This window comes from Salvelinus alpinus, chromosome 27, assembly GCF_045679555.1.
Source record: "Salvelinus alpinus chromosome 27, SLU_Salpinus.1, whole genome shotgun sequence".
NCBI classification, from domain to species: domain Eukaryota; kingdom Metazoa; phylum Chordata; class Actinopteri; order Salmoniformes; family Salmonidae; genus Salvelinus; species Salvelinus alpinus.
The window spans coordinates 28,152,079-28,203,087 of NC_092112.1; the positions used below are offsets into that span (position 1 = coordinate 28,152,079).

The 51,009-nt window shown below is 41.5% G+C and overlaps 3 protein-coding genes and 1 pseudogene across 4 annotated transcripts; 2 read left to right on the forward strand and 2 right to left on the reverse strand.

Moving 5' to 3' along the window:
• The first annotated feature begins 798 nt into the window (after positions 1-798).
• LOC139556297 (12-(S)-hydroxy-5,8,10,14-eicosatetraenoic acid receptor-like) lies at positions 799-3,484 on the forward strand. The gene has a single exon (XM_071370109.1). It carries the CDS (start codon positions 1,029-1,031, stop codon positions 2,049-2,051), a length of 1,023 nt encoding a protein of 340 aa, XP_071226210.1. The 5' UTR covers positions 799-1,028; the 3' UTR covers positions 2,052-3,484.
• A 2,485-nt stretch (positions 3,485-5,969) lies between these two features.
• Positions 5,970-35,049, forward strand: LOC139556295 (plasminogen-like). Its single transcript, XM_071370106.1, has 19 exons — positions 5,970-6,158; positions 6,847-6,982; positions 7,077-7,183; positions 7,655-7,769; positions 17,281-17,420; positions 17,643-17,763; positions 21,938-22,056; positions 22,297-22,459; positions 22,614-22,738; positions 22,956-23,115; positions 23,458-23,660; positions 26,389-26,537; positions 26,665-26,758; positions 28,730-28,844; positions 28,971-29,045; positions 31,028-31,168; positions 31,280-31,386; positions 31,548-31,693; positions 34,762-35,049. Exons 1-19 carry the CDS (start codon positions 6,110-6,112, stop codon positions 34,924-34,926), a joined length of 2,430 nt encoding a protein of 809 aa, XP_071226207.1. The 5' UTR covers positions 5,970-6,109; the 3' UTR covers positions 34,927-35,049.
• LOC139556296 (solute carrier family 22 member 2-like) lies at positions 33,979-40,659 on the reverse strand. 2 transcript variants are annotated; one of them, XM_071370108.1, is made up of 11 exons: positions 40,188-40,659; positions 39,570-39,673; positions 39,327-39,481; positions 38,443-38,611; positions 38,200-38,314; positions 38,011-38,111; positions 36,525-36,739; positions 36,312-36,420; positions 36,102-36,214; positions 35,876-35,975; positions 33,979-34,048 (listed from the first exon to the last, which is right to left on the reverse strand). In XM_071370108.1, the coding sequence occupies exons 1-11, from the start codon at positions 40,602-40,604 to the stop codon at positions 33,979-33,981; spliced, it is 1,668 nt and encodes a 555-aa protein (XP_071226209.1). In that variant the 5' UTR covers positions 40,605-40,659. The 2 variants fall into 2 exon arrangements, with proteins under 2 accessions (XP_071226209.1, XP_071226208.1); XM_071370107.1 differs by lacking the exon at positions 33,979-34,048 and adding an exon at positions 35,203-35,770.
• A 4,331-nt stretch (positions 40,660-44,990) lies between these two features.
• On the reverse strand, positions 44,991-50,567 carry LOC139555863 (solute carrier family 22 member 2-like; annotated as a pseudogene).
• Positions 50,568-51,009: the final 442 nt, after the last annotated feature.

A 51,009-nucleotide genomic window follows, 5' to 3' on the forward strand; every position in this document is an offset into this window, starting at 1 on the left:
ACTGTCAATAACATGAATAAAACATCTGATTTGCATGTATCCATAAAAACTGGCATAGATACCAACAAACACAGTAACTGGTTTAAACATAAAATAGCAGAAATGTTTTTGAATTGAACCCAAAGATGGAAGTGGGCTTAATGGGTACGTGGGCTTAATAGGTTTCGAAAAAAATACCCTGAAAAATGTGTCTGTCATCTCAGACTTCTCTGAACTGGCTACTAACTGCCATGCGTTTAAATCATGTTGGGTGTACACCCCCAAAAACAAACCATTTCCATGTGGTAAAAGCAATTAATCTGCTAGTAAATCTATCCAATTCCCTAGGATACACTCCTCTTCTTGAAAACATCACAACCATTTTGTAGCATTGTTAACATTCCTGCTCGTCTGAGATATTTTCAGCTAGGAACTGCCTGTTGCTTCACATTGTTGCTCTCTGTCTGTTTAATCAGTCAAATGTGTTATTTATGACAACCTCAACTACATTTTCATTCCCATGGATGTTGTGCAACTGGAAGCATGACTATGCACTTACTTACTCCATATAGGAATTCCACAAGGAGTTACAAGGACATGTTTGGCATAGAAAGAGGTCACTTCTTATACACAGTTGACAAATATGGGAAAGGTTGTGATGGTCTGAGTCAATGCAACGTTTTCCACTATGTCCTCATTCTCTCGTGTGACCAGATGATTATCTATTCTTTCTGTGGTGACTCGCCTATTCAGGCGTGGGAGGTGCAGCTCAACCAACAAGTCTGAACAATTTACAACTGAGTGGTACTGTATGCTGCCTGCGTGCTGGGGGGAATTACTTCCAGAGACTGAAGTGCAGTCCTTCAGCTTCACCAAGTCTACACACGGATTAGGAGCTTGCTTCGCTTCCCTTAAACAGACTCACTTGTTTTGTAAAGTGAGGAACTATTTGGAGTTGAGTACTTTAGAGGACTGTTTTTACTTCTTGTTAAGGATTCTGACAGGATCTGACTGACTTTTTCTGACTGTAAAGGGGACAGCTTTCGACAATGCAAATTATGGAGGACAACCATCCAAGTGATAACTGCACAGCAGAGAATCTACCACTGTACACATTTTACGCCTCTGTGATGATCGTGGAATTCACCCTGGCTCTGCCGCTCAACCTCTCAGTGCTTTATCTATTCATCTTCAAGCTGAAGTTCTGGAAATCTAAAACCAACAACATTTTCCTGTTCAATCTCGTCTTGGCTGACGTTCTTCTGCTTATATGTTTGCCAGTAAAGGCGTATCATTTTCTTAACGGGAATCGGCGGAGTACAGAGGGAGGGACCTGCAAAGCCATGCTCTTCATGCTGTTTCTGAACCGAGGAGCCAGTATCGCCTTCCTGACTGTGATTTCACTTGATCGCTACTTCAATGTGGTTCATCCTGGGGGAAATAACTGTGCCAAGGCTTTAAAAAGGTCTCCTCATATCTCTTTCCTCATCTGGCTACTGCTGCTCCCCCTGACTATCCCCACCATGCTGAAGTCCTTTGAGTGCTGTAATAGTTATGGGCGTGAAGATGACACTCTAGTCGAGGATGTCACTGACACTCTGAGAGAGGTTGTGTTTTTCACCCAGATTCTCATCCCTTTCTTTGTGTTGGTCTACTGCACGGTCCGCATTGTTAACAGACTAAAAAAGAAGACCGTAGGGGATAGTACCAAGCTGCGTCGAGCAGTGTTTCTGGTCACCTCAGTAATGCTGGTCTTTTCTTTCTGTTTCTTGCCTTGTACCATAGCTAGAATGGTTCTGTTGATTTCCAGAATCAAGGATCTACAGAATGCTGAGAATATAGCTGTTCAGCTCTATGATGGACTCATGGTTTTATCCTACATGGATTGTTTAGTGGACCCAATTGTGTACTGCTTAAGCAGCACTAAGTTCAAAAGCCTCTACCTGACAACTTATTGCCCCAGTCTACTGAGCAAAGATGCAGAATCAGCTGAAAGCCATAACTTGACAGGAAACAACTTAAATCGAAAATGCAAAAACAATGCATTGTACACTGTAAAGGGGTTGCACTGAATTTGACAGTAACTTACAGGAAGCTCAGTGGCAAGTAAAATTCTGTATTTCATAATACAGTTAACCTACTGTAATATAAATGTGGTATCAAAGCAAGTACTGTGTTATGACACACAGTACAATACCGTAAAATTGACTGTATTATACTGTAAAAAGTAAATGCTACCGTAATCAGAATTAATTCATGAAATTCATTGAGGGGATGGGTTTGTATTTCACAGGATTGTACTGTATTTACAAGGGATTGGTGCAAGCAGGTTGGCTGCTAGGTAAAAATTGTTTACACATTACATCATTTTAATGAATATTTGGTGCTTTATATCACTTACACTTAACAAAGGCTTCCAAACTGGCAGTGACTACAGGACAAAACAGACCAAAAGGACATGGCAAAATGCCTGCTGCCACTCCAATCTGATTAAAATGTGATGGGGCAACATAACCACATAGGAGTTAAATTGTTACAGCGTTCTCACTCACAGGTGCAACAAATATAGCCTCTTACAAGGCAGCCTCAAAACATGTTTTCTTAATTAAATGTTTTTATTTAAGAACAATACCATGCACCAACTAGTGGTCAAAAGGTTTTTGGCACTCCAAAGATATGGTATGGTACTATGTTCTGTGGGGTGGAATTACAGTACCATTTGAAATACAGCAATTTTTTCCCTGCCCAGAACACTTTCCAACAATGCACCATAATTTACAGTATGCTGCAGTAGTACCCGGACCCAGTTTTCCTTGCATGAAAATTAAGCAGTGATTAGGACTGCCCCGGGAGACCCCAAATGAACTATTTCTAAAAAATAAATAAAACAATACATTGATATAAAAAGCATTATAAAATGTGTGGTTTGCATCACTTAATGCCCGATGTCGCATATCACTAGAACATTTTAAGTTACTAAACTTCGCCAAAAATGTATATTATTTTTAGAACATTTACTCAGGCATTTCTGGTCTTCGGGGGGAGCAAACCTTCCGTGTTAACCACTATTTTCAGCGCCAATCTCCGATAAGGTAATTACAAAGATCGTCCACTAGACAGTGCCAAAAGTGTTTATTAGGAAATCTTCCTGAAGGTAGTGGTTTCATGTTATTTATTGATTGAGTACTACAGACAGTTACCAAGTGTTTAAGACACTGTGACATATATGTTAAAGGGAAAATGTACAGTTTTCTATGACAGTGTAGCATAATAGACTGCTTTTCTCAAATAGAGGACATGTTTTATTACTGCATTATGACTATTTGTTCTCATGATGAGACATTCATGTTAGTTTGCCAAACCAGACTGTGATTCACTACTTGTTTCTGTTATCATCAGTCATCTGGTTTCTTTCACCTGTGATGTCATTCTTCATGTTAAAAAGCTCATAATGACTCTGTTGTTACTAATTGTCTGGGTCAAATAAATATTACTCTCAAGTTAAGTGTGTTGCTATTGTTGTTATTAGTTCTACTACCACTACTGCCCACAGTCCTTGGGAGCGGGCCGTGTCAGTGGCACTGGGTTATCCTCAAAGCGGGAGAAGAAGGTGTTTAACTTGTCCGGGAGCGAGACGTTGGTGTCCAGGACGTGGCTGGTTTTCCCTTTTTAATCCATGAGCGACCTACAAAAAACACACCTAGCTTACTACACAACATACACTTAGTATTACTTTCTTAGCTGATCGTCCTCGCAGTGGCAGACCACGTGTAACAACAACTGCACAGGATCGGTACATCCGAACATCACACCTTTGGGACAGGTACAGGATGGCCACAACAACTGCCCGAGTTACACCAGGAACGCACAATCACTCCATCAGTGCTCAGACTGTCCGCAATAGGCTGAGAGAGGCTGGACTGAGGGCTTGTAGGCCTGTTGTAAGGCAGGTCCTCACCTGCCTTACAGGTGAGGACAACGTCACCTATGGGCACAAACGTCGCCTATGGGCACAAACCAACTGTCACTGGACCAGACAGGACTGGCAAAAGGTGCTCTTCACTGACGAGTCGCGGTTTTGTCTCACCAGGGGTGATGGTCGGATTCGCGTTTATCGTCGAAGGAATGAGCGTTACACTGAGGCCTGTACTCTGGAGCGGGATCGATTTGGAGGTGGAGGGTCCGTCATGGTCTAGGGCGGTGTGTCACAGCATCATCGGACTGAGCATGTTGTCATTGCAGGCAATCTCAACACTGTGCGTTACTGGGAAGACATCCTCCTCCCTCATGTGTTACCCATCCTGCAGGCTCATCCTGACATGACCCTCCAGCATGACAATGCCACCAGCCATACTGCTCATTCTGTGCGTGATTTCCTGCAAGACAGGAATGTCAGTGTTCTGCCATGGCCAGCGAAGAGCCCGGATTTCAATCCCATTGAGCACGTCTGGGACCTGTTGGATCGGAGGGTGAGAGCTAGAGCTATTCCCACCAGAAATGTCCGGGAACTTGCAGGTGCCTTGGTGGAAGAGTGGGGTAACATCTCACAGCAAGAACTGGCAAATCTTGTGCAGTCCATGAGGAGGAGATGCACTGCAGTACTTAATGCAGCTGGTGGCCACACCAGATACTGACTGTTACTTTTGATTTTGACCCCCCCTTTGTTCAGGGACACATTATTCAATTTCTGTTAGTCACATGTCTGTGGAACTTGTTCAGTTTTTGTCTCAGTTGTTGAATCTTGTTATGTCCATACAAATATTTACACATGTTAAGTTTGCTGAAAATCAACGTAGTTGATAGTGAGAGGACGTTTCTTTTTTGACGAGTTTATCTGTCATGCACCAGGTAGCCTAATCTCGTAATTTCCCCTCTCAGAACACCTTACCTGTCACTCATATCTGAGGCAAAATGAATGAGTGAAGGAGCCATTGCTGTAATTCTTGCAAAAGTAAATTGTAAGTAACTGGAAAGAGGTGATTTAGTGAATTGCTCTACAACAAAAGTAGGTCGTTTTGTGTTAGGTGAGAATTATCGGTTAATTGAATGATTAGAATATTCCGCCCTGAAACATATAATTGTATGGAAGTGATTAGAATGTATAACATCATAATCAATACATGTGTAGTCTAGTCAGAATTAGGGTAAAGACAATATGTCTTTACGGTATTATAAACACAGACTGCCTGAGCTTGGTGCCGACCTGACTAGAGATTTGGGAGAAGAACAGGGAGTATGTCTCAAGGACAAGGTCACTAATCTCTGGCGGCTGGGTAGCAGGACATGTGTGTGCGTCTGTTTGTATGGGTGTGTGTGTGCGTCTATTTGTATGTATTTGTATGTGTGTGTGTGTGTGTGCGTATGGTTGTGTGAATGTGTGGGCGTGAGAAGTCAGTATAAAATGAATTGTTTTGTATTCCTGACTTTAGAACGTTCCGTGAATAAACCTTTTTGACTATTTAGCTGGGCCTCCGTCTGTTTCATTCGACCAGGATCTTACAAATTCTGGTTTGCAGACTGAGTAATATATTTAAATTGGGTTATGAACCTGGAGAACAAAATTCTCTTATCATTTTGTAAAGTTTGCAAAAGAGGACATGGGTCTCTATTAGCTGATAATTAACCACTAATATCGATTTTAGACAGAGCTACATCGCACAGATCATTTGTCATAAAAATGCTCTGAAACAAAAAATCTGAAACATTTTCATCTACTTTTATTTATTGCATAAACATGTTACTCAACACTTCTGTCTCTGCCTTTAATTTCTAGTAAGGTTTTTGAGATGTGTCTGTTTATGCACACAGAGTGATGTGACATCACAAAACATTATTGATTAGAATACGAATGCCTCATACAGTATAAAAAGGAGTTATGGATGAAAAATTCTACCATCAGGCGAGTGAGGTGGGGAGGAGCTGTAGCCTACTGTACAATACATCAAGAAAGAACTATTTATGTGAATGTACTAAAATCCCATTGACATACACAGCCTGACCTCTGCTCCATGTCCTTGTTAGGCCAATGATTGACTGACGAGTGAAATCTATTTGTCTTACTGACATGGCTAAAAAGACACAAAACGTATCGAACTGGTGAGTTTGTATACGCTGCTTGACAGTGCTCATCATGGACCTGTACAAAACAACGTTCTTGCTAGGCACCCTTTTATCTGCAGGTAAGATATAGCTGGCATCATTTTACGCATTGGAAGTTGAAGTGAACTGAAGGATTCCCACACAGTGTTTATACTTGGAAATTGAACATTTATTCACAAATTAGTCCGTCTATCTGTTCCCTTAAGTTCTTTGCTAGGTACCTGTGTCTACGAAGTTACTTCACGTGTGCTTAGTTCTTCAATATAATCATTTTGTAAGATTATCTTCTGTCAAACCTTATAACTGAAGCAGTTAGTTTAATCACATTGGATGTATTGTTCTTAGTACTGTACAGTGTATTGTAATTACTTATCTATTAGCCTTTATTTAGGGCTAGGTTTACTGCTGTAGTGGATGTACACTACAGTGGAAGAATGAGTAACTACAATACTTGTTACACGGTGCACAGTAATAAGAACAATGTAAAGTGTTGAAACATTGTTTATTACATTAACGCTTCTATGTATTTTTCTTACTTGTAAATTGTTTTGAATAACTTGTTTTTTGTCTGTACTCTATGTCCACTCCAGAAATGACTCATCTGTCAATAGACCTCAATGTTGCAACCTCTATGTTAGTGGTCTGTAACAGCAGTATAGCCCTGGAACCATTGGGTTTAAGCATTGCATCACAGAGCAAGTGTAGGCAAACAGGGCCCGGTAATTTTTTCAGTCATACTCAGTATTTGTTATCTGTTTGTCCTTTTAGTCAGTGCGGTTGTCCTGGACGAATATGCAAAAACAGAGGGCGCCTGGATTCTCTCTTTGGTGAAGAGGGAGTACTCAGTAGGCACAGTCCTAGAATGTGCTATCAAGTGTAACATTGAAACAGCTTTCACTTGCAGGTATCATTATGCTTATGGTCATTAATAGTGATAATGAATTAATTTTGGGGAAATTATTTCATAGTCAAAATGAATTCTGAATGTTTCTTGGTAGGTCCTTCATGTACATTGAAAAGGATCAAGAATGTTTGACAATACCAGCAAATGGCAAAATAGAGTCTATTCTGAGAAGAACCAGCACTTCTCTATATGAAAAGAAAGGCAAGTCCTCATGTTTTTCTGATTTTTCTTGATAAGTAGCTACAGATTTTCCCTTGTGAAAAATGTATCAACCCATACAAAAATGTTCATTCATGTATTACAAATATTAAAATACAAATGAGTGTCATGCGACTGTATTGGTCAACATTATTTTGGGTTAATATTTAGCTAACTTTTGTGGAATGTCCAGTAAGATGTTTGGACTGTGTCAGTAAACAAACCTAAGAGTTGAAGCAGATTATCTAAACAAGAGAGTCCAATCAGTCCTTCAGTGGGAGGCACATAGGGTAAATCAAATTCCATACTGACCATATATGACAACATCTCAGATAGTAAAAGCCTGATGATGCTTTTTAATTACCCAAGGGGGGCATTTGGTACACTGCTGAACTTGCTCAATAAAAAGGCAAAGATTACTAACCAATCAACCCACCTACTACTGTTGAGACATCTTATTTTCTGTCTTTACAGAGTACTTGATGGAGTGTGTAAATGGAATCGGTATGGACTACAGAGGAACAAAGTCCAAAACAAACTCAGGGAAGACTTGCCAGAGATGGGCATCAAAATATCCACACAAGCCTAAGTATGCTCTGCCACAACTTGTACCAGATCCGGCGCCAGAACGAATCAGTTGGACAGGCCTTTGATTTCAATAAGCTGGCACGTTTTTAAACGGGACTTGCGCGTTCACAATTGTTTTTAATGGATGTAATAGTAACGACCATAGGCAACTCGTGAGTTTCAAGTTTGGGAAAACTTACAAATTATCCTCCCATTTCTACCAATCTGCGTGCCAGTAATGTATATGTATATATGCGCATTTTCGTGGAACAGTTTCATTTCAATAAATAACGTTTTACTTTTCATTGTCACGTGGTTAATCATAAAAATATGAAGTAAAATTATAAAAATCTAAAAGTTAAAATTCAATTATGGCGAGAGCACTAGCCTCTGCCATTTCGACACATTTATACTCTGTGATCCATTGGCGGCTAAAGAAACGAGAGCATAGAACTCAGTGATGCCGCAGTAGGCCTAGAACTTCCATCGTCAACCAAGTAATAAATAGGCCTAAAGCCAACAGATAAAAACAGTAGAAAATATCCTGATAAAAATTCCGGTTCTTTCAATCATATTCATCTCTCTAATCTGCCTGTCTACCTCCCTTTCTATCGGTCTTGAGCAATTGCTAGTGAAGTGCAACAATTTATTAAACCATCACTTGGTCGGTCCCGGAGCTTTCGCTAGCGAACTTGCAACATATATATATGTTGTATATATAATGTATATATTTATATATCAACTAGCCTGTTCCGGGCCCTCGGAGTTTCCTGGGCCAGTGAGTTGAGGACAGAAAGCAGTTTTTAATGACGTTTACCCTGGATACATGGGATATATTTTGCTCTTTCACACTAAGGCTTGGTGATTGGGCGTGTTTGAATTTTTTTTCAAATACTGAGGAACTATCAGTTGCAATGCATGTTTAGAAAAAACTTCGTTGAGTTGCGTGAGGTGAATAACAAAATGGTGGTGTGTGGTGAGTTAAGACAATCAGAAATCAGACATTGTCAAATGGGCACTTTCCTATATATTCATGCATTCTGGAGAGAGACGCAACATATCTTCGCCACACCCCCTTCCCTTTTTCTTGATGCAACATTTTAAAATATACTCGAAGCAAATTATGTTAACACATATTTTAGACGCTTTTCACTGACAGCCGCAACTCAATCAGCTAGACCTATTGCCACGCCCACTACCCAAATTCCCGGCTTCCCAAATGTTTAAATAAGATAATGAACCTCTGTGGCTCCCTGGTGAAGTATTTTGAGTTATTTTATTTAGAGATGAGTAATTATATAATTTAGGCGAAACATCAATTTACTTTCGGGCAATCCTGCAACCTAGCATCCTAACAGCGCACTGTGCACCCGCCGAGTTTCGTTTCCAACCAGGGTTGCCAGGTCAAGTTCAAATTTCGAGAACAATGACTACCCATAACTTGCTAAAAATGCCTAAAAACATTTTACAGCAAGAGAGGAGTTGCCATATCTATACAATAAACCCATTTTCCATAACGTTATCGAGACAATTAAGAAGGAATATCATAGTTACTTGTAATGTTAGAAGCAAAATTCAGGTTTCCTCAAAATAATAATTATTGCAAGCCTATGACATTACTTAATTTAGGAATTTGAATATGTGAAAAGAGAAAAGATGATTCGCCCTTATTAAACTCGCCAGATCATTTCCCATCAATGGATGTCGATTTAACTCGCTTGACTGCTATGATAAGGTACAAGGGAGTATAGTATATGGCCAATATACCACGGCTAAGGGCTGATCTTAATTACGACGCAACACAGAGTGCCTGGATATATTGGCCATATACCACAAACCCCCAGGGTGCCTTATTGCTATTATAAACTGGTTACCAATGTAATTAGAACAGTAAAAAGTAATATTTTTTCATACACGTGGTATATGGTCTGATATACCACGGCCTTCAACTAATCCGCATTCAGGGCTTGAACAAGGATTATAATTGTAAATAAATCCCTTTTGCGCATGTGCATGATTATAGATAAATCTGACAGGAGAGTTTGAGTGATGAAAGTTGGACAGAGGATCTCGAAATCTCTGAGCAAGAAACACTTGGATGAATAAAAAAAAACTAAATGTTAGGCTATTTTCTGGCTGTTATTATGTGCTGGATGTTATAAGTACAAACCGTTATAAATGGCCCATTTGCACGAATGACTTGTCATTTCAATAGGTATAGGCAGGGGCGCCGTATGGGGAGAGGGTTAGGACAATTCTAAGGGCCTGTGACTGTACATTTTTTTAAATATTAAATTATTAACCTATCATCATTAATATAATATTTTATTTACAATGTACTAATAAAACTAAAGGTTTATTTGAATAAAATTTTTGGGGGGCAAAAAGTAAACATCCAAAGAGCCTCTGTATTGCTGAGAACAGACTGAGAACAAGATATATCTCAAAGTAATGGCTGGATTGCCATAAAATTTGTTGTGCACAATCAAGACCCCAAGTGGAAGAAACCTATTAATTTGAAGACCACTTGACCTTTCCTCTAGCGCCACCATCAGGCCTTTTCGTTTCCATTTTCATTTTGTTTTCCACTTTTGCAGCTGCTTATTTTCTAGTCGGTATGTATACTTAGTTCAAAAATCTGCTGCTGATTTTATTATATTGTTTGTTATGTCATTCTATAGATGATAATGTTAATTCATTTTAATTGAAGAGGTTAATGTATATTTAAGTTATATTTATTTTAAGTTATTCATTAATGTTAAAATAATTTTCCATTCAAGAATTTGACCATTAAAATTACATTTAGACTGTAAAAGATTACCTTTAGCACATTTCTTATAGAGGGTATCAGTGTAGCATCAAATAGTGAATTCCACTGTATGCAGAATGTCGCATGCATGTCTGCACAGTGTTATATTTTCACAGCTCACTGTCAGTAAATATCGTACAGTAAATATTGGACTACAAGAGAGTTCAAAGCCTGCAAAGGTAGAGTTATTTAAAGCTTTGAATGGGTTTATTGGGTTATGGAGGTGTGTGCTTACAGCAATTGCGCAGGGTTGGTGGGGCCTGTGGTTGTGGGGCCTAATGTGATATCTTTTCATAGGGCACAAAATCCCTGGCAGCGCCCCTGGGTATGGGCTACAGTCTAAAATCGAATTACTTTTTGCCATAGTTAGCTAAGATAAAGGCAGGAAGCCTATAGCCCCTGATAGACCTACATCTCATTTCAGATAGTCTACAGTAGCCTTGTCAAGATGTAGACCAGATGTAAACTGAACAATTTAGCCGCTTGTTTAGTTCAAATTAACTAATTTATTCAACATAAATAGCGAGGCGATTTCGCAATAAGAAGTGCTTGTTTCCCTAGTAGCCTGCTGGAATAGGATACTGAGGATGGGGTCATAATTTAAATTACTGAATGAAAAATTTATAATATATATATGAACTGAATTTGTTTGTTAACAACAGCCAGTGTTTATTTTTTGAATTGGTTTACCGTCAATCTAATGTGTTGATAATAACACAAGGCTACAACAATAATAAACTGAAGTTTGTCAGCTCCAGGTAGGCCGCATAAGTGGCACAAATTGATTTGCAATGACTCCAGTGATATCATCATTTCAACATATCTATTGTATCAAATGGTAGCCTACAATGACATATACATTAATAGGCTACTTGATGGGCAACAGAGGCAAATGTATAATTCTCCACATTTGGCCTAATGTCAGTTTCAATGAGGACTTTTTCCTATAAAAAATAACCACAAGAGGGAGTTCCATAGTTTTGCAAGAATCCCAAACAGATATAATATTTAACTAAATCATTTCAAACCTTGCTATCAAACCTTGCTTACATTTGTATACCTTTGGAAAGTATTCAGACCCCCTTGACTTTTTCAACATTTTGTTAGGATACAGCCTTATTCTAAAATTGATTAAATTGTATTTATTCCTCATCAATCTACACACAATACCCCATAATAACAAATTACATTTTTGCAAGTTTATAAAAAACTGAAATATCACATTTACATAAATATTCAGACCCTTTACTCAGTAATTTGTTGAAGCACCTTTGGCAGCGATTACAGCCTTGAGTCTTCTTGGGTATGACGCTACAAGTTTGGCATACCTGTATTTGGTGAGTTTTTCCATTCTTCTCTGCAGATCCCCTCAAGCTCTGTCCGGTTGGATGGGGAGCATTGCTGCACAGCTATTTTCAGGTCTCTTCAGAGATCTTGTTTAAGTCTGGGCTCTGGCTGGGCCACTCAAGGACATCCAGAGACCTGTCCTGAAGCCACTCCTGCATTGTCTTGGCTGTGTGCTTAGGGTCGTTGTCCTTCGCCCCGGTGTGAGGTCCTGAGCGCTTTGGAGTAGGTTTTCATCTAGGATCTATCTGTACTTTTCTCCGTTCATCTTCGCCTCGATTCTGACTAGTATCTCAGTCCCTGCTGCTAAAAAACATCCCCACAGCATGATGCTGCCACCAACATGCTTCACTGTAGGGATGGTGTGACGCTTGGCATTCAGGCCAAACAGTTCAATCTTGGTTTCATCTTGTTTCTCTTGGTCTGAGAGTCTTTAGGTGCCTTTTGGCAAACTCTAAGCGCGCTGTCATGTGCCTTTTTTCTGAGGAGTGGCTTCCGTCTGGTCACTCAACCATAAAGGCCTGATTGTTGGAGTGCTGCAGAGATGGTTGTCCTTCTGTAAGTTTATCCCATCTCCACAGAGGAACTCTAGAGCTCTGTCAGAGTGACCATCGGGTTCTTGGTCACCAGCCTGACCATGACCAAGAACCTTCTCCCCCGAATGCTCAGTTTGGGGGGGGGGGGGGGGGGCAGTTCTAGGAAGAGTCTTGGTGGTTCCAAACGTCTTCCATTTAAGAATGATGGAGGCCACTGTGTTCTTGGAGACCTTCAGTGCTGCAGAAATGTTTTGGTACCCTTCCCCAGATCTTGGGGGGGGGGGGGGGGGGCAGTTCTAGGAAGAGTCTTGGTGGTTCCAAACGTCTTCCATTTAAGAATGATGGAGGCCACTGTGTTCTTGGAGACCTTCAGTGCTGCAGAAATGTTTTGGTACCCTTCCCCAGATCTTAGCCTCAACACAATCCTGTCCGAGAGCTCTACGGACAATTCCTTCGACCTCATGGCTTGGTTATTGCTCTGACATGTACTGTCAACGTTTGTGTGACTTTACAAATCATGTCCAATCATTTGAATTTTTCACAGGTGGATCCAATCAAGTTGTTGAAACATGTCAAGGATGATCAATGGAAACAGGATGCACCTGAGCTCAATTTCGAGTCTCATAGCAAAGGGTGTGAATACTTATGTAAATAAGGTATTTCTGTTTTTATTTTTAATACATTTGCAAAAAATTCAAAAAACCTGTTTTCGCTTTGTCATTATTGTGCGTAGATTGCTGAGGATGTTTTATTTATTGAATCCATTTTAGAATAAGACTGTTACGTAACAATATGTGGAAAAAGTTAAGGGGTCTGAATACTTTCCGAAGGCACTGTATCTTGGGTTGGAAAGGGAGGGTATATTACTGGAAACTTCGAGTTTACCAGTAAACTACCATCATTTTTGTGTCTTTCAAGGATTTTGTGTAATCTATCACAAGACATCTTGTGGCCTTATCACATGTAAAATATATGAAATAATTAAATAAGATACAAAAAATATATACAGTACCAGTCAAAAGTTTGGACACACCTACTCATTCAAGGGTTTTTCTTTATTTTTACTATTTTCTACATTGTAGAACAATAGTGAAGACATCAACACTATCAAATAACATTTATGGAATCATGTAGTAATCAAAAAAGTGTTAAACAAATCAAACTATATTTGAGATTTGAGATTCTTCAAAGTAGCCACCTTTGCCTTGATGGCAGCTTTGCACACTCTTGGCATTATCTCAACCAGCTCCATGAGGTAGTCACCTGGAATGCATTTCAATTAACAGGTGTGCCTTGTTAAAAGTTAATTTGTGGAATTTCTTTCCTTCTTAATAATGTGTTTGAGCCAATCAGTTATGTTGTGACAAGGTAGGGGTGGTATACAGAAGATATCCCTATTTGGTAAAATACCAAATCCATATTATGGCAAGAACAGCTAAAATAAGCAAAAAGAAACAACAGTCCAACATTACTTGAAGACATAAAGGTCTGTCAATCCTGAAAATTACAAGAACTTTGAATGTTTCATCAAGTGCAGTCGCAAAAACCATCAAGAGCTATGATGAAACTGGCTCTCATGAGGACTGCCACAAGAAAGGAGGACCCAGAGTTACCTCTGCTGCAGAGGATAAGTTCATTATAGTTACCAGCCTAAGAAATTGCAGCCCAAATAAATGCTTCACAGAGTTCAAGTAACATACACATCTCAACATCAACTGTTCAGAGGAGACTGTGTGAATAAGGCCTTCATGGTCGAATTGCTGCAAAGAAACCACTACTAAAGGAGACCAATAAGAAGAAGAGACTTACTTGGGCAAAGAAACACGAGCAATGTACATTAGACTGGTTGAAGTCTGTCCTTTGGTCTGATGATTCCAAATTTGCGATTTTTGGTTCCAACTGAAGTGTCTTTATGAGATGCAGAGTAGGCGAACGGATGATCTCCGCATGTGTGGTTCCCACTGTGAAGCAAGAAGGAGGAGGTGTGATGGTGTGGGGGTGCTTTGCTGGTGAAACTGTCAGTGATTTATTTAGAATTCAAGGCACACTTAACCAGCATGGCTACCACAGCATTCTGCAGCGATACGCCTTCCCATCTGGTTTGGGACAATCATTTGTTTTTCAACAGGACAATGACCCAACACACCTCCAGGCTGTGTAAGGGCTATTTGACCAAGAATGGAGTGCTGCTTCAGATGACCTGGCCTCCACAATCACCCAAGCTCAACCCAATTGAGATGGTTTGGGATGAGTTGGACCACAGAGTGAAGGAAATGCAGCCAACAAGTGTTCAGCATATGTGGGAACTCCTTGAAGACTGTTGGAAAAGCATTCCAGGTGAAGCTGGTTGAGAGAATGCCAAGAGTGTGCAAAGCTGTCATCAAGGCAAAGGGTGGTTACTTTGAATAGTAAAAATGAAGAAAACCCTTGAATTAGTAGGTGTGTCCAAACTTTTATTGTATATAGAATGACAAAGCTGTAAAACATTATCTTACATATAAACCATCAACTTAGTGAATATAATTTGTGTTTAATATGAGGGTTTCAGCATTAAATACCCTTAACACATTTTGATTTATTTTACTCTGTCAATATGTATTTGTTGTCAATGTTTTGGAGTCAAACTGGTGGCAGTTGTAAAAAAAGTAAATAGTTGGAAGAGGGAATTGAAAATTGAAAGTAATGCCATTGTTGATTAGATGTTTTTTTCCATTAATTATGCTATTTTCTCTTGAACCATATGGGCTATCTACTAGAAACTCGTAGACAGATATAAAAAATGTATACTCTATATAAATACAAATTTTTTAAGTTACTCAAGTATAAATTACCAAAGTTATGATAGATTGTCATTTATTTTCTGTTAATTACCAAAACGACTGAAGATTCCAGTTAACTTTGGTAAATTACCGATAGCCTTGCAACCCTACATACAGTGGGGAGAACAAGTATTTGATACACTGACGATTTTGCAGGTTTTCCTACTTACAAAGCATGTAGAGGTCTGTAATTTTTATCATAGGTACACTTCAACTGTGAGAGAAGGAATCTAAAACAAAAATCCAGAAAATCACATTGTATGATTTTTAAGTAATTAATTGGCATTTTATTGCATGACATAAGTATTTGATACATCAGAAAAGCAGAACTTAATATTTGGTACAGAAACCTTAGTTTGCAATTACAGAGATCATACGTTTCCTGTAGTTCTTGACCAGGTTTGCACACACTGCAGCAAGGATTTTGGCCCACTCCTCCATACAGACCTTCTCCAGATCCTTCAGGTTTCGGGGCTGTCGCTGGGCAATACGGACTTTCGGCTCCCTCCAAAGATTTTCTATTGGGTTCAGGTCTGGAGACTGGCTAGGCCACTCCAGGACCTTGAGATGCTTCTTACGGAGCCACTCCTTAGTTGCCCTGGCTGTGTGTTTCGGGTCGTTGTCATGCTGGAAGACCCAGCCACGACCCATCTTCAATGCTCTTACTGAGGGAAGGAGGTTGTTGGTCAAGATCTCGCGATACATGGCCCCATCCATCCTCCCCTCAATACGGTGCAGTCGTCCTGTCCCCTTTGCAGAAAAGCATCCCCAAAGAATGATGTTTCCACCTCCATGCTTCATGGTTGGGATGGTGTTCTTGGGGTTGTACTCATCCTTCTTCTTCCTCCAAACACGGCGAGTGGAGTTTAGACCAAAAAGCTCTATTTTTGTCTCATCAGACCACATGACCTTCTCCCATTCCTCCTCTGGATCATCCAGATGGTCATTGGCAAACTTCAGACGGGCCTGGACATGCGCTGGCTTGAGCAGGGGGACCTTGCGTGCGCTGCAGGATTTTAATCCATGACGGCGTAGTGTGTTACTAATGGTTTTCTTTGAGACTGTGGTCCCAGCTCTCTTCAGGTCATTGACCAGGTCCTGCCGTGTAGTTCTGGGCTGATCCCTCACATTCCTCATGATCATTGATGCCCCACGAGGTGAGATCTTGCATGGAGCCCCAGACCGAGGGTGATTGACCGTCATCTTGAACTTCTTCCATTTTCTAATAATTGTGCCAACAGTTGTTGCCTTCTCACCAAGCTGCTTGCCTATTGTCCTGTAGCCCATCCCAGCCTTGTACAGGTCTACAATTTATCCCTGATGTCCTTACACAGCTCTCTGGTCTTGGCCATTGTGGAGAGGTTGGAGTCTGTTTGATTGAGTGTGTGGACAGGTGTCTTTTATACAGGTAACGAGTTCAAACAGGTGCAGTTAATACAGGTAATGAGTGGAGAACAGGAGGGCTTCTTAAAGAAAAACTAACAGGTCTGTGAGAGCCGGAATTCTTACTGGTTGGTAGGTGATCAAATACTTATGTCATGCAATAAAATGCAAATTAATTACTTAAAAATCATACAATGTGATTTTCTGGATTTTTGTTTTAGATTCCGTCTCTCACAGTTGAAGTGTACCTATGATAAAAATGACAGACCTCTACATGCTTTGTAAGTAGGAAAACCTGCAAAATCGGCAGTGTATCAAATACTTGTTCTCCCCACTGTATATCGCTCTACTATCCACGAGAATACTTTAGAACAGATTTCCAAAATTAAAATCACTTGGAGCTGATTTGCTGGTGTTTTTAGTCTGTTATATCCAACAATAGAAAAATATATTTTGCTCAGAAAACTTGGGGGGCCAAATAAAATCACCCACATCCTGCAACAACAAAAAAATCGAATTCATACAATATGTTATGAATTTGTAAGTGCTTAAGATCCTGTTCAATCTCTTAAGTAACTTGCGAGGTTAGATTTCTTAACACCTGAATTAAATTCACGTTATCTTTGTGAATGTCTCTTACAGCATGACTCCGTCAACACACCCCAAAAACGACCTGGAGTCCAACTTCTGCAGAAACCCTGATGGGGACAGCAAAGGTCCCTGGTGCTACACAACAGACCCTGACACCAGATGGGAGACCTGCAATGTCCAGAACTGCAGCGGTACCCTCAATATCTTGTTATGTCCCAATAAGCTAATGTAACAGCTGGTGTCATGTTGGCACAAAAATTAAGATTTCAAAACCACTAAAATACTGTCTATATTTAACAAAGAGTTGACTACTTTTTTTAGTCACTCGCTCATCATGACAGTTCAATTAAAAAAATGCAGTCGGTGTAATTTGGAAGTGTTTTATTTCTAAAGTGCTGTGGTTTGGTCCATAGAGGAATGTATGCACTGCAGTGGTAAGAACTACAGGGGAAAGATCTCCACCACTGAGAATGGCTACACCTGCCAGCACTGGAACGCCCAGAAACCTCACAACCATGGCTACATTCCCAGCGCGTAATAGCCTTTTTTCTCTCTCTCTCTCTCTCTCTCTCTCTCTCTCTCTCTCTCTCTCTCTCTCTCTCTCTCTCTCTCTCTCTCTCTCTCTCTCTCTCTCTCTCTCTCTCTCTCTCTCTCTCGCTCTCGCTCTCGCTCTCGCTCTCTCAATTTCAATTCAATTGGCTTTATTGGCATGACGTAACAATGTACATATTGCCAAAGCTTATTTTGGATATTTACAATATAAAAATAAATAAAAATGAGAATCAAAATTGTCAACGGGACAACAGTAACAACAATAACCAAGGGTCAAAATAACCATACATTCAACAATAACAATAAGCATACAGTAGAGTACATGTGCAGGTTGATTGGTCTGTCAGACACTGTCTCTCAACTTATGGCAGGCAGCAATGTAGTGCGCTGCCAACCCACAGCTCTCTGCATCCTCCCCCAACAGGACGGGTAGCCTATCCTCATCAGAGAGGTCTTTGAAACCTTGAATAAGGGTTTCAAATTTGGGGAAATGACACTCTCTAATTGTTTTATATTTTTGACATCTTGTCAGGAAATGCAGCTCCGTCTCAGGTTCTGCTGTTGTGCAGTGGTTGCACAGCCTTTCCTCTACAGGGAGATAGGTTTTCCTGTGTCTACCCTTCTCAATGGCAAGGCTGTGCTCACTGAGCCTGTACTTTGTCAAGGTTTTTCTAAGGTTTTGATCAGTAACCATGGTCAAATATTTAGCCACGGTGTACTGTTGATTTAGGGCCAGATAGCACTGCATTTTGCTTTGTGTTTGTGCTTGTGTTTCCCAATAAGCAATATAGTTTTGTTTTGACTGTGTTGTAATTTGGTTTATTCTAATTGGATGTTCTGGTCCTGAGGCTTCAGTGTGTTAGTAGAACAGGTTTGTGAACTCCGCCCTAGAACCAGCTAGATGAGGGGACTCTTTTCTTTGCTCAGCTCTTGGCATTGCAGGGCTTGGTAATGATATGAGAGGGGGTCACAGTATTTTAGATGTTTCCAAAACTTAATTGCTATTTTTTGTTTTTTTTATTATTAGTGGATATTGGCCTAATTCTGCCCTGCATGCATTGTTTGTAGTTTTCCTCTGGACATGTAGGAGAATCTTACAGAACTCTGCATGCAGGGTTTCAATGGGGTGTTTGTCCCATTTGATGAAATCTTGTTTTGCAAGTGGACCCCACACCTCGCTGCCATAAAGTGCAATTGGTTCAATGACATATTCAATTAGTTTTAGCCAAATTTTAATAGGTATTTCAATTTGAATTAGCTTTTTAATGGCGTAGAATCCCCTGCGTGCTTTCTCTCTCAGTTCATTCACTGCCTCATTAAGGTGTCCAGTTGAGCTTATTTTTAAACCTAAGTAATTGTAGTGTGTACAGTACTCTATATATTTTGTACCAATTGAGAACTTTGGTCTAATTCCCTGAGATCTGGATCTTCTCTGGAAAATCATTATTTTAGTATTTTTGGGGTTTACTGCCAGGGCCCATGTCTGGCAGTACTGCTCTAGCAGGTCCAGGCTCTGCTGTAGGCCATGTGCTGTGGGTGACAGCAGGCATAGGTCATCTGCGAAGAGTAGGCATTTAACTTCTGAATTGTGGAGACTAACACCAGGGGCTGAGGATTTTTCTAGAATAGTGGCCATTTCGTTAATGTAAATATTGAAGAGTGCAGGGCTCAGATTGCAACCCTGGCGAAGGCCCCGCCCCTGGTTAAAGAATTCTGTTATTTTCTTACAAATTTTAATGCTGCACGTATTGCCAGTATACATTGATTTAATTATGTCATATGTTTTACCCCCTACACCACTTTCAATAACTTTGTAGAACAGTCCTGTGTGCCAAATAGAAACAAATGCTTTTTGGAAGTCGATAAAGCAAGCGTATATTTTGGTATTATTTTGGTGGACATGTTTATCTATCAGGGTGTGTAGGGTGTAAATATGATCAGTTGTTCGATGTTTTGGTATAAATCCAATTTGGCTTTTACTCAAGACATTGTGCTTATTAAGGAAGTTTAGAACTCTTACATTTATAATACTACAGAAAACCTTCCCCAGGTTACTGTTCACACAAATGCCTCTGTAATTGTAAGGGTCAAATTTGTCTCCGTTCTTAAAGATTGGGGTTATGAGTCCTTGATTTCAGATGTCAGGGAAATAACCTACACTCAGGATCAAATTAAACAGTTTTAATATAGCCAATTGAAATTTTGCACTAGTGAGTTTGAGTATCTCATTTAGGATGCCATCAGGTCCGCATGCCTTTTTAAATTTGAGAGCCTGAAGTTTCTTATAGAGCTCCTGGTCAGTAATTGGGGAGTCCAGTGGATTTTGAGTGTCCTTTATAGCTTCTTCTAATCCATTCAACTTCTCATGAATTTGGCGTTGTTCTGCGTTTGTGTCAATTTGAACTATGTTGTAGAGTGTTTTAAAATGGGTTGTCCATATGTCACCATTTTGTATCGCTAATTAATTTTTATTTTTTTCCAATTTTGCCAGAAGTTGTGTGTGTTTATGGACTCCTCAATTAGTGTCTGCTGCTTGCTGTTGTACTGTGCTTTTTTGGTTCTGAGTGTACGTTTATAGAGTTTTAAAGTCTCACAGTAATGAAGGCGTTTTACAATCTGCATCAAACCAGTTGTCATCTGTGATCTTTTTTGTTTTGTTTTTTATCGATTTCAATTGTGCTTCTTTTGCCATTTGCCTAAATATATAGTTGATGTTTTGTACTGATAGATTGATGCCTTCTTTACTGTGAGTGAATGTGGTATCCAGAAAGTTATCTAAGAGTGTTTGGATATTTTGGTTCCAGGTTGCTTTCTGGTATTCTTCTGTGCTGTTTTGGGCCCATCTGTATGCATTTCTGATGTTGTACAGCTTACTGGGCTGTGAATCTGTGGTTGTTTCCATGTCTGTTCTTTTGAGGAACAACGTGATTTGGCTGTGATCAGACAGAGGTGTTAGTGGCTTGACAGTGAATGAGCTGAGAGAGAAAGGGTCAATGTCTGTACTGTGGCCATTGACAAAGTACAGACCCAGGCTTCGACAGAGCTGCAAAAGATCCCTTCCGTTTTTGTTGAGGGTGCTGTCACTGTTGTTTCTATGGGGAGATTAAGACAGTTAGAAACAGTATGGCCTGTAATAAAGCTGTCCCCTCGTGTGCTCGTTAGATCAGGTAGTGTTCCTGTGCGCGCATTTGTGTCCCCACAGATGAGCACATTTCCCTGGGCCTCTCTCTCTCTCTCTCTCTCTCTCTCTCTCTCTCTCTCTCTCTCTCTCTCTCTCTCTCTCTCTCTCTCTCTCTCTCTCGCTCAGTAATATCTGTGTAATATCTTTGAATGTGAGCTCCAAACGTATTGGGACAGTGACACATTTTGTATTGTTTTGGGCCTGTATTCCAGCTCTATCGATTTTGAAATTATACGATTTATACGTTTAATTTGAGGGTATTTCCAGAAATTACAGCACTTTTTGTACATAGTCCCCCATTTTAGGGGACCAAAAGTATTGTGTATTAAAGTAGTCAAAAGTCTTTGGTCCTATATTCATACCATGCAATGACTACATCAAGCTTGTGACTTTACAAATTTGTTGGATGCATTTGCCGTTTGTTTTGGTTGTGTTTCAGATTATTTTGTGCCCAATTGAAAATAATCCTAAATAATGTATTGTGTCATTTTGGAGTCACTTGTATTGTAAATAAGAATATAATGTTTCTAAACACTTATTCATTCATGTGGATGCTATTATGATTATGGATAATCCTGAATGAATTGTGATAAGTGAGAAAGTTACAGATGCATAAATATTAGCATTTCGTGGGGGTATGATATGTGTGCGGGTGTATCTTTCTCCTAGGCCGTCATTGAAAATAAGAATTTGTTCTTAACTGACTTGCCTAGTTAAATAAAAATGTACAAAAACTGCTTTAATTTCTAAACTGCTTTAATTTCACCCGTTAAGGATGAAAATACCCTCAAATTTAAGCTTATAATCTGCACTTTAACCTCATCATTTCAAATCCATAGTGCTGGAGTACAGAGTCAAAAAACAAAAAATGTGTCACTTTCCCAATACTTTTGGGCTCACTGTATATGTCTAACCATGTGCTCCTTCATCTCATTCCCCCCCCCCCCCCCACCCCCACCCTCCCTTTCTCTCCAGTCTTCTTGAGAAGTACCTGGAGGAAAATTACTGTAGGAACCCAGACGGAGACCCCAGACCCTGGTGTTTCACCACCAGCCCCTCCAAACGCTGGGACTTCTGCTCTATCCCTCGCTGCAGTGAGCTATCATAGATATACAACACTATTACTAGTATATTGTCTATGGCTTTCGTAACCTGGACCCCTTCTACTCCCTACTAGCGACTCTGTCACCCCATTTATTATCTTCATCTTGTATCTCTTTTGTCTCCCATGACCCCTGTTTCCCCTGCTCTTTCACATTAATATAAACAATTTAATTAAAACATGAGTTTACTAACTCCCAGGAAGTTTTCCTCACTCTTTCCCTCTCCCTTAGCCTCTGAGCCTCCCAGGGTGGTGGAGGAGCTCACCTGTGCCACAGGCGACGGTAGTGCCTACAGGGGAACCATCGGAGTGACAGCATCTGGGAAAGCCTGTCAGGTCTGGGCAACTCAGACGCCCCAACAGCACAACAGAACTCCAGACAACTACCCATGCAAGTAAGATCAACCCACGAGATTGGGCAACTTGTTTTTACTCAAGCAAGAACCGAACTTTGCGTTTCTCAGTCCAGTAGATCAGTGTTTTAATGTCTTATAGATACAGGCTGACTGTGATTTAACCAACATGTGTGGTTGTTTGTGTTCCTGTCAGAGGCCTGGAACTGAACTACTGCAGGAACCCAGACCATGAGAAGATGCCCTGGTGCTTTACTACAGACTCAGAGACGCGCTGGGAGTACTGCAAGGTGCCTAGCTGTGGAGATGTTCCTGGACCAGGTCACTTGACACTGCATCATGATGATGATGATAATGAAGATTATGATGATGATGTTAATGCATTGGATTTATATAGCTTTCCCAAATGCAAAAATCATTATATACTAACTACGTAGCGAAACTCATGTCATCCACTAGCAATCCATACAGCCTACATTTTTCACCAAAATTCATATTTAATTTGGTTGATGTGGCTCATATTCTTTTTAAACCTCAGATTACGCAGCTCCCCCTCCAGCTGAGGAAGACTGCTATGTGGGCGACGGGACCCACTATCGTGGTATGGTGACAGAGACCATCAGTGGGAAGAGATGCCAGTACTGGAGCTCGATGACACCTCACGGTCACAATAAGACACAGCAGGTCTTCCCTAAAGCGTGAGGCCTAGAGCATAGTCAAATCATCTCTAACCACTGGGCAAAAACTGGTTGAATCTACGTTGTTTCCACGTCATTTGAAACTGCAAAATCTATGTCATGACACTGAATCAATGTGGAAAACTGACTAGATATGCAAAAAGTCATCAACGTAAGGTCATTTAGAACTTGTGCAAATCAAATGTAAATCAAAACTAGATGTTGAACTGATGTCTGTGTCAAGTGGGCAATGTATATCTCTAGCTCTATCTCCGTCTTCTACTATCTAGTCATTGAAAGCCAAACAATGTAATATGTCATCTTCAGTGTCTGAGGACATTGTCTTTTATATGTGCTTCACAGCGATTTGAGAAGAAACCTGTGTAGGAACCCTGATGGCGACCGTGCACCATGGTGCTACACCACTGACCCCTCTGTTCGTTGGGAGTTCTGCAGTGTGCAAAGATGCCCAACTGCTCCCAAGCCTACTCCTAAACCTGACAAACATGACCAGGCCAAGCCAAAACCCTCCCCGACAGCAGAGACGACAGCAGACGACAGCAGAGGTAATCTATCCATCCTTCCATCAGTGCTTGGGAAGCTATTTTGAAAATATACAGTGATCTCCAAAGGTATTGCGACGGTGACACATATTTTGTTGTTTTGGCTCTGTACTCCAGCAATTTGGATTTGAAATGATACAATGACTATGAGGTTAAAGTGCAGACTGTCAGCTTTGATTTGAGGGTATTTTCATCCATATTTGGTGAACCGTTTAGAAATGACAGCACTTTTTGTACATAGTGCCCCCATTTTTGGGGACCAAAAGTATTCACTTACAGTATGTGTGTAGTAAAATTTCAAGTATTTGGTCCCGTATTCCTAGCATGCAATGAATACATTAAGCTTGTGACTATACAAACTTGTTGGATGCATTTGCTGTTTGTTTTGGTTGTGTTTAAGATTATTTTGTGCCCAATAGATATTAATGGTAAAAAATATATTGTGTCATTTTGGAGTCACTTTTCTGGGAAATAAGAATAGAATATGTTTATAAACACTTATACATTAATGTGGATGCTACCATGATAAAAGATAATCCTGAATGAATCATGAATAATGATGAGCGAGAAAGTTAGACAAGTATCATGCCACCAAGACATGCTAATCTCTCACCATTACAATAACAGAAGAGGTTAGCATTTTTTTTGGGGGGGGGGTATGATATTTACACCTCTGTAACCTTCTCATTCATCATTATTCACGATTCATTCAGCATTATCCATGATAGCGTCCACATTAATTAATTAACAATAAAAAGTTGAAACGTCTTGAGTCAATAATTATTCAACCCCTTTGTTATGGCAAGCCTTAAATCGGTTCAGAAGTAACAATGTGCTTAAAGCTGCAATTTGTAACTTTTTGGGCGATACAAACAGTATAGATTTGTCATTGAAAGCAAGTCTAAGAAGCGGTAGATCGGTTCTATGCACGCTATTTCTATGCTTCCCGTTCTTACATTTCGTTTTTGCTTCTTTTACTTTCGGATTTGTACATCAGCTTCAAACAGCTGAACAATATAATATTTTTGCTTTTGTAAAATATATTTCACAGCAGTTTAGATGCTACAATGATTCTCTACACTATACTTGCTTATTTTGTCACATAAACTGAAACTATTAGAATTTTAGCAACCAGGAAATGCCGGCAAAATTTCTGCATAGCGCATCTTTAACAAGTCTCATAATAAGTTGCTTGGACTCACTCTGTGTGCAGTAATAGTGTTTAACATGATTTTTGAACACACATACAATAACCTGTAAGGTCCCTCAGTCGAGCAGTGAATTTCAAACACAGATTCAACCACAAAGACCAGGGAGGTTTTCCAATGCCTCGCAAAGGTCACCTATTGGTACATGGGTAAAAATATAAAAAGCAGACAATGAATACCCCTTTGAGCATGGTGAAGTTACACTTTAGATGGTGTATCAATAATCAGGGATTTCACCATGACTTTAAAACAGTTACAGAGTTTAATGGTTGTGATAGGAGAAAACTGAGGATGGATCAACAACATTGTTGTTACTCCACAAAACTAACCTAATTGACAGTGAAAAGAAGGTCTGTACACAATAAAAATACCCCAAAACATGCATCCTGTTTGCAACAAGGCACTAAAGTAATACTGCAAAATATTTGGCAAGGCAATTCACTTTTTCTCCTGAATATAAAGTGTTATGTTTGGGGAAAATCAAATAGAATACATTACTGAGTACCACTCTCCATATTTTCAAGCATAGTGGTGGCTGCATCATGTTATGGGTATGCTTGTAATTGTTAAGGACTGGGGATAAAAATAAAAAAACGTAATGGAGCTAAGCAAAGGCAAAATCCTAGTGGAAAACTTGGTTCAGCAGGACAATAACCTAAAACAGGAGGCCAAATCTACACTGGAGTTGGTAACCAAAAAGACAGTAAATGTTCCTGAGTGGCCGAGTTACAGTTTTGACTTAAAGCTGCATGAAAATCTATGGTAAGACTTGAAAATGGTTGCCTAGCAATGATCAACAACCAATTTGACAGATCATTTTGAAAAGAATAATGAGCAAATATTGTACAACCCAGGGGTGCAAAGCTCTTAGAGATTTACCCCGAAAGACTCACAGCTGTAATTGCTGGCAAAGGTGATTCTAACATGTATTAACTCAGATGTGTGAATACTTATGTAAATGAGATATTTCTGTATTTAATTTTCAATACATTTGCAAAAATGTCTAAAAACATATTTTCACTTTGTCATTATGGGGTATTATGCGTGAAATATATATATTTATGCGTGAGATATATATATTTTTTTATTCAATTTAATTCATTTTGAATTCAGGCTGTAACACAACAAAATGTGGAAGAAGTCAAGGGGTATGAATACTTTATGAAGGCACTGCAAATCTGAAATGCCATAGACTACAATTCACTATAGGTTCATTTGCTACCAGAATGTGTAATTTAGCCTATTTAACACAAAAACTATGTTTCAAGTGAGAATTAGGCAGGGCTGATGCCGAAAAACAAAGGAAAGTATTGCTTACTTTACCCACATTTTATTTTAGACAAAAAATAAGTGTGTGTAGTTCCAGTAGTTAGCTACACCGCTACATAAAGAAAAAGTAATTAATTACTGAAAACACTACCTAGATTAGAATTGAGTTCAACATTCATTCATTCATCCTACATTGTCAATGTTGAGGGTAGAAATGTTATCCCTGATATTGTTTTCTGTTGACTGGCTTTCAGATTGCAAGGTGGGCAACGGGGGGACATATAGGGGTCCTACTTCCATGACCATGTTGGGTGTCACCTGTCAGAGTTGGAGCGCCCAGAGCCCCCATCAGCACGCCAGCTTCACCCCTGAATCCCACCCTGACAAAGGCATGGAGTCCAATGTAAGTTCAAGAAGTCTTCTTATAAGACATATTTAAATCATGTCAGATGATACTGCAAAAGTATTGCATATGACAGACATTTGGGAAGATGTACTTATATTTATTCAGCGCCCCTTTTCACTGTTAGAATTGTAGAAACCCTGACAATGACGTGAATGGACCATGGTGCTACACCACAGACAGAAACCAGAAATGGGACTACTGCCAAATCCCAGATTGCGGTATGTGGACTACTGTGACCAGGGTGCAAATTGTGGGGGAGCTATGGGGGGCTCAGCTCCCCTGAATGAGACATTAGCTCAACTAAATAGAACAAAAGTCAACATTTGGGGGGGTGTCTAAATAATGCTAATTTAACCATTCTCCTTTTTAAAATGCAGTGGTAAATATGTTTTACAGTGGTAAATATGAAAATAAAAGCTTACAAATGAAACAAACACCCCCACCTCTCTGTCATGGGTTAAACCATGTATTTCTACGTGGCTGCACAAACCTCCCTGTCCACAGCACTGCTCACTCAGTAGGGCTGAATTTTGGCCATTGCTGAGCTCCTGTAAATGCATAGATTTTCCTTTGCACTTGCTGATTTTCGCCATTTGTTTGCCATGCGCCCTTGATAAAAAATGAGCATATGCCTTTATTCCAATGCATTAGATTTATCCGTTGATTTATCGTTTGGTTTTGTCAGTCAGCTGTTTAGAGCACTCATTGCGGGTATTGGTGTTCTCTGTGCCGTCCTGGCCAGAAGAAGTAGACCATTTATTTAGCTTTATTATTTTCTATCAATATTTGTTTTCTTTCCTGGATCAGCTGATGATGGTCGCCAATATCACTAGACAACTTGCCTACAGCTAGACACCAATCTGCATCCAACCCATCCAGCATTAATGACAGTAGGCCTATAGTTGACTCTATCAGCTGATGTAAGAAGGGCTATATAAATACATTTGATTTGATTTTGGTTAGAAGCATTACATTTTGCAATGGCATATGCCTACATTATTTTGGATTTGTGTGCCCATGAGAACGGTTTTCATGGCAAAACATAATTACATTTTACGTAGGCATAGTTATACTTACAGTGCATTTTCAGAGATCTCCAAGATCCAGGAATCGTACTGGATTTAAGTTCAGTGTTCTAATTCAATTGTTAAATGCTTAATAATTACAAATAACACTGTCATAAATGTAATTCATGTAAGGAAAGAAATGTAGTGTTTTATGTCACACGGTCTATGAAGACTCCAAGCATTCAACCAGCTCATGAACTAAGACGTAATCATGTTTTGATTTAACTCTTGTGTTCATGTGTGTAAAATTGCCTCGGCTGAGAGGGCAGGCTACCAGCAGTGGTGAGGCCTAGTGGAATGTAAATGCGGCTAAACGCAGTTTAACCACCTTTTCAGAAAAATGCAGTGAAAGTATAGGGAGCGTTACTTTGTTTCACCGTGACTGGAAATCAGAGTTTACCCACCAAGTTTTTTTTTACCACTACACCACTGGCTACAGAAAGGCCTATTCGAAGTGCATAGTAATAGGCCTACACATTGTAGCCTAGTCTAGTAAATTGACCCTGTGTGTTAGGGTGACCATCCAGTTTTTCCTGGGACAGTTTCAGACCCATTTCAGGTGTCCCAACTTTTCAGGCTAACAAAAAAGTAAATTTGCCAGCAAGCCGCATTAATTAATGTAGGCCTACTCAATGGCAATAACTGAATGTCATTAGGCACAACTTTTGGTGTTATGTAAACAGATGTCTATTTCCATTCATCAAATGGCGTGAGTGTACAGTACATGTATTGCACTGTTTCTATTATTTTGGAGTGGAGGAACATGCACAGGTAGCCATCTTTTTGAAGTGATTTGTTTGACAATCAGATTAAAGCATCATGAATGGTTGTGTTCATGCCACATTAAAAGGTAATACATTTTTACCTCAAATTACTTCTTTATTATAGACCCATAAAAAAATAGTGTGCACCCAATAACCCCCCTACCCGCCACCCCGACGGTGTAATTCGCACTCTGACTGTGAGTGACAGTTTCTGTTAATCATTATACAAATGGCTGTTGTTTTAACACAGTTGCTTTATCCAGATGTACTGTATGTGGTTACTGTATGTATATCTGCCTGCAATCTATCTGGTATACATTGTGGAATTCACAAATAAAAGTGTATTTTTGGTCTCCAGCTGGCTTGACATGTGGGCAGCCTGTTACAAAGCCCAGGAGGTGTTTCGGTCGCATCGTTGGAGGCTGTGTGTCCAAACCCCACTCATGGCCCTGGCAGGTCAGCCTGAGGACCAAGTATGGAGGATAGTATCCCATTCCCTTTCATGAATCTCATTAACATATTGATAATTACATACAATAAGACAAAACAATATCTCACGGAGAACTTATTCACTTACCCTTCTGTCCATCCCTCTGCAGCACTGGCATCCATTTCTGTGGAGGAACTCTGATTGCCCCTCAGTGGGTCCTCACTGCTGTACACTGCCTGGAGAGGTGAGAGAGCAGCCCTCATCAGTGCCCGTATGAGGCTTACTACTTACTAAACCTATACCAACCAGGAGGGCAGTTATACATACTGTGTAGTAGTGGCCAATGTTTCCTCTAATTATTTTTGGCTCTAAGCAAATTTCATGTCTGCTGAGTGCAAACATGAACATTGTGAAAATTCTGTGCAACACTGACGCTGTAACTGCTTTAAGTTAAAGTTTTAACTGTGGCCAAGTAGGCTACTGTGGCTATTTGATTATAATGTAGAACTACCAGAGTGGCCTACCATCAAAAACAATGGTGAAAAATGCATCACATAACTTTTTAAGATGGAAATAGCTGTTCTATCGTTCAGCCTACAGTAGCAGCCTATGTGTGGTGTTCAATGTAGGCCTACATTCCATCAGACTTTTGGGAGAACAAAAACATGCAGGGCTTGACATTAACCTGTTTATCCACTTGTCATTCAGACAAGAAGGTGACTGAAAATGTTGTGTTGTTTGATGCAAGAAACCACTTTACAATTTTTTATTATTCCCATACCATTATTGCAGGGAATCAGACAAATGATGCTACCCTCTGCCTACTGGCTACTTATCTTATTCAAGACTGTCTCAAAATACAACACTGCCCCTTTAAGACATAAAACAATCTCTTTGCCTGACTTGCTTTTCAAAGATGGCTAAAAATGCACACATTTTGTGCTCTTGTAGGAAGCAACCAATCCCCCATTGTTGACTAGAAATTAGCTTTAGCTGGCGTAATAACTCACTAACTAGCAAATAGTATGAACAAATGTGAACAGGTGGCTACATGTAGCTCTCGCTTGATCTCAGAACAAGTGTCAGCTCATGACAGCTCATGCTGTCCAATTCAAAGGGAATGGTGCCGATCCATATATGGCAATGGCTATTTGCATAAAGCCCTCCTGCAGATCTGATTGGTTATTGTGTACCGGTCTGTGTAGACTATACTATGGGTCTGACAGGTGTTTGCATGGTCAATCCGATGTCTGTATGGTCAAGCCGATGTCTGCATTGGCCATACAGCATTTACGGTGATATGGCCTCAGCAGAAGTCAGGGCATTTATACTTCTTGCGCTTTGCCGAGCAGCGCAGAGCTGTTGTGAAAGAAGTTGTCAAGGAAGTGAGTTTGTGTTTATGCAGGACCTCCCGCCCTCACCTACAGTACGGTCAACCAATCATGTCAATGTGGAGCTATATGGAGCCCCACTGCGATGTGGTACAGAGATCAAGGGCTCCCGAGTGGCGCAGCGGTCTAAGGCACTGCATCTCAGTGCTATAGGCGTCACTACAGACCCTGGTTTGATTCCAGGCTATATCACAACCGGACGTAATTGGGAGTCCCATAGGGATGCGCACAATTGGACCAGCATCGTCCGGGTTAGGGTTTTTCCGTTGTAGGCCGTCATTGTAAATACGAATTTGTCCTTTAACTGACTTGCCTAGTTAAATAAATAAAATACATTTGGCATCTGCGTGCCTCAGGAGGCTCCGCAATTGCGTCACACCATCAATGTGGAGCCTCCGACCACATTGTCGGATCAAGCATAAATTGGCTCTGAGTCGTGCATGTCAGTGCAATAGAATCCTATGCCAATGTGCTTTGCCTACAATAAAATATATTGCACAGTTAGTTTTGCATAGTTCATTTTGCTTCGGTATGTTACATTGAAAGTGGCTAATATTGCATTGATTGGAGCACAATTCCCACAGCAGAGCGAAACTTTGATAGTGTTAACTCTTAAGGGAAAACTAGAAAGAAGTTCAATCTCTGCTTCTCTATTTCATCTGTGCGAAGGGAGCTGCACGCACGGTGCAGTTTAGAGGTAAAGTTGGTAGTGGCTGAGTGTTAGCCTCCTACACAGAAGAAAAGCAGCATTACTGTTTAGGCATTTTTACTGCGAGGCCCTAGTTATGGATTTCATACAAGTACATCTGTCTGTGTGTGTGTGTGTGTATATCAGATCAAAGAGGCCATCTGCCTACATGGTGGTATTGGGAACGCATACAGAGGGAGCAAATGAACTGTCCAAGCAGGAGCGTAAACTGGAGAAACTGATCCTGGGACCTGGCGAAACAGACATTGCACTACTGAAGCTAGAGAGGTGAGTGAGCCCATTTCATTGTCTTTAATAAAAACACAATAGAATGTTTTATATTTGTCTTGCTGTTTGGAGGTCCGAAGCTGTAAAAAGACTTGTGTGATTGATTTGCAGCCCTGCAATCATAAATGACAAGGTTTTACCAGCATGCTTACCTGAGAAGGATTATGTGGTACCACCTGGAACAGAGTGCTATGTGACAGGATGGGGAGAGACACAAGGTTCAAGAGTCATGCATGTTTTTTCCCCTCATGGTTGCTCTTATAACATGATACAAAATTAAGTTATTCTTCTGTCCAGGACTCCATTACTTTGTTGATGCAAATATACCAATAATATTTTGATATTTTCCGACATGAAACATTGATCTTTGTCTTTGTAGGAACTGGTGGAGAAGGGCTCCTCAAGGAGACGGGCTTCCCTGTTATAGAAAATAAAGTGTGTAATCGTCCAGCCTACCTGAACAACAGAATCAAGGACCATGAGATGTGTGCTGGGAACATTGAAGGGGGAGCAGACAGTTGCCAGGTATACACTACCGGTCAAAAGTTTTAGAACACCTCAATTTTTCCAGTTTTATTGAAATTCACACAGTTTTATGTTGTTACGGATTCCCCCGGTACTGCTGCTCATTCCGTGCACCAGTTCCGGAGGTCTACCTCACCGGCCTCTAGGCATCATTGAACTGTCTCGTTACGCACACCTGATTCCAATTCCCCTGATTAGTAATTGTATATATGTGTCCTCTGTTCACCATTGTCTAGTCAGTTATTGTTCCCATGTCCGTTGGTCTTGTGAGTACCTGTGCTTTCTTGTTTCGGCTTTCGCGCTGTGTGTATTGTGTACTCGTTATTATGGGTCTCGTCCGGTGTATTGTTGTGCACTTGTTATTACGGGTCTCATCCCGTGTATTGTTATTACGGGTCTCGTCCCGTGTATTTATTAGAAGTTTAACCTCACTCTTTTGTTTGGGTCACATCCCTTTGTTTTTGTACACATGTTTGTTTTGGGCTTTGTCTCGGTGCCTTTCATGGCATGTTGTATTTTTGGGTGGAGTATTAAAACCCCCTATTACGTATTCCTGCGCCTGTCTCCAATAATTTATACATCGTGACAAATGTCTTAATGTACTCTGAAATTAAAGCATAGAACAAATAAACAACTGGAGACAAAAAAATAAATAATGGAATTGTTTTGTTTAACAAAATGTAATCTAAATTTTTGGCTCATCAAAGTAGCCACATTTTTCAGGCATAACAGCCAAACACACTCGTGGCATTCTTTTTACAATCGAAATGAAATATTTTTCGGAAAGTTCTTCCCAACACTGTTGCAGAAGTTCCCACAAATGTGTTGCACTTGTAGGTTGCTTTGCTTTCATCCTTCTGCCCAGTTCATCCCAAACCAGCTCAATGGGGTTTAGATGGTAGTTAGAAGGTAGTTCTGACATAGCCCAGAGGTATGTTCTGGGTCATTATCTTGCTGTAGGATGAACCCCATAGCCCGGAGGTATGTTCTGGGTCATTATCTTGCTGTAGGATGAACCCCATAGCCCGGAGGTATGTTCTGGGTCATTATCTTGCTGTAGGGTGAACCCCTGACCAACTACGCGTACACCAAAGGGTATTGCATGGCGTTGCCTAAATGCTGTGGTAGCCGTTTTGGTTCAGGGTGCCACTCACTCTGTGCAAGTCGCTGACTCTGGATCCAGCAAAAGAGCCCCAGACCATCACGCTTCCTCCATGTTTGACAGTTGATGTCACACACTGAGCAACCATCCTTTCGCCTACTCGACGGCGTACAAAAACCCTGCGTAATGAACCGAAGAGTTCATTTTGATTCATCGGCCCATAAGTGTCACGTCTGTTCCCGCTCCCCTTCTCTGGCGCTCAAGGTCGCCAGGCTGCTCATTATTATGCACACCTGTCACCATCGTTACGCGCACCAGCCCTTCATCGGACTCATCTGGACTCCATCACGTCATTGATTGCCTCCCCTATATCTGTCACTTCCTCAGTTTCATTCCCGTATCTGCATTGATGTTGTGTTGTTTCTCTTGTCCAGACGCTGTTTTTGTTTAGTTTCATGTTTATTTTTTATTAAACCCTCACCCTGTACTTGCTTCCCATTTCCCAGCGACTGTCGTCTCAAGGCTGTTACTGTTACGCCCTGATCAGTTTCACCTGTCTTTGTGCTTGTCTCCACCCCCCCTCCAGGTGTCGCCCATCTTCCCCATTATCCCCTGTGTATTTATACCTGTGTTCTCTGTTTGTCTGTTGCCATTTCGTTTTGTTCGTAGAACCTACCAGCATTTTGTTTCCCTGCTCCCGCCTGTTCCTTGCTCCTGTTTTCTAGTTTCCAGGTTCTGACCGTTCTGCCTGCCTGTCGTCCTGTACCTTTGCCCCACTACTCTGGATTACCGACCTCTGCCTGACCTGACCCTGAGCCCGCCTGCTGTCCTGTACCTTACACCCTCTCTGGATTATTGACCCCTGCTTGCTTTGACCTGTCGTTTGCCTGCCCCTGATTGAGGAATACACTTTTGTTTCTTCAACACTGTCTGCACCTGGGTCATACCTTAAAACATGATAGTTACAATAAGACCTTCTTCCAGTCTTCAGTAGTCCACTGGCAATGCTTCATGGCCCAGGCAAGCCTCTTTTTCTTATTTTGCCATCTTAGCAATGGCTAAGCAAAACTGCCACTCGACCTGTCAAACCTGCAGCTCAAAGTCTTCGCTTCACAGTTGAAACTAAGACTTGCTTCGACCAGTGTTAAGCTGTGCTTAAAGCTGTTGTCTTGTGAGCCGCCTATCACGCAAGCTTTTGACTCTCAGAAACTTGTCTTCTGATTCTGTTGTGGCTTTGTCTGCCAGACCTCTTCCTGTCAGTTTCCAAGTGCCTTTTGATGGTGTAGGAAACTGTACTCACTGACACCTTGGCTTTCTTTGCAATTTCTCTAAAGGAAAGACCTAGACTTTTAAGGGTTATAGTGGTCTGTCTTCCTTTAATTGCCTTTTTCTCACCATTATGATAGCAATATACTACTTCCTTCAGTACAATACTGTCCAAATAATGCTTAAGAGGGTGTTGTAACAGTCTGTTCCAACACTGCTTTTATACAGACAGAGGGATTGTAATTAATCAACAAAAGTTGTGACACCTGTAGGAATTGTTAGCATCAAATTTCAAGGCTGAATTTACTTCCATTGCTGCAGAACAGCTGTAAGTTGTTAACCCATTACTTGTTCCCTGAAAAATGCATTATTTTTTATAACTCTGAAATGTACATTATTTTTCAGTTTTTGGTAACTGAAACTTTTATTTTTAACCTCTGGCAGTTTACCGCTTACCCTTTGTACCATTTCAGGTTATTCACTGGACTTGAACTGCTTAAATTTCTAAAAAACTGGAAAAATGGGGGTGTTCTAAAACTTTTGACCTATAGTGTACATGCTCAGCAACAACTAGTAATCATTCAATTTCAGTAAGGACTGTGTGGTTGGTTGTATACTGCAGTTTCCACAATGAGTTTAACGTTAACTGCATTGGAGTGATGATGATGATGTTGGTGATGATGTTTTTGACTTCTTCCAGGGTGACAGTGGCGGCCCTTTGGTGTGCCATGCTCAGAACACCTTTGTTCTCCAGGGAGTGACCTCTTGGGGTCTGGGCTGTGCTAACGCCATGAAGCCAGGGGTGTACGTCAGAGTATCGAAGTTTACGGATTGGATTAACAGTCAGATAAAGATTCATTCTTAACCCTCTACTATATATCCATAATCTCGAGGAATGGATCATTTGAGCCCTGATTGTAGTTTTGTTAAGACTTGTAAGACTTGAAAGTACAAATTAAATACCTGTCGTCAGTGATTTCTTCCGAAATTGCAAGGTTCATTGTTTTTGTTTATAAAATAATTCAATTGATAAGCAATCCAATTATGTTCTAGCCTGGTACACAACCATGGTGTTTGACCACATGTTAAAAAAAGGGAACAAAGGCTGACATTTTGTAAGAGCTTGTGTGTCATTGGGATCTTTGATGGGAAACCTTTTTATTAATTTCGGTCAGGTCAGTCAAAAATAAATGTATAATATTTAACATGACTGGGGTATATTAACATTTGGGATAACTACAGACAGTTTAGAATAAGAAAATCTTCTCAAAACACACTAGAGATGACGTTTCTGGCAATTTCCACCATAAAACTAGTGGAGGAATGATAAGGGATATCATTTGGGGATTTCCAACTGAAATATTTGTTTTAAATAATAGAAATCACCATTATGTGTATTTTAACAGCTAAATTATTATTATGATAATTATTATGATCTAAAATGATGTCCTGTACAGTAATACATATAAATACCAGCACCTCAAAAACATGAAAAGATTCACATCAGCTAGTGTTGAGAAACAACAAATGCAAAAAACATATAGGCTAAGCTACATAAATTTGTAAATACAGTATGAGTTCAGTATGCTGTCAATCTTGTGAAGAGGCGGAGCAAGATCGATCAGACGATTGTAGTTTCTTTGTTGGTCGTCATGTCAGTGGGCAAGAGATTTGTCAGCTGTTGACTCTTCGGATGGTTTTCTTTGTGTCTGTTGCCAACGGAATATGTACAATAAATCCATATTCCCCAAACAAATCCTCTAACACACTACAGTGCAATTTAGTTTAGTTTGAAGTGATAAATAAAATCATACCTGTTTGGGAACTCAATGTCATCGATGGTCTCAGGTAGTCTTACACCTCTGGTCTCAGGCAACAGCAAGACTAAACCTCCAGCTACGCACGCAATCGCCCCTGTGGGGTACAACAAAACATGTTACCACATTGAGTGTCAGACAGAAATGGACTCCTCAGACAGAAATGGTCTCCGGTGTATAAGCATCTTATAACAGGTTAATTAGTGTTTTAATCATCATGTACCAAATATGATGAGTGGCAGCTCCAGCCAGATGGTAGCCAGTCTGTAGAGCAGGAACGGGGCCACGATGCCTCCGATGTCACACAGAGTAGAGCAGACTGACACACCCAGGTTCCTGAGGGAAGAGACAGTTGTAGTATTTTTCCATAATTTTTTCCCCTGCTTTGTTATTAGTTCTCAATTTTGAGATGTTCCCACCTGGTAAACTTTACCTGACAAAGGTGGGGTATAATTCAGTGTTCACAAACACCACCATCTCAAATGCCATGGTGATGCCCAACCGGCCAATGCAGGCCACAATTGTTTTGACCCAGAAGTGACCTGCAGGAGGGAGAGACATTACTGTACTGTATGTACTATGCACATTAATAAGACGGGATACTACCATTTTCTAACAAGTTTTCTTTAAGATATTACACACTTACTATCTGGGATAATAGCAGTGATGAAACAGGATACTCCAGCTACAATGTTGGCCGTGGCAAAGGGAAGACGACGTCCAATACGATCGATGGTGAAGAGGATTAGGAAGGCAGCAGGGAACTCTACCAGGCCAGAGATCAGGAAGTCAATGTAGACGTTTCCTCCTGCGATTCCCACACGCATGATAAGACCCTGGTAGACAATAGCACTAGTGAACCTGTGAAGATGATGATACAACATCCAATTAGGCCAGGAAAAGAGAAAGGGACCCTGTCATAAATGTATATGTAACGGGTTGAAGTTATTTGTGGTTCTTGAACACACCCTCTTGCCTCTGCCAATCACAGGTGCACCTCCTTCTAATTAAGGGTGTGGCTTTTTGTATAAAAGCTGAGCTTTTCCCTTGTTTCAGGGGATATTCTGAGGATCTCTATGAATAGTAGATATGTGCCAGAACAGAGGGATAGGCCAATGATTGATATATGTTTCAGTAAAGTTGGCTTCTTAGCGTTCATAGCAATGCTTATCAACTGAACAGCAGAGATGAAACGTAAGTCACAGAAAATAGATGTGGTCGCCGCTGCAGAGAAGTACTTGGGGGTACAAGATATGACTTCAGAAGTGTTACAGGGTGTGTTGAGTGGTAGTGTCCTGTCCTGTCTGGCCATTGGCCTGGAGTACGATCAGAGAGGGTTAAAGTAGTGGAATAAGGTGATTGGTTTGAATGAGTATAGGTTAGTTGGTAGGATAATTCAAAATATATTTGTATCTTTATTTTATTTCCTCCTTTTCTCATTTTGTATCACAAAGTGTAATGGATTTATACTATAGTTGAATTGGGGGCGGTAATGCAACATATTGGATGCCAACCGCCGTTAAACTCCACTGAAGAAGATGTTTCAGGGGATCCACAAAAAATTGTAAAGTCTGGCATTCCTTTGGAAGACAAGTTTAATCGGGAGTAAAGGTTCTATGGCAAGAGTGCCTGTTTCCATTGGTGCCACTCTCCTTCTCCCTTGGCATGTTCTCCAGGCTTGTTGGTATGTATGATGTATTGTAAATTGCCCAGAGTTAAACAGAACCATTCTGAAGCGAAACCTTGATTATTGAATACTGGTGATGATGATTATTGTGATGATGATATACAGTGACTAAATGATTTGTTGGTCAGCAGATTCTGCACAGAGAATGCTAGGCACTGAAGATGTCCCAGTCTAAGCTTTCTGTTGGTCCTATTGTGAATAACATCTAATGTTGCATTCTACCTGGCCTGTTTATTCAAATGCTCCACCTCTGCTGTTAAAGAACCTGTATGTTTAGTTTAGTCCCGAGAACCTCACGTATAAAAAAGGTGGAGTAGTATTGGCTACAGGAAAGGTTATTTATGGTATAATCTCCCACGTTACATATAGCTTTTGTGATGTTGTAATTTTAGCTTAAAACATTGGTCAATAGATTTCTAGCTATTGTTTGCAGCATGGGTTTTACCAGTTAAACATGAGGATGAAGGTGTGTTTTCTCATGTTTGGAGTTCTGACCAGATCCAGGAAAGAGGCAGTTGAGGTCTGTGCATTGTCGTCTCTCAGCGTCTGTAAGACATGTTAGGCTATGGAAGCTATCATCAAATCTAGTTTAGCAGTGCCTTTTAAATGATTAATGTCCTGAAACATTTCTTACCTCAATGTTCTTGTAGAGGGTTTTCTTGTTTTCCTTCGCTATTGCCTCAGTGATCTCTTTAGCTTTGGTTGAGTTGTTCTGAGAAAGAAGCCATCTTGGAGACTCTGGGATCAACCTGGAAGCCAAAATGTGAGACGCAACATGAGGTTTTTAGAACCATGCAGACATTAAGTGTAGAAGGGCATTGGACATGGTGATCCTACAACAGGCCTGTACAATATCTGAGGTGATCACGGGTCTTACCAGAAGTAGGATAGAAATATGAAGTAAGGAACAGCGAAGGCCACCTGCAGCCAGCGCCAGTCAGTGATGAGGTAGGCAATGAGGGTCAAAATGAGAATGCCAACGCTGAAGAACATCTGTAAAAGCACTCCCACCATCCTCCTGTACTCAACTCCCACTAGCTCGGTGACTGAGGAGACAGGTCAGCAGTGTTAGGGAGTAGTGAACTACATGTAGTTCAACTAGTAATTTAACTACATTTTGCAGTAGCTTAATGGTAGTTTGAAATCTAGGTAGTGTTTTCAGTAGTTAGCTACACCGCTACATGGCAAAAGTAACTGCTGGAACTACACTACATTTTGTGCAAAAATAATAGGTAGGCGAAAATTACATTTTTAGGCATTAGACCTGCCTAATTCTCACTTGAAACAGTTGTTGTATTAGAATAGACTAAATTACACCTTCTGTAAAAATCTGACTCCAGAGTGATCTGTTCTTGCAATTTGTAGTCTATGACAGTTCAAATGTACATATAATATATCACAAAGTAGTTTGGATGTAGTGAACTACTTTTTCAAAGTAACTTTAGTTAAGTCAACTATATTTTTCTTAAAGTTAGCTATTGTGGCTTAACTTCTTCCAGTGTGAAGCAATCAGTCGCTTGGTCAATTTTATTTTCAGACTAGCTTCCCCAACACTGCAGGTAAGACATACTGTACAATAAAGCATGTATCCTTAAGTAAAGCAAGAGTTATTACTGAAACATAATTTGACCATCCTCCTCGGTTGAAAGTTGCATAGGAAATAAACTAACTTCCTATTTGCTAAACCATAGACTAATTTGCTGCAAATGATCATGTAGTTAATTTATAAACTTTTGTGCGACAAAGGATGTTTTTTCATACTAAGCACATATACAGACATCCAGCCTCCCTTGACAGCAAAGCCAAAGATTGTGCGAAATACAAGCATGGATATATAGTTTGGAGCCACTGCTACAAGTATTCCAGAAACCCCATTCAAGAGGTTGGACATCAAGAAGCTCATTTTTCTGCCGAACCTTCAAACAAGAAGAAAGAAAGAGAATGTAAGAACAGGATCTAATATTGAAAAGAGAATCTTTCGTCTGCGTTGTGGAGCAAACTTACCTGTCAGCCAGGTATCCAAAAGTTATGCTTCCAACAAGGAAACCCACATTCAGTGTAGCCTGGTACATGTCCACCACCCAGGCATCATTACATACCAAGTCAAACTGAAATGAAGAAATACCTTATAATTCACTGCCATATTATAGGGATACTTTGGGATTTTGGCAATGAGGACCTTTATCTACTTCCTCAGAGTCAGATGAACTTGTGAATACTATTTTTATGTCTCTGTATCCAGTAAGAATGAAGTTAGAGACAGTTTTGCGAGCAAATGCTAACTAGCGTTAGCACAATGACTGAAAGTATATGGGTATCTGCTAGCGTGCTAGTAGATACCCGCTAGCAGATACCCATAGACTTCCAGGTATTGCGCTAAAGCTAGTTAGCAATTGTGCTAGTGCTTGTTAGCAACTTCCTTCAAACTGCACGCAGAGACATTAAAAATGATATGCACAAGTTAATCTGACTCTGGGGAAGTAAATAAAGGGGCTCTTTGACAAAATCCCAAAGTATCCCTTTAATGTCTTAAAACATGAACTTGTTTAGTGTTACACAACAATTGTTTAGTGTTACATACAATACAAGTTATTGTCTAATAAAAAAAGAGAAAGTTCTCACCTCGGTCACAAAGGACTGCCTGCCTTCGTAGTCATACTCCCAGCCTTCCTTGCAGGAGGTCATGGGAGCTTTGCTGCGGTGGGCGTCGGTGAGGTCAGACTCTGGGTTGTCACAGGTCAGACCCGTATTGTTCCAGTCCAGGTCATACTGCTCACACTGACTGTGGACCAGCACTCCTGAGGTGTTGACCAGAGGGACCGTGATCTTTCTGGCGTCCATCAGATTCCAGCCACAGCTCTGGCGGATCTGACTCACCCCTGAGTCCCGGCACCAATGCTCTGGGGTGAACCCCTGGAACACAATGCCCACATAGACCCCAGAAAAAGGCAACGACACCATACATAGCAGAGCAAAAATGCGCTTTTGGCAACGACCAAAATTCCCTGCCTCCTCTAGGATTTCATCGAAAGTGGTCATGGTTGCAGAGTTGGGTGTCAGAAGCAGAGGTACTATATATGAGACTGCAGTGGGATTTGTGAAGGGGTTTTAAAAGCAAAGAGCAGATCAAAAGTCCAATAGTGAGGTTGACCTTGGACCTACAGTGTTGACTCGCCAACAGAGGCAGCATGTTACTTTTTAATAGCGCTGACTGTACAGAGTGCAATTCCACTGTGTATTATGCGTATTATGCAAATTAGACCATGTGGATTTTTTTTGGCTATACTCCTGGAAGATAATTACATAATTATAATTGTAGTTTAATGTCACATTTATTACAAGTTTGTGTGTTTGCGGGAGTAGGGTTGTATAACCATAGACATGTTCTCTCTTACATATTTTCTGCTCGCACAGCATATTGTCAATTCACAGAAACAACACAATCCATCCACAACTCTACAATGGCAGGTAAGTAACTGTCAAACACTTATAATAACAAAGCTAGGGCAACAACAAACTATTTCAGTAAATTCCTTCAAACACATAATAAAAAAATAAACATGACACAAAGCACATAATCTGAGAGGGAGATATTACTGTATCCGATGCACACATGGTAGAGGAGAAAGAATTCAAAATAACTTCCGAATCACTTTATTCCCCAATTAAACATTCACATACCCAGAATTTGAGTTAGTGAATAGGTGCTGCCAGCAACAGACAATGTACAAACAGAATACAGACACACAGTCAACATACAGGATATACAATATAAATACAGTGAACATAAAAGATTAAACTTTGCAAACACCAATACAAACAATCCTTATTGTATTAGAGACAACAAATTAAACAGACAGGTAATGTTAACATAAAATAATAAATACTGCTCTTCACCACCCTCTCGTACTTTTATCACACAACCTCTAAGAGGTCCGGGACGGAATCAGACAGTCTCAGGTTCTTTGTTGGTCGTTACGTCGATGGTGGTGAGCAAGAGGCTTATCTGTTTCCTCTTCAGCTACAGTACATACTTCTCAGAGCCTGTTCTTTGCATCTGAGATGGCAAGAGGGGCAAGATGGCGCCGACAGAGATTGTTGCCTCGCTTCGAGTCCTTAGGAAACTATACAGTATTTTTTTAATGCATTCTTTCTTACATTGTAAGCCCAGAAAATCGTAAGTGTTATTACATACAGCCGAGAAGAACCATTAGATATAAGAGCGACGTCAACTTAACAACATTACAACCAGGAATACGACTTTCCCGAAGCGGATCATTTGTTCGGTCCAAAAACCCAGGGCAATGGATCGGATCCCAGTAGGCGACCCTAAACAGCGTCACCGCAGAAGAGGTAGACGGAGCAGCCTCCTGTCCAGTCTCTAGACAACAAGGTGGATGGAATTAGGGCAAGGGTTGCCTTTCTGAGAGACATCAGAGATTGTAACATTCTCTGTTTCATGGAAACATGGCTCTCTCGGGATATGTTGTCGGAGTCGGTACAGCCACCGGGTTTCTTCATGCATCGCGCCAACAGAAATAAACATTACTCTGGGAAGAAGGGTGGGGGTGTATGCTTCATGATTAACGACTCATGGTGTAACCATAACAACCTACAGGAACTCAAGTCCTAGAATTCCTTACAATCAAATGCCGACCATATTATCTCCCAAGAGAATTCTCGTCAGTTATCGTCACAGCTGTGTATATACCCCCTCAAGCAGATACTGCGACGACCCTCAAGGAACTTCACTGGACTCTATGTAAACTGGAAACCATATATCCTGAGGCTGCATTTACTGTAGCTGGGAATTTTAACAAAGCAAACTTGAGAACAAGGCTACCTAAATTCTATCAGCATATTGATAGCAGCACTTGCGCAGCCAATACCATGGACCACTGCTACTCTAACTTACGCGATGCATACAAGGCCCTCCCTCGCCCTCCCTTCAGCAAATCCGACCATGACTCCATCTTGCTCCTACCGTCCTATAGGCAGAAACTCAAACAGGATGTACCCGTGACTAGAACCATTCAACGCTGGTCTGACCAATCGGGATCCACGCTTCAAGATTGTTTCGATCACACAGACTGGGAAATCTTCCGGGCAGCCTTAGAGAATAACATTGATCTATACGCTGACACGGTGAGTGAGTTTATAAGGAAATGCATTGGAGATGTTGTACCCACTGTGACTATTAAAACCTACCCTAACCAAAAACCAAAACTGAAAGCGCGAACAACCACATTTAACCATGGAAAGACGACTGGGAATATGGCCGAATATAAACAGTGTGGTTATTCCCTCCGCAAGGGAATCAAACAAGCGAAATGTAAATCTATTGACCAAGTGGAGTCGCAGTTCAACGGCTCAGACACTAGACGTATGTGGCAGGGTCTACAGGCAATTACGGACTACAAAAATAATTCCAGCCCAGTCACGGACACCAACGTATTGCTTCCAGACAAACGAAACAAATTCTTTGCCCGCTTTGAGGATAATACAGTGCCACCGACGCGGCCCGCTAACAAGGACAGCGGGCCCCCCTCTCCTTCTCCGTGGCCGACGTGAGTAAGACATTTAAACGTGTTAACCCTCGCAAGGCTGCTGGTCCAGATGGCATCCCTAGCCGCATCCTCAGAGCATGCGCAGACCAGCTGGCTGGTGTGTTTACAGACATATTCAATCGCTCCCTATCCCAGTCTGCTGTCCCCACATGCTTCAAGCTGGTCACCATTGTTCCTGTACCCAAGAAGGCAAAGATAACTAAACTAAATGATTATCGGCCTGTAGCACTCACTTCTGTCATCATAAAGTGATTTGAGAGACTAGTCAAGGATCATATCACCTCCACCTTTCCTGCCACCCTAGACCCACTTCAGTTTGCGTACCGCCCCAACAGGTCCACAGACGATGCAATCGCCATCACACTGCACGCGGCCCTATCCCATCTGGACAAGAGGAATACCTATGTAAGAATGCTGTTCATTGACTGCAGCTCAGCATTCAACACCATAGTACCATCCAAGCTCATCATTAAGCTGGAGGCCCTGTGTCTCAACCCTGCCCTGTGCAATTGGGTCCTGGAATTTCTAAGGGGCCGCCCCCAGGTGGTGAAGGCAGGAAACAACATCTCCACTTCGCTGACCCTCAACACAGGGGCCCCACAAGGGTACATGCTCAGTTCCCTCCTGTACTCCCTGTTCACCCGTGACTGCGTGGCCATGCACGCCTCCAACTCAATCATCAAGTTTGCAGACGACACAACAGTAGTGGGCTTGATTACCAACAACGACAAGACAGCCTACAGGGAGGAGTTGAGGGCACTCGGAGTGTGGTGTCAGGAAAACAACCTCTCACTCAACGTCAACAAAACAAAGGAGATGATCGTGGACTTCAGGAAACAGCAGAGGGAGCACCCCCTTATCCACATCGAAGGGACAATAGTGGAGAAGGTGGAAAGTTTTAAGTTCCTCGGCGTACACATCACAGACAAACTGAAATGGTCCACCCACACAGACAGTGTGGTGAAGAAGGCGCAACAGCACCTCTTCAACCTCAAGAGGCTGAAGAATTTTTGCTTGTCATCTTAAACCTTGACAAACATTTACAGATGCACAATTGAGGGCATCCTGTCGGGCTGTATCACCACCTAGTACGGCAACTGCACCGCCCTCAACCGCAAGGCTCTCAAGAGGGTGGTGCAGACTGCACAACGCATCACCAGAGGCAAACTACAGTACCTGCCCTCCAGGACACCTACAGCACCCAATGTCACAGCGGGGCCTGTTCACCCCGCTACCATCCAGATGGCGAGGTCAGTACAGGTGCATCAAAGCTGGGACCGAGAGACAGCTTCTATCTCAAGGCCATCAGACTGCTAAACAGCAATCACTAACTCAGAGAGGCTGCTGCCTACATAGAGAGTCACTAGTCACTTTAAGCAATGCCACTTGAGTAATGTAAGATATGTAAACATTATTAATCTCATATGTATATACTCTATCTTATACCATCTACTGCATCTTGCTTATGTCGCTCGGCCATCGCTCATCCATATATTTATATGTACATATTCTTATTCCATCCCTTTAGATTTGTGTGTATTAGGTAGTTGTTGGGGAATTGTTAGATTACTTAGATATTACTGCACTGTCGGAACTAGAAGCACAAGCATTTCGCTACACTCGCATTAACATCTGCTAACCATGTGTATGTGACCAATAAAATTCTATTTGATTTGAGGAACACATACACACACAATGAATAGATTTTCACCTCAGACATTATCAATACAATAACCTTTTTGTTTGAAAGCATGATATTTCAGCGCATTCGCTTATAAAAAATAATAGAAACATATATAAGAGCCTCCCGAATGGCGAGGTGGTTTAAGGCACTGCATCGCAATTGCTAGCTGCGCCACTAGAGATCCTGGTTCAAGTCCAGGCTCGCGACCGGGAGACCCATGGGGCAGCGCACAGTCCCATCGTCGTCTGGGTTAGGGGAGGGTTTGGCCGGCAGGGATGTCCTTGTCCCATCGCGCTCTAGCGACTCCTTTGATGGGCTGTGCCCATGCGCGCTGACATGGTTGCCAGGTGTACGGTGTTTCACATTGGTGTGGCTGGCTTCCGGGTTAAGCGGGCATTGTGTCATGAAGCAGTGCGGCTTGGTTGGGTCGTATTTTGGAGGAAGCATGGCTTTCGACCTTCGGGAGTTAGAGCGATGAGACAAGACTGTAACTACCAATTGGATACCACGAAATTGGGGAGAAAATGGGGTACAATTAAAAGGAAAAAAAATGAATTGATGTATAGAAATCTCCCTTATCTGGAAACTCAATGGTGTCAGGAAGTTGTAAACCTTTGGTCTCAGGCGACAGCAAGACCAAAGCTCCAGCCACAAACACAAGGGCCCCTTGTCACAAAGACTTATCACCATCAGCATATAAGTGCCCGCCTGTAAACATTCCCTAAGTAGCTGTGCTTGTGGCTTTATCAGCCAAAAGTATTAGTTTCAAGCTAATCTCTTGTGAATAGACTATCAATGTCTTTGGTAATTGGTAGCATCTTAATCAAGCATCTGACCAAATTACGCTAGATTTTAGTGGGTTAAACCGGGAGTAGTTTCAAACTCAAGATATTCAGATACTGGTACAGTAAGATTCCATCTTCATACAGCATTGATATGTTACAAGTTAATAATGCTTGTGTATAATCATGTTCTAACATTGCAATTAGGTACCGAAAATGATGAGTGGCAGCTCCAGCCAGATGACAGCCAGCCTGTAGAGAAGGAATGTCGCCACGATGCGTCCGATGTCACACAGAGGGGAGCACACTGACACACCCATGTTCCTTAGGAGAGAAACAATACTATCACTGTCTCGAATTTTAGCTTTAAACTGAACTTTTTGTTATGCTGATTGTCAATGTTGTGTGATGCAACCATGTCGTGCTATTTATTTCTATATTGTTGTTTTCTGTGCCCCCCTGGTAAACCTTACCTGACAAAGGTGGGGTACAATTCATTGTTTACAAACACCAGCATCTCAAAAGCCATGATGATGCCCAAACGGCCAATGCAGGTCACAACTGTTCTGAAGCAGAACATACCTGTAAATGAGAGAAAGAAAATAATTTTATGCACATTCAACCTGGCAGGTCATTGCTATTTGACATCAATGTTATCATAGACAATAGACATAGACTCACTCTCAGGGATTATATCAGTGGTGAAGCAAGATGCTCCAGCTACAATATTGGCCGTAGCAAAGGGAAGACGCTGTCCAATACGGTCGATGGTGAAGAGGAAGGCAGGAGGGAACTCCACCAAGCCAGAGATCAGGATGTCAATGTATACATCTCCCCCAGAATGCCGAGGTGCATAATAAGACCCTGGTAGACAATAGCACTAGTGAACCTGGAGGAAAGACACAAGTTATTTACTGAGGGATCAAAGTGACTGTAAAGGAAACCATATAGTTGTGATTAATAAGGCTATTATAGTTCTTGATATTTTCTTGTTGTTTGTGGAAAAGGTTTTACCAGTTGAAACTAGTGAGGATGAAGATGTGTTTTCTCATGTTTGGAGTTCTGATTAGGTCCATGAATGAGACAGTTGAGGTCTTGGCATTGCCGTCTCTCATTGTATGTAAGACACAGTAGCGTATGAAAGTTATTCTTCAATCTAGTTTACCATGCAGTGCTGTCTGTGAGTGTCTGTACGATACATCAGCCAAATGTGTGTAATAACAAACTACATTTCAGTAACTGGAGCATTCTTTCTTTTCTTCAATTTGATATACTCTTCAAAGCACTAATTACTCACAATGTTATTGGAGAGGGTTTTCTTGTTTTCTCTAGCTATTGCCTCAGTGATCTCCACAGCTTTCTTTGCTGAGAGAGAAGCCATATTGGAGACTCTGGGATCAGCCTGGAAGCCAGAATAGAAAATTCAATATAAAAATCTTGAATACATGAAACACACAAACAAAAATCTATCTGAATATCTACAGTATGAGGCAGTTCCAGTTCTTATCAGTAGTAGGACAGGAAGAGGATGTAAGGTGCAGTGATGATCACCTGCAGCCAAAGCCAGTCTGATGAAGTAACTCCCCTCTCTCTCCAGATGAAATCTCGCGTCTTGTGACGGCCGGCCGCCCAACAACCTGCCCGCTTGACCCTATCCCCTCCTCTCTTCTCCAGACCATTTCCGGAGACCTTCTCCCTTACCTCACCTCGCTCATCAACTCATCCTTGACCGCTGGCTACGTCCCTTCCGTCTTCAAGAGAGCGAGAGTTGCACCCCTTCTGAAAAAACCTACACTCGATCCCTCCGATGTCAACAACTACAGACCAGTATCCCTTCTTTCTTTTCTCTCCAAAACTCTTGAACGTGCCGTCCTTGGCCAGCTCTCCTGCTATCTCTCTCAGAATGACCTTCTTGATCCAAATCAGTCAGGTTTCAAGACTAGTCATTCAACTGAGACTGCTCTTCTCTGTGTCACGGAGGCGCTCCGCACTGCTAAAGCTAACTCTCTCTCCTCTGCTCTTATCCTTCTAGACCTATCGGCTGCCTTTGATACTGTGAACCATCAGATCCTCCTCTCCACCCTCTCCGAGCTGGGCATCTCCGGCGCGGCCCACGCTTGGATTGCGTCCTACCTGACAGGTCGCTCCTACCAGGTGGCGTGGCGAGAATCTGTCTCCGCATCACGTGCTCTCACCACTGGTGTCCCCCAGGGCTCTGTTCTAGGCCCTCTCCTATTCTCGCTATACACCAAGTCACTTGGCTCTGTCATATCCTCACATGGTCTCTCCTATCATTGCTATGCAGACGACACACAATTAATCTTCTCCTTTCCCCCCTCTGATAACCAGGTGGTGAATCGCATCTCTGCATGTCTGGCAGACATATCAGTGTGGATGACGGATCACCACCTCAAGCTGAACCTCGGCAAGACGGAGCTGCTCTTCCTCCCGGGGAAGGACTGCCCGTTCCATGATCTCGCCATCACGGTTGACAACTCCATTGTGTCCTCCTCCCAGAGTGCTAAGAACCTTGGCGTGATCCTGGACAACACCCTGTCGTTCTCAACTAACATCAAGGCGGTGACCCGTTCCTGTAGGTTCATGCTCTACAACATTCGCAGAGTACGACCCTGCCTCACGCAGGAAGCGGCGCAGGACCTAATCCAGGCACTTGTCATCTCCCGTCTGGATTACTGCAACTCGCTGTTGGCTGGGCTCCCTGCCTGTGCCATTAAACCCCTACAACTCATCCAGAACGCCGCAGCCCGTCTGGTGTTCAACTTTCCCAAGTTCTCTCACGTCACCCCGCTCCTCCGCTCTCTCCACTGGCTTCCAGTTGAAGCTCGCATCCGTTACAAGACCATGGTGCTTGCCTACGGAGCTGTGAGGGGAACGGCACCTCCGTACCTTCAGGCTCTGATCAGGCCCTACACCCAAACAAGGGCACTGCGTTCATCCACCTCTGGCCTGCTCGCCTCCCTACCTCTGAGGAAGTACAGTTCCCGCTCAGCCCAGTCAAAACTGTTCGCTGCTCTGGCACCCCAATGGTGGAACAAACTCCCTCACGACGCCAGGTCAGCGGAGTCAATCACCACCTTCCGGAGACACCTGAAACCCCACCTCTTTAAGGAATACCTAGGATAGGATAAAGTAATCCTTCTAACTCCCCCCCCCCTTAAAAGAGTTAGATGCACTATTGTAAAGTGGTTGTTCCACTGGATATCATAAGGTGAATGCACCAAATTGTAAGTCGCTCTGGATAAGAGCGTCTGCTAAATGACTTAAATGTAAATGTAAATGTAAGTAGAGGGTGAGGGGCAGGATGAGAATTACCACACTGAAGAACATCTGGTAGACGACTCCCACAGTTCTCCTGTACTCTACTCCTACCAGCTCAGTGACTGAGGAGAGGGGGTAGAAGCAGGGCATGAGGACAGGACACAGAGGATATGTAACGAGTCCCATGTGTTGCTGGTGAGAGAGTCAGGCGCAGGACAGCAGATACGAGTAAAAAAAACGTGCTTTACTCAAAAAAGACAAATATACAAAGTAACATCTTGAGCACACACAGACAGACCGAAATTACAATAAACAATCACTCACAAAAACCATGTGGGGAACAGAGAGTTAAATAATGAACAAGTGATTGTGGGATTGACAACAGGTGTGTGAAACAAAGACAAACAAATGGAAAATGAAAAGTGGATCGGCAGTAGCTAGAAAGCCGGCGACGTTGACCGCCGAACACTGCCCAAACAAGGAGAGGGACCGACTTCGGCGGAAGTCGTGACCTATGGACGAGAGAGGAAGCCTCTGACATGATGCTATAGTCAAAAGTGTTGTGACTGACGTATTATCTCCACAAGTGCAATATGATGTGATTATTACAACTACAATTTCTAAAACTACAATTTGAAATGTAAAATTATAATTCAAATGTTAAGCTTTTAGACATTGTTTAAAAAAAGCAATGTTGTCATACTCAGGACATATCCAGCCACCCTCCCTTGACACCAAAGCCATAGAATGCTCAGAAGACTAGCATGGATACTCAATTTGGAGACCATGCTACACGGATTCCCAAAATCCCATTCATGAGGTTGGACATTAAGAAGCTCTTCTTTCTGACAAATCTAAAATGGAGAAAAAGGAACAGCCAGAGGATGGAAATTCAAATCTTTATATTTAATTTTTCCATCTCTGCACATAGAATTTCAGAAGTGTATGTCTTTCATTCAGGGTTCACTCTCTTTTAGCAAGTCCATTTTCCTTCACTTTTTCTCATTAAGTCAGTAAGAAATCTGCACTGGTAGGACCTTCTGTCTGACCCACATAGCCTTCGGTATCTGTCAGCCAGGTATCCAATGGCTATGCTGCCTATGAAGAAGCCCACATTGAGTGTCGCCTGGAATATGTCCACCGCCCAGACAACAGCACACACCAGGTCAAACTGAAATTCACAAATACCTTATCATTCACTGTCATTTTAATTGGTTCTTTGTTCTGACATTCAATTAAAATTGAACATATATTTCATGAATATTTCATAAAGTTTTCAACCTTGGTCACAAAGGACTGCCTGACTTCGTAGTCATACTCCCAGCCTACCTTGCAGGAGGTCATGGGAGCTTTGCTGCAGTGGGCGTCGGTGAGGTCAGACTGGGTTGTCACAGGTCAGACCCGTATTGTTCCAGTCCAGGTCATACTGCTCACACTGACTGTGGACCAGCACTCCTGAGGTGTTGACCAGAGGGACCGTGATATTTCTGGCGTCCATCAGGTTCCAGCCACAGCTCTGCCGGATCTGACTCACCCCTGAGTCCCGGCACCAATGCTCTGGGGTGAACCCCTGGAACATAATGCCTACGTAGACCCATGGCATGGAGACCATGCAGAGCAGGAAAAGGATTCACTTCTGGGATCACCCCAGCTTGCCCGCCTCCTCTAGGTTGTCATCAAAAGTGTACAAGTATATGGTTGCAGTTTTCAGTCACTAAGACATTTGTGACTGCAGAAAGACCTGACCATGGTTTTTCAATGGTCCAACAGAGGTTGACCTTCGACCTATCAGTGACTGACGATGCATTTAGACACGTTCACTAGAGCAGGCTTCAGACTTCATGGGGATCTTACAATTGAACTCTACAGAATTCTTTAATAATCTGTTTGGTTTGATGAAGGGCCAAATCCAATAACACATTCATTGACGGTCCATCACAAACCACAAAATGTTAATTGTTACAGTATACATTAGTGTATACTGTATGTATATTTGTTGTCTTGAATTTACCTGGTCTTGGTGAGTTCTAGATGCATTGCCCACTCAATTACATGTTATTTAATCATGCCACTATGTCCATTTCATTTCGGTCAATATTTACTGTATTGTAAAAACTGAATTCGTCTCAACT

Bases quoted from the DNA above. Each gene is read 5' to 3' on its own strand.
- LOC139556297 (XM_071370109.1), top strand. From the start codon at position 1,029: ATGCAAATTATGGAGGACAACCATCCAAGTGATAACTGCACAGCAGAG.
- LOC139556295 (XM_071370106.1), top strand. From the start codon at position 6,110: ATGGACCTGTACAAAACAACGTTCTTGCTAGGCACCCTTTTATCTGCA. The intron at 17,764-21,937 runs GTAATAGCCTTT...CTTTCTCTCCAG, and splicing joins CATGGCTACATTCCCAGCGC to TCTTCTTGAGAAGTACCTGG. The intron at 23,116-23,457 runs GTGAGGCCTAGA...TGTGCTTCACAG, and splicing joins CAGCAGGTCTTCCCTAAAGC to CGATTTGAGAAGAAACCTGT.
- LOC139556296 (XM_071370107.1), bottom strand. From the start codon at position 40,604: ATGACCACTTTCGATGAAATCCTAGAGGAGGCAGGGAATTTTGGTCGT. The intron at 39,482-39,569 runs GTAAGTTTGCTC...TCTTGTTTGAAG, and splicing joins TTTGGATACCTGGCTGACAG to GTTCGGCAGAAAAATGAGCT. The intron at 38,112-38,199 runs GTAAGAAATGTT...CATGTCTTACAG, and splicing joins CCCTCTACAAGAACATTGAG to ACGCTGAGAGACGACAATGC.